The 72089-nt window shown below is 33.0% G+C and overlaps 1 protein-coding gene and 1 long non-coding RNA gene across 2 annotated transcripts; one reads left to right on the forward strand and one right to left on the reverse strand.

Moving 5' to 3' along the window:
• Positions 1-13354: 13354 nt before the first annotated feature.
• Positions 13355-38313, reverse strand: EMB1467 (NADH-ubiquinone dehydrogenase). The gene is made up of 5 exons (XM_086432250.1): positions 37784-38313; positions 37337-37583; positions 33939-34233; positions 24582-24956; positions 13355-14530 (listed from the first exon to the last, which is right to left on the reverse strand). The coding sequence occupies exons 1-5, from the start codon at positions 38256-38258 to the stop codon at positions 13625-13627; spliced, it is 2298 nt and encodes a 765-aa protein (XP_086288376.1). The 5' UTR covers positions 38259-38313; the 3' UTR covers positions 13355-13624.
• On the forward strand, positions 25350-26671 carry LOC147410064 (uncharacterized). The gene is made up of 2 exons (XR_015175591.1): positions 25350-26027; positions 26483-26671. It is a non-coding gene; the product is annotated as an uncharacterized LOC147410064 (long non-coding RNA).
• Positions 38314-72089: the final 33776 nt, after the last annotated feature.

A 72089-nucleotide genomic window follows, 5' to 3' on the forward strand; every position in this document is an offset into this window, starting at 1 on the left:
AATCCACCCTTATAATCGTAATTGAAATAATAGAACATTGACCAAGTCAATGCAAGGACACAAGGGTCATTTTAAATTATGTGTGGTCAATTCTCCAACTAATCATTGGATCCGTTATCTTGTTTTGATTTTAAGATTTGGGTGGAATCCTCTCATAAGAAAATTCCACGTGGCACACTCTTAGGAATCATAATAGGGGAATTTTAAGAATTTTTTTAAATTACTAACTAATCCATAATTTATCAATTAATTTTAAAATTAACATTTTTAATCTTGGATTTTACTGTCATAATTTTATTTTCTTCAAAATTCAAATTTCAAGAATATTAGGGAGGTTGGAAAATCCAAAAACAACATTTTTAAACTTTATTTTTATTTTTGATTTTTAATTAATTAATTTAAATTATCAGAATTGAAGTCCCATCGAATAATTACTGAATTTAGACTTGTTACCATGGATACTCAAGACTGGCCCAATATTTTAAAGTTGGATCGATGACTTAGACCGAAATTTGTCAAATTGGTAGGACCACCTTTAGATGATGGTTCAATTTGGTTTGAAAGCTTTCGATTTATTATAATAATTATACAAAAAAACTATAAATATTTTTCTCTTAAATTAGTGTCCTCTATCATTTAAAAAGATCTCATAAAAATTCAAAAAAAAAAAAAAAAAAAAAACCAAATACTAATGGCCACCACTAATTACTAATTGAACTGACTAAGAAATCCAAATGGACCAGGTCCGTGACTCTGATTTTTTAAAGAGTCGTGATAAAATGGCATGTTGTCTATGCAGTTGTCGTGTCAAGTGCAGAGAACCATATTTTTTTTTTTAATCCAGGATACACAAGGAAAAAAGATCTATGGTTATGTGCACTTGCCACGTCAACTGCGTATAGACTATGTATGTGTCAGTACGTGATTTTATCATTAAAATCATTTTAGGCCGTGATAAAATGACACAGTGTCTATATGCCGTTGATATGGCAAGTGTACATTACCATATATATTTTTTTTTAACGATGTACAAGGAAAAAGATATATGATTCTGTACGCTTGCCATGTCAACTACGTACAGATTGTGTATGTGTAAACACGTGATTTTATCATTAATCTTTTTGAGAAATGATAAAATGACACACTGTCTATACGCAGTTGACATGACAAGTGCACATTACCACATATATTTTTTTAAAGATGCACAAGGAAAAAATATTTATGATTCTATGCACTTGCCACGTCAATCGCGTATAGACTATGTATGTGTCAGTTCATGATTTTATCATTAAAATCTTTTTGAACAGTGATAAAATGACACACTGTCTATACGCAATTGACATAGCAAGTACAAAGAGCCATAGATTTTTTTCTTCACGATCCACAAGGAAAAAAGATTTATGCGTCGTCAACGACATATAGACAACACTGCTCTGACCCTATGAATTTGAAATCAATGGTGTGAACATATGTTGTGATTGTCAAAATTCAATATTTTCTACCCCATGAAGTCAAGTGGAGAAAATGAAATATGAACCAAAGTGCTTTTAGGAATTGAGTGTCTATCATGTCATGTGTGGGTCTCGGTCATTATTTGTAAAAAATTCTATGGAGGCGAACCATCGTAAAGTATTAGATGTAGTTATCTATGAAACTAGATTCCTTCCTCTTTTCTTTTATTTTTTTATCTTTTATTTTTATCTTTCTTAGTGATCGAGAAATACCATTTAGATATTGTAAATTTACTCATCGTTATCAAGTCAACTTGGTGTAGTCGAAAATGCATGTTATTCAACTATATATAATGTTTTTGTGAAGAACAAAAATTAAGAATTTTATATATTTTAAAATAATTAAGATTATTTTTTTAAATATTTATAAATTTAATATATATTTAGTTGCCTCATTGGACTTGATTTCGAGTTGTTAATTTGACTCAACTCGATGGACATCCAAGTCGAGTTGATTTTAATTTGGGGGATGGGGTCAATCGTGAGAAAATAACATTTGGATTGAGAATCATTTTCCACGCGGGTAGTTGGGAATCCATTTTCTATCCTAGTGTGGAAAATCACTTTGAATTGTAAAATTAAATTCTAGGATAAATAAGTACTCAAATGCCAAAAAAATGCATTTTCCGAGAAAATTTAAGACTCTTCCCTTTATCTATAAGCAAACAAATAGTTAGGGTTTATATGATTGTAGGGAATTATTTTCCAACAGAATATGAATTCTTTGGTTGAAAAATAAAAAAATTACCTTTGACAAAAATGTTGAAAAAGACGTGAATGCCAAAGACAAAGAGTAGAAAGTCATTTGTTTTTCTTCCATGGGGAATTTCTTTGGGGCAATAATCTTTTTTCTAGGGAAAGTGTTTTTTTCATGGAAAATCAATTTTGCACCATTGATATCATGGTTTTAAAATTCAGTTTTGCGTCTCGTCTCATTCAGGCCCAATACCGAGTCGTCTCAATGAGTTTTCTGATATGTTTGAAGCGTCTCGTAAGACAAATCAAAAAATTAAACGTGAGTCTTAAATCTCGGTCAAAAAATAACTTTGTGAGTTAGTCTCGTTCAGCTCCGATATCGAGTTAACTCAGGCGATACATCTCGGTCTCAGACGAGTTTAAAAATTATGATTGATATGTGCATTCATACAAACTTTTACAGAAATACTTCAATTTCAACAAATTGATGGTAAAAAAATCAAGATTTGATCAGCTTAATAACAGGTCAAAATAAATGGTCCCATTTGATTTGCTTTCCACCTAGCTAACACAAGAATTAAATTGACCATTCAATGCTTATAACTGTGACTGTGATCTTCCATCAGGACATGTTAATGAAAAGGAAACTTGTAGGTGGCATACATGTGCAAACACTCATGTATATAAAAGTTAAGATTTCTATAAGATTGAATTTTTTATTATAAATAACTTAAACTGATTATTTTCAAATTTATAATATAGTTTTACTTCCTTTGGACCACCCTCTGGTCCAAGGTCTAATTGACCGTCGACGCAACTAGTTGCATGTAGGACTTTTTGAGGGGACGATGCATGTGACTATAGAATTAGACTTGCCTCAAGGGTGGGGATACTTCAAATTTAATTTTTTAATATTGTAAATCTCATCATAAATTTATAATAGTGGAGATTGAAATGATATTTTTGTAATTTTAAAAGATTGAAATATTAAAAGATTTACTAATGTGATTATGGATATAGAGTCTACGTTACATTTGTAATTTTATTTGTTTTGACCGAAAAAAAAAAAAAAAAAAGTTATGATGAATAATTTTAGAATTTTACGTCTAATTAATGGTAAAGATTTTGGTGGATAATGTAGATCTGCTAGTAATGTAACTAAAATACAACAGGGTATCTAAGAGCTAAAATCAAAACCAAATCAAGGGCTTTCTACAACAGGTAAGGGAAAAGGTTTAATATATAGTTTCAAAATATTTTATCTTAGAGGTTCAATATATATATATATATATGGGTCAGGTTCAAATGACAACCATTTCAACACACATATAGACAACGTATTTTGTCTTATATGGGCAAAAATGTTTGGAATGGGCTGATTTTTTGTGAGGATGATCTCTGTGGTGAGGAGATCATCCTTGTCAAAAATCAGCTCATTATGAAACTTCTAGACCGTCCAATTTTTGTTGAAAAATTATAGACCGTCCAATTTTTGTAAATCAATTTTGATAGGGTTAGAAGTTTTGGAATGGGATGAGTTTTTGCCAGGATGATCCCCTTATCACAGAGATCATCCTCACAAAAAATCAGCCCATTCCAAACATTTTTGCCTATATAAGACAAACACATTGTCTATATGTGTGTCGCAATGTGTGTCACAGGAACCCGACCCTATATATATATATATATGATTAGGATCTATGAACACATATATCTACTCATGTATCTACAACGTGTTTTATCCTATGTGAGTTAAAAGTTTAGGATTGAATTGAGCTGATTTTTGGTGAGATGATCTCTATGACAAGGAGATCATCCTCACTAAAAATCAGCTCAATCCTAAACTTTTAACCTCATCAAAAGTGATTTATAAAAATTGAACAATCTACGATTCTTCAACTCATAAATATGGGGTTAGAAGTTTCAGAATTAACTGATTTTTGGTGAGGATGATCTCCTCATCATAGCGATCATCTTTACCAAAAATCGGCTCAATCCAAAACTTTTAGCTCACATAGGACAAACACGCTGTAGATATATGGGTATATATATATGGGAGCGGTTCAACACCCCTTATGGTGCCACACATTTTTTGTAAATTACTTTTGATGGGGTTACAAGTTTTGGAATAGGCTGATTTTTTGTGAGGATGATCTCTATGGTGAAGAGATCATCCTCACCAAAAATCAGCTCATTTTGAAACGTCTAATCCAAGTTTACAAGTTGAAGAATCGTGGACCGTCCAATTTTTGTAAATCACTTTTGATCGGGTTAGAAGTTTTGGCATAGGCTGATTTTTGGTGAGGATGATCTCCTCATCATAGAGATCGTCCTCACAAAAAATCAGCTCATTCCAAATCTTGTAACCCATGTTTTGAAAAATGTGTGGCACCATAATAGGGCTGCTATATATTGGGGCGGATTGTGGGACATATGTAAAAACAATCATTTTTCAAAACATGGGTTAGAAATTTCAGATTGAACTGATTTTTTGTGAGGATGATTTCTATGATGAGAAAATCATCCTAAGACAAATAAGCTTAATTTGAAACTTCTAACCCCATCAAAAGTGATTTAGAATGTGGACCGTCGATTTTTTACCAATAATTTGTAAACTACTTTTGATAGATTTAGAAAATTTAAATTGGGTTGATTTTTTGTGAGGATGATGATCTTCTCATCATAGAGATCATCCTCACAGAAAATCAGCTCAATCCGAAACTTCTAACTCATATTTTGAAAAATGATTGTTTTTACATATGTTTTTACCCATGTCCCTTGAACACTCTCCTATATATAAATTGAGAAAAATCAAGGTTTTTGGCTAGAGGTTAAACATAAGGGAATTTTAAGTCATTTTCCATTAGTCATCAAGAATAGACCTAGGCCAAGGTACATGTATCATTAGTTTGAAAATATAGGAGATATCTCAAATATTCATGAAAACATCTTGACATCACTAAGTTTTTAAAAATGAAAATTGATGTTTCAAGTGTTCAATTGAAGGTGATCGAACTTAGGACCATCAATGAATAGGTTTGATCCATGTCTTGATGATTCTTGAGAGATTTTTTTGAGCACAAAAAAATCAATCTTGCATCTCGTGTAATTTTGTAAATTGGGGATGCCCTCAATACATGTGGGTTAATGTGATTGGTTGATTCACAATTTTGTGAAATCTCGTATTAACTTTTCTATGAGCAAAACTTTTTTTATGATTCTTAATCAAAATCTAAAGAGGCAAGTTGGACTTTAATCAACATTAACCTTCATTAGGCCTAAGTCAACTAAATGTGTGTTTGGTAACACTTTTAAAGCCTAAATGGAGGTGGTTCACCTTTAAAATTCAGATTTCAAAAAGTTTTATTTCACTATGTGAAAACTGAAAATTTTGACAAGAGAATTTGACGGGTTAAAACCCATAAATTTTGACATCCCATAACCGTTGAAAATTTTTATGTTCCCCAATTCGACGGTTTAAAGCCATCAAATTTCTCTCATCCTTCATTAATTTGATGGTTTCGATCCGTTGAAAAAAAAAAATGATGCCTTGGTTTGTTGAATTTAATGAAATTCGATGGCATTAGCCCGATAAATATAGACTCTTTTCACTTTGTGTTTCCATTTGTTTTATTTTAGATTTCAGACTTCAAAATCGAAATTCAAAAATTTTGAACTAACGATGAGAGGACGTTAGATGAAACTTCAAAAGTCTGATTCCTAATTTTCCACTTCAAATGTTTCTAAACTTTAGACTTCAGAAATGTTATCAAACATAGCCCAAAACCCCTAAGACCAAATCTAATGGATTACAGTTGGATTTGAATCGACTTTTCAAATTCATGCACTTTTCAAAGCCCGATTAGTGGAAAAATGAATAGAAATGCAAATAATAAACTATATTTTTAACTAATTCTGTCTTATGGAAACTCGTACGGTGTGGATGCATGAAAATGGAGAAATAAATTCTCTTTTAGTTATCTTTTAGTGCCTGGTCTTTGAATGATTCAAAGTATACAACCAAATGTGTGACAGGTTTTGGTAAGGTCAAATGTTAGTTTGTAATGAAGTGGAAACAAATAAATATTAGTCGGTATTGAAGTGCCCACAAAAATTCAAGTGTGAACAAAATGCAGCCAAGAAAGACCCAATCAATGTCATTTATTCCAGAGTGGTTTTTGAAATAAGTCTGAAAAGATTCATACTTTCATTGAAGGAGCTCCCAACTCCTAGTAATGTGTTCTAAATGGATGATATAAGAAACACACTTACATGCTATTGGAAGTATTGTAATAGTTAAGGTTGTTGATTGTTGGTAAGGACATTAAATTCTTTAGAGTTGTGTTTGACATACTCTCCCATCACAAAACCGTACATCATTTGCCTCGGGACACATAAGAAAAAGATTTATGATTTTACATATCCCGAGGTAAATGCTCTACGGTTTTGTGATGGAGGCGTATGTCAGAGTGGTGGTGCTTGAAAATCATTATTCTGAATTTATTTTTAACCTAGGATTTTAACAAGAGTCATGAATTTCTAGCTCCCTCTCAGACAACACCCCCCTTCCCCCCCCCCGAAAAAAAAAAATTCTCCCCACATGACTGTGCATAGAATCATAGATATTTTTCCTATAGATACACAACTACACATATTTATCACAAGGAAAAAAATCTGTAGTTCTATGCACAAACTGGGGTGGTGGTGGGGGTGGGGAGAGGTTCAAATTATCATTATTCTTTCAACAAAATGACTCGAATAATTATTAGTAGAAAATGATATAGAGTGACAGATCAAAGGAAGATGGCTTGAAGAGTTACTTGTGCACCTTAACTTCAAATAGACATAAATGCACAACTGTAAATTATAATATTATTATAATACCAACTCAAGAAACGAGTCCAACTTTGAAGTGGTCAAGCCATACACACATTCACGTCGAGTGAATTTCAAGTGGCTTTTTATGAGTTAGTTTATCATTAGTCTTAAGTATATTAGTGTCTCCGGGAAGTTTTAGTAAGTTGGAATTATACTATTTTTAAAATCATTATTATTTTGGGAAAGTTTGAAGTTTTGTTATTTTTAGATAAAAACAATGATAATACATATTAAGAGTAGTAATAATCTGACTTAGGCACGTGGCATACTCAATCACTTAAAAGTATACACAGTAGTTGCATGGTTTTAAATTTCCGTTTAACAACTCGTCTCATTGGTGGACGAAACCAAGTTTTCTTAGACGAGATAAACTATTTAACTCAATTTACCATTTTTTATTCATATATGAAATATGAAAATACTTATAAATTATTTTTGCAATATAAAGTATATTAGAAGATGCTTAGTCATAAAATCATATTTTATATAAATAATAAATATTTAAGTTATAATTATTTTAATCAAAAAGTACAAAATACCAGTTGACTCGTTCGGATGAGTAATATTGATTCAGCTGAGATTAAAAGTATCATCTAAGTCATCTAGATTGTCAAACAAGACAACGTGCGAGACCATACACATTTAATATCCTTATCGTCCTTGAAATACCAAGACAACTCATGCAAGTCATCTTGGTCTAGGACGAGATTCGAAACCATGATTAGTTGGCAACCATTTTATTTTCAGCTTCAGACCATATATACATTTTTACCAAAGTGGTCTAACATTAATTTGGTATTCGAGATTATTAAGTTTAACAAATCTATTACAAGAATTCAGATTCGATACAATAAATCAATTTAAATACAATAATATTTCTCGTACCGCTTATTAATTTAATTTAATTTTTTTAATTGCATAAAGATGTAAGCATCTTCGTTTAATCAACATGATTCAACTTTGACCATCTTTAACTAGAAATTTATCACATGAACTCTTTCCGGTCTTTAGGATCTTTGAGTCCAATTTCTCCCTATTTGGTTTTGTAAGGTGCGCCATGGATTACTGCTCTAATTTCTTCATCAATTTCCACACATCATGAAAAATACTTAAGGACCACCCCCTTAACAATAGAGAGAGAAAGATCTATTCTTTCAGGAGCACACAAATTCATAGGCATTCTTCCTTCCCACTCTTAATTATGAAGTAGTCAGAATGGAAAGAGTATTCACGTGTTCAAGTTGGCATCTTTATGTTGAATACCCATCCACACATATATGGTGCTCAAACTCATAGGCATTCTTCCTTCCCACTCTTAATTATGAAAAAGTCAGAATGGAAAGAGTACTCACATGTTCAAGTTGGCATCTTTATCTTGAATACCCATCCACACATATATGCATGAGTCCTGATAAAATGACTCACTAGGTGGCATACTCAATTGACTCCCTGACGTGGACAAGTTTGAGAACCACAGATCTGTATGCCTCGGGATTCTAAACTCCCTCAAGATACACTTTTTCATGGGGAAGTGAAATCTTGTATCTTGAGGCATCAGATCTGTTGTTCCCTTGTCATGTCAGGGAGTCGATTGAGTACGCCACATGGCGAGTCATATTATCACGGCTCTATATGCATATATACACAAGTGCTTTTTTTTTTTTAGTCGTGAAAATATGACTCGCCAGATGACGTACTCAATTGACTCCCTGATGTGATAAGTTCGAGAACCGTAGCTTTATACATCTCGGGATACACTTTTTTTGGGGAAGTGCAATCGTGTATCCCAAGGCGTACAGATCTACAGTTCCCAAACTTGTCCACGTCAGGGAGTAGATTGAGTATGCCACCTGGCGAGTCATATTATCAGGACTCTTTTTTCTCACAATCCAACAACCATTTGACATGTGGTGCAAATGACATCAACAATAAGAGAGTAAAATTCTCTCTCTTGCCCACAGTGGAAAATGAAAATTTCTTGATGGGATCACTTTGTGGTATTAAAAACATGATCCGATGCCATGGGGGTGTAGAGGATGAAATTTTACAAACTTTAAAAAAATGTACAAAAAAATTTATTTTTTACCATTGAATTTTAATTTTAAGTTTGGGTACTCTGTAGCTGTCCATCTTCAATTTCATGGTCCAAGCTTGAAAAATAATTTTTATTTTTCAAATTTTAATATAAATTTTCTCATAAAATCTAGAAGGCTGGGGTGTTAGATTGACAATGTGATAATCCATCTGCATCTATGTTCCAAGTGGGCATTGGCACTTAACAGAACACAAGAGGATTTTTCAATTGTAATTTTCCACACTCCTTTATGTGAGTGGGAATATTTTATTTATATGATGTTAGCTACATGAGACATATACAAGTAGTTATGATGGTTTCTCTTGAAAACCATGATCTATGGAAAGTGGAGAAAGTGTGTACAGTTCAGAAAACTGTTTACAAACAGGGGTGAGTGCTATTGAGGATAAAACTAACTAACTAACTGAGCAATGATCAAGTAGATCAGATGTAGTAGTAAGTTCTTTAACACGCCCCCGCAAACACAACGGGGTCTCGTGCACGTTGAGTTTGAGTCTTAACATATTAAATCATGTCAGTGGAAGAGCCTTTGTAAGGGCATCTGCGACTTGATCCTTGGAGGAAAGAAAACGAACAATAAGATCATTTTTTACCACCATATCTTTGACAAAATGGAAAACAATTTCCACATGCTTTGTACTAGCATAAAATACTGGGTTTGCTATTATGTAGGTTGCACCAATGCTGTCACATCATAGAGTAGGTGGCTTTGTAAGATGGACACCAAATTCGTGCCAGAATGATTGAAGCCAAGTTACTTCAGCAGTGGCATTCGCGATTACTCGATATTCGGCCTTGGTACTTGAACGAGCAATAGTGGACTCTTTTCTTGAACTCCTTGAGATAAGGTTTGGACCCAAAAATATGGCGTAGCCGCTTGTGGATTTTCGATCAATTGGGGAACCAGCCCAATCGACATTGGAGAAAGCAGATATAGTAGATATTGGCCATCGATTCAATTACAAACCAAAGTTGATTGTATGTTTTAAATAACGCAAAATCCGTTTCACCGCAATCCAACGTTCTTCAGACGGTTGATGCATAAACTGACAAACTTTGTTTACCGCAAAGGCAACTTCGGGTCTTGAAAGAGTAATATATTGAAGTGCATCCACAGTGTTTCGATACAAGATAGGATCGATTGATGAAGAGGTTGAACTGGGTATTAACTTGGAAGTCGCTGAAAGTGGTGTTGAGACAGGTTTAGTGCCATCCATTTTTGTGCGTTGTAAATGTTCTAGGATATATTTACATTGAGATAAAAGAATGCCATTTGTGCAAGACAGAACTACTATTCCAAGGAATTAACTTAAGTTCCCCAAGTCTGTGACAGCAAATTCATTCCCAAGGCAATGAAGAAGAGATTGAATAGCTTGGGCATTGTTGCCAATGACTATCATATCATTAACATAGATGAGAATATAGAAAATAATGATGTCATGCGTTCGCTTGATGAACAAAGAGGGGTCAGTTTTGGATCCGACAAAACCAAGTTGAAGTAAAAAGGTACTAAGATGTTGGAACCAAGCACGAGGCGCTTGTTTTAGACCATAGAGAGATTTGTTTAGTTTACGAACATAACTAAAAAGAGTAGGGTCAATGAATCCAGGGGGGCTGCAACATATAAACCTCTTCATTTAAGATACCATGTAAGAAAGCATTTTTGATGTCAAGTTGATGAATTGGCCAACATTGAGAAATGGTAAGAGAGAGCACCAAATGAATGGTAGTTGGTTTTACAACCGGTCCTAATGTATCATAGTAATCAACATCATGTTGTTGATTGTACCCTTTCGCAACAATACGAGCTTTATGTCTCTCGATAGACCCATCGAATCGAGTTTTCAATTGAAAAATCCATTTGCAGCCAATAATGTTCATGTGTGGTGAACGAGGAACAAGTGTCCACGTGCTATTGTGGAGAAGAGCATTGAATTTTTCAGTCATTGCACAACGCCAAGTGGGGTGTTTGTTTGCCTTGTAAAACACGTTGGTTCCGATGATTAAAGGTATGGGGAGATGGTCAATGCAATTGGGTATTTGGTGGTGTGAAGAATTTTTGGTTTATGGGTACCATCAATGTTTCTGGTTATCATGGAATGTGTACATGTTTTAGGAGGAGGTTGAGTAATTAGTATGGTTGGAGAGAGTGAGATATGTGTTTCAGAGATTGGTGAAGAGGACAGTGGATTTGGGGAATTACTAGGTGTTGGGTGATGAATATTGGAGGTGGACAAAAGATGGGGGAAATAAATAAGAAGGATTAGTGGACTGTGATGGAGGTTCAAGGATGGATGGTGATGAAGAATTTGGTGGGGGACCAAGAATGGAAGAACATGGAGCGTTAATGTTGGCATTGCAGGAAAGGTTATAGGAGAACATGATTGCTTTTTGTCTTGGGTGAAGAGGCGGCAAAAGGGAAAATATTTTCATCGAAAATGACATGGCGTGCAATATATAATCTTCCACTAACTGGATTAAGGCATTTGTACCCAACATGTTGTGAACTATACCCCAGAAAAATACAACTAGTCTATTGATAATCCATCTTGTGGCTGTTAAAAGGTTGTAAATATGGATAGCAAGCACTACCAAAGACACGAAACATCTTGTAATCAAGTTTAGTTCGAAAAAGACGTTCCAATGGCGTTTTATCATGGATAATCGGAGAAAGTAATCAATTGATCAAGAAAACTGCTATTTCAAAAGAATGATTCCAATAGTCCCGTTTCCACAATATGTCGATGCTTGCGCTCTGCAAAGCCATTCTGTTCATGTGTATGAAGGCATGAAATTCCGTGTTGAATTCCAAATTGTGCAAGAGTTGAAGAGAGACTACAGAATTCGCCTCCCCAATCAGTTTGGAGGGTTTGATTTTACATCCAAGTAGATTTTCAACGAGTGATTTAAAATGCAAGAATGTGGGAAAATATCAGATTTATGTACAAGAGGAAATATCCAAGTAAATTTATTAAAATCATCTAGAAAATGAACATAAAACCGATGACCATCCACATATGCAACTGGTGAAGGACCCCATACATTAGAGAATAAGCAGTCCAAAGGTGCATAACTTGTTGTAGTAGAACTATGAAGTGGAAGTCTATGACTCTTCCCTCGTTGACAAGCATCATAGATTAAAGAGTCTTTACTGCAAATAAACGAGAGAGCATTGGAAGCAATAATACGTTGTATTGTGCGCATAGCGGGATGTCCAAAACGTTGATGCCAAATGATCTTCATCTGCACGTTCACCAACCATGGCTACACGATTCCCAATAGGTGTGGTTTTAGGGAGAGCTAACTGATAGAGGCCATGCTTACTCTCTCCTAGGAGAAGGCACTTCTTGGATAAGCGGTCCTTTATGTAGAAACAATCAGGATGGAACTCAAATGTTACATTGCTATCTTTTGTAAATTGACTGATAGATAATAAGCTTTTCTGAATCTGTGGAACATGTAAAATATCATGCATACAAAGGGATCAGTTAGAAGAAGAAAATTTAGAAGAGCCAACATGAGCAATATCCAAATTTGTGCCATTTTCCATTTGTATTTTGTCATCACCCATGTAATCTGACTGGAGAGAAAGGTTGGATAAATGAGAGGAAAGTGTGTACAATTCAAGAAACTGTTTACAAACAAGGGTGAGTGCTATTGAGGATAAAACTAACTAACTGAACAATGATCCAGTGGATCAAATGTAGTAGTAAGTTCTTTAACAGCACTAGGGGTGGCAATCTCAACACAATCCAGGTTCACAACTTGAAAACGACACAAAGTTAGTGGATTTGGATCAAGTCTAATTGGATTTAGGTCATAATAGTATCAAGCTATCTAACACAATTATTAAATGATTTGGATCTAAACTCAACCTCTTTTGACACGTTTAATTAGTCATTAACGATAATTTTAAATATATCAACAATTATTTAAGAAGTTTTTAAATTACTCATTTTTTTTAAACAGAATTTCCTAGAACTTTTTCTTAATACAATTTTTTTTCAGAACATAAAGACATTTTTAAAGTAACAAATGATTAAGCTTTGGTTTGGGAAAGAAAAAATACTTCTTACTAAATTACTTATTTATATTTATAATTTTTTACATTCAAATCTAGAGGTACACATGTAGTGTTTGATTCCTAATATGAGCAAAATGACCACCCTGATAGTTATATGAACATTCAACTTATTAAAAAGAGTATTGACTGTAGAAACTCTTCAAGTTAACAGTCAAATTTGAAGTCACAACAGAAACTACATAAAAGCAACAAAGCAAATACAGCTCAAAACAGGTTCAGCCACTCATAAATTTACATGGTAACAACCAAGAATGATAAGATTAAAATTGCCATTTATGAGCACAACTACCACCTTATGGCATTGCAAAATGTAATTTTTTTGTTCTCCAAAAAGAACCTTACAACTTGATTTCTTGGAACTCACTTCTTCGAATGTAAAGATGCACTACACTGCGCCATTATTTTTGATGCTCGAGTAATCGAATCAGTCATGTAGAAATTCTCGACTGCAGTCCCAAACGCTTCCATACTCATCTTCTGGCGGAATCCCGGCTTTAGTGCAGCAGAACCCGGAGTTGCTGACTCCCTCTCATCAATGTGCAACAAATTCGGTGCCACAGCCCTAATACGAGACCGAACAGCCTCAAGAGTGTCATAAGGAAGTCGGTTTCCATAAACTTCCGACAAAGCCCGGATTATCTTCCAATCATCTCTGGCATCACCAACTGTTGGGACCGCTGGTAATGTTTGCTGCGCACACCCTTCGGTGTTCTCGAAAGTCCCTTCCTTCTCACTGAATGTCGAAGATGGGAAGATGACATTTGCACGATAGACGCTTCGGTCACCATGGTGACCCTGATAAACCACAAATGCATCGCTTGGGAGTTTCTCTAAGTTCACGTCATCCGCACCCATTAAATACAATAACTTTGCCGACTTGATACTGTTTTCAGATTCCGGAACAAGGCCAAGGTCGAGGGAAGCGGCTTGGGATGCATTCATAAGTAGAACATTGAGGCCATTCCAATCAGGTCTTACGACCTTTGCAAATTTTGCTATGGCTTCTACAGCAGAGAGAATTGAGTCCTTGTCTTCGCGTTCGAAGAGCCCCGCACCAACAATGATGGATGGGTTTTTTGCAGTCAAAAGAGCTGAGCAAAATGGATGGCGACCCTCTGCAATTTCTATAAGTGTTTGAGGACCATGGCCAAGATGCTGGTGATTGTAGTTGAGATCGGTTGGAGGGCCAATGTAGCCCACCTTTGCTTGGGTTGCTCGGACTGTCTTACGGATTCTAGCATTCACCATAGGAGCTTCTACTCTTGGCTGGCATTTTGACAAAGATATAACGTTAGATAACATAAAATCCAATTTTCCATGATGAAAAGAACAAACGTAAGACAAATATGACGCCCGCACACAAATTCAATTTACAAATCACATGGCATTTACAAGAATGTATTCTATATATGCACCGTAACAGATATCACTATGAACTTACAGAGCATGTATTCCACAATCATTTGATTCTCCATTTTAACATTATTTACTTGATCAACCAAAGTTAAAGTATTAAGATTATGGAAATTATCAGAACATTGATTTTAGAAAGTTATAAACCCTAACACTCGATCGATGTTTATAACTTCATTTAAGGAGTTAATTACCAGAATATTTAATTTAGAAAGTTATAAACCCATTTAAGAAAAGGTAATGGCATTTAATTTAATCTTTTTTAAATTTGGTGATTGAACAAGTTTCCAGCACTTAAAACAGGTAGAATGTGGATAAGGCCCATATGGATAGCATGTTGGATAATCGCAACCATATAATGAGCTGCTTATAATCATATGCTGACGTTACTAACTTCATGAGAAGTTAGCTTGAAATTGGAAAATCTGGAATTTTCAACTAAACCATTACTACTTCAGGGCAATTTTCACAATGTTAGCATTATCTGCAAGGAAGGGTTTTTGGTGATCATCATGGTAAGGACAACTCATTGTATGGTTGGATTATCCAACAAGATATCCATGTGGATGTTAAACAACCAACTACTCCAAAAGACCAATCTGTTGGAGAGGAGGAGAACTATGAATATAAGAGGGTCACAGGGCTTAACTGGGGTACGGCACACCAGAGAGTGGATGAAAATATACACCCAACAATGGACCCACCGGCAGGAGTGAAAAAGGACAGTAAGAACATGGAGTACTACCCTCAAGAAATTAAGCCTCTTACATGGATCAATAGACCATTCGCTAACGAAAATTTGGAGTAGCAGTCCTTGGGATACAACATCTACTTGGTCAACAACTATGGATAGGGATTCTAGTAAGAGAAGCTTATGAAGCAAAACTCAATTGTAACTGTTGGGTGTCCTCTCTTTAATGGAAAAGCTCTTCTAGTTTGTTGATTAGTTCCATTAATATCTAGGACCTATCTCAAACATTACTAAGTTTCAGGAGCTATACTCTAGAACCTTAGCTACGAGTGGGTCCTCCTATCTTTTTTAGTCAAAATTTGTTTTATATTTTAATTCCAATTTTAACCTTGATTTAATCCCTTGGATCCTCTTAACCGTATCCTCAACACATCTCTCAAAGAGATAACGTTAAGAGTATCTTTAAAAGTGTTGCACGTTGAAAAACGTTATGTACATTGAGGGATCTACATGTTAAGAGACGTTTTGAACAGAGTTTTCTCTCTACACATTCGACATCTCTTTGGGTTTAAAAAACAAAAAATAGATCAAATCAGAACAATTGTTACTTCTATCTCTTGTTATTTTCTCTTAAGTCCTATTCTTTTTTTTCAAAGTTTGGAATACATGTGAGAGTTATACCTGATGTTTTTTTACTTTGTTGGTGAAAGGGATCATTCCCATTGAATCTTGGTAAGGAAACGCATACACCCAACAACATCTAGACGAGCAAAGTGATATTTCCTTTAGGACTGCGTGTACATTACCTCAGGTAATTTAATTCAACTATATGATTGTTCTCTTCGCATTACAGTTACCATCACTGCTCGATTTGAACCAACAATAAGAAATTGGACCATGATTGAGAACATAACTCAAAATTGGATCTGTACAATAATTTTTCAATCCGGATCAGTAAGTTTCATTATTTTTCTTTAGTTAATTTTTCTAGCCCGGTATTGCTTAATTTGAATAAAACATTAACTGCTCTAAATACAAATTTATACTAAAATCTAAAGGAAATACTATTTTTGTCTTCTAATAATTGTTAATTTGACTTAATAAAAAATGGTTGTAGTTAACCAATTGAGATTATTCAATGGCTTGAACTTCAAGAGACGGCAATCAAAAATATTATTTTATTTGACCACTTTGCAACTTGCTAATATGTTATTCAGTGTTTTAAAGTACCTAAGGCGTACTTGAGGCGAGGCGTAAGCCTCAATTATTATTAAAAAAAAAATCCCAAAAAATATATAAAAATTATAATAAATTCAGAAAAAATATAAAAACAAGTAAACTACCTTTAAGCGTCAAATAAAAATTAAACATTAAAAATATAAGGAAGTAACAATGTAATATAGTAGCAAAATAGCAATGTACCATCACTCAGAGAGTATCTCAAACATCAAATAAACAACTATAACCCTAAGAATGGAGTTTTAGACCCTATTATAAATTAGAGAAGAATTAAAACAACTAAAAATAGGTAGGATAGAACAAAAAAACAAAAGAATCAAAGACAAAAACAAGAGAGAAATATGAGTTTTTGGAAAAAAAAAAAAAAAAGGGGCAAAAAGTTCAAGAATGTACATATAAAACTCGCATACCTCAAAACCTTAGAAAATCCTTGATTTCTTAGTTCTATTTTATCACAATCTTCGTAAGAAAGTTGTAGGAACTGACGGATTCGAATTCGGATGAGTATTGGAGCCTTTAGGAAGAAATCTTGGTGTAGAGAGATTTTAGGATTTCAAAGAGAGATTTTGAGAGATCTCCTGATAATCTAAGTTTAGAAGACAAAAAACTTTTCTATTTAGTAGGGTCATGTAAAAACTCTTCTATTTAATAGGGTTATGAATTTTCTGTGAACCTATTGAGGCATAAGCCTCAAGACATGAAGGCTACACTTCGCCTTGAGGCGTACATCTCATGCCTCGAGGCGTAGGTTTTTTAAAATACTGAAGTTATTCGAACCTAGACCTGCCAACGATTTTGAACATGAACCTGCTAGATCTGAAATAAGTAGTATGTGGAATCACAATAACTATCTGTGTAAAAATTACATTTTAAATGTCTAGATTCTAGCCCTTTATGATGTTTATGATGATTACAACACTATTAAGGAACTATGAAAATTGCTTGAGAAAAAATATATTACCGAAGACGTTGGGTCTAAAAAATTGTAATTAGAAGGTTCCTAAAATTCAATATGGAGGACGAAAAATTGATTATGGCCTAAATCAAGGAGTTGCAACTGATAATCCATGAAATCCTAATAGAAGGGTATAAAATTTGTGAAGCATTTCAAGCTGCCTCAATCATTGAAAAACTACCTCTTGCTACTTCAAGTCTAGTTAGAAACACTAGAAAAATGAAATGTCACCAGAAGATATCATTACTAGACTTCGTATAGAAGAAGACCATAGATTAAATGAGATGAAAGAGTTTTAATTTAGATCTAAAGTAAATCTTATTGAAGGAAAATCTGAAAAACCCGAGAAATTAAGTCTGATTTCAAGAAAAAATCATTTGAAAACAATAAAAAAAATCCAAGGCAACATTTAAAAAACCCCAACGAAAATTGCTTTGTTTGTGAGAAGCTTGGGCATCTGGCCTGGTTCTGTCATGATAGGAAAGGACATGACAAGTTAAAGGGCAAGCAATCCCAAGCTCAGGCTCATGTGGCTAAGGATGGTATTTTTTCTATCGTAGTGTATGAAATTAACTTTGTTATTGACATGAGAGATGACACCAGAGCTACCAAGCATATTTGCAAGGGCGGAGCTAGGATTTTATGGCAAGGGGGTAAACTATAGTTGATGGTAAAATTGAAAAGCTTGAAGATGATTGGTTTTGGGGAAAACAAGGGGTTTTTTTGTTAGCGGTTGAAGAAAAGGGCATTTAGGTCATTTCTCATTAATTTATGAAAGCAAACCCAAGTCAAAGGTAACGTCACCAGCTTAAAAATATAAGATATCTCAAATATTCACCAAAATTCCTACATGCCACCTTGGCTTTGGTTTTCTCCGATTGACTAATGCAAAATGGCCCCATTACCCTCGTCTTCAATTTGAAACAAGAAAAACTTTGATTTCTCTTTCCAAAATAAGTCATTTTCAACCTTTTGGATAAAAAAAATTCCTAGTTTTCAACCTTCAAGTTAATTTACTTTAAGTTCCAAATCTAAAGAAATAAGATTTTTGAATTAGAATATTATGATATTTTTTTAATAGAAAATTCTATGATTTCTGCAAGGGGTAAAAAGGTGATGTTCAAAACGATGGATTGAAAATGAAATTAAAATTAAAATTAATTTACAATAGGGGTTAAGAACTTGGAGATGAATGATTTTAAGGGGAAAAAATTAATAAAAATTAAAGACTTTTCTATGACAGGTCAAAAATGAGGGTATTTAGGTCATTTATGTTACCTTAGTAAAGAAAGAACAAGGTCATAGGGGTATGTCATAAATTTGAAAAAATAGGGGTAGCTTAAATATTTACCAATTAAACAAAGGGAATCTATCACTCAAATAATTGGGGTTGGGGGAAGGGCAATAAGGTCAATGGGGTATGCTGAGTGAAGCATCTCACTCCTGTTCTCCATTTGTGACTAATGAACCTCCATCTAACCCACCAGAAGAAGCGATTAAGCAGCATAGGCCCCCATTAGTAGCTCTATCTGATCTCACAATTCCTTCCATCTGATCCAAGCAACTAATCTCCACAATTTATAAACATAAGTAGGGTATCTCAAATATTCATCAAAAGGTGGAGGAGTTTCCAAATCACCCAAAACTTGTGTTTGTGGGTGGGGTTGGGGGGGAGGGGGCAATACAACCAAAAGGGTTTGTGAGGAGCTTGAAAACACATGGATATCTTTATGGATATTTATAAATTACAACAAATTGAGAGTGGTCCCTTCTTGGCTCCGCCCCTTCATATTTGTGTAAACAAAAATACTTTTACCTCCTCTGAGTCTGTGGGGGAAGGTGAACAGTGTACATGGGCAACTCATTAGCTTCTAACGTGGTGGGAAAAGGGACCGTGGCACTAAAGTTCACATCTGGGAATCACCTCATGCGCAAGGATTTTCTACATGTTCTAGACACAAGAAAGAACCTGGTTTTAGGATCTCTACTTAACAAAAAAGCTTTTAAGCTAGTATTTGAGGCAGATAATTTTGTACTATCCAAGGGAAGGTCTTTTGTAGGAAAATGGATTTTCTTCTTTATTAAGTCTTTTAATCTTTGGCATGATAGATGATGTAGGACATCTAGTTGATGTAAAACAGATCACTCTTGAGGAAATTTTTAAGGCCGAATCAAACCACTCAAATCTAACTGAGTTGACTCAGTTTGACCAAGTCAACTCGTTTTTTACCTGCCTAGTTCAAGTTGACCAGGTTGGGTCAATACTCAATCAAATTTTGATTTTAGTCATATTTCTTTAGTTTATTTCAGTTTTAAGCAATTTAGAAGTTGTTTAGTTAGTTTTATTTCAACTTTAGGAAATTTTGATTTTGTCTACTTTCTAATTTGTTTAGTCTCTAATTTGTTTTCAGGTTTCTTTTCTTTTCCAAATTCGTTTTATTCTTTAGGCTATAATTAGAAGTACTTTTAGGTGTCTAAATTGAGTTCTAATAGGATTAGAAAGTTGGTATTATATTATAAATAATTAGAAAGTTACTTTTTAGTATTTTAAAAGATTTCTAAGTTGTAATGATAAAATTATCTATATAAGGAGCCTCAAAAATGAAATTCAATCAATTCCAAAACATATCAATTCAATTATCTTTTCTTTCTTAATTACTTTTTAGCTTTATATGCCTTATTTTCTTAGTTATTGCTTGTTACCTATAGAATCTATTGATTCACACTCTTCCACTACGTCAGTAGATAAGAGGATAAGGTAATGTTTGCAAATCTTCAATGAATAAATTAGTCAACTTAGGATTGATTTCTAAGTCAACTAATCTAACAGACTAAAAGTGTGAAATTTGTGTGGAATCCAAATTCGCTAGGAAATCTTTTAAGGTAGAATCCAAATTCTAAAAATTTTAGGATCAATTCACAACAATTTAGGTGATCTAAAAAGGTAGGAGGCCAGAGGTGGAAATAAATATTTTATAACTTCTATTGATAATTTTTCTAGGTTTTGCATAGTTTATTTATTAAAAAGCAAAGATGAGGCCTTAGAAAGATTTAAACAAGAATTAATTAGAGAAGAAAATCAAGGTTTTGAGGTCAGATTAAGCAACCCATCCTTCTCTTTTTTATTTTGTTTGGTAACTCAAGGTGTCCCCACTCCTTACCAAGCGGGACTCTTCATTAAGGATGTGCATTGACCACCCACAGACCCCCCCCCCCATCTAGAACATGCGGAACATCCTTATTCCTTAAACATAAGGTGATTATCAGATGTTAACTTTATTTTCAAGATCCATTTTTCAGCCATTTTAGAGATTGAGAAGTTGCCCATGTACAGTTATTCACCTTCCCCCAATGACTCATAAGAGGTAAAAGAATTTGTTTGCCAAATATGCTTAGTAGCTCCGGTGTCAACCCACCAATCCCTCATGTCAATAACAAAGTTAACTTATACACCACGACAAAAAAATTACCATCATCAGCCATATGACCCTGAACTTCGAGTTGCTTGCCCTTTAACTAGACCTGTCATTTCCTATAACGACATAACCGAACCAGATGACCAAGTTTCCTACAAACAAAGCAATTTCCTTTGGGCTTTTAAAAATCCCCTAAGATTTCTTTTTTTTGTCAAATGATTTTTTGTTGAAATCAGACTTGGGTTTATGGGATCTATCGAATTTCCCTTCAATAAGAATGGCTTTAGATCTAAATTGAGAACTCTTCTCTTTCATCTTATATTAAACCTATTATCTTTCTGTATATGAAGTCTAACACAGATCTTCTAGGGGGCTTTTTTTTGTTCTATTTCAAACTAGTCTTGGAAGTCCTTCTAGAAAGGAAATGGCTTCTTAGTGATTGAGAAAACCTGAAATCCTTCACAAATTTTGTACCATTCTACTAGGATTTCATGGATTAGCAATTGCAACTCAACTTGGGCCATAACCAATTTTCCATCCTCCATTTTGAATTCTACGAGCCTTCCAACTATAAATTTTTTAGACCAAAAACCTATGGTAATATACTTTTTCACTAGCATGTCTCACAGTTCCTTAGCAATGTTATAATGAACATAAACATCATAAAGGGATAAAATCAAGTCATTTAAAATGTAATTCATATACAGATAATTATTATGATTCCACATACTAATTATTTCAGATCTAGCACGTTCATGTTCAGAATCATTGGCAAGTCCAAATTCAAGTAACATATCAACAAATTGCAAGTGGTCAAATAAAATAATATTTTTTACCGCCATCAAATGGTTTGGATTTTTCAAGATGGTTAACCACAACCATTTATGATTAAGTTGAATTAACAACTACTAAAGATAATATTTCCTTTAGATTTTTGTGGAAATTTGTAATTAAAGCAAGTAATGTTTAATTCGAATTAAGCAATACTTAGGTAGAAAAATTAACCAAAGCAATATGATGAAATGAATTGACCCGGATTAAGGAATTATTATGCAAATCAAATTTTGAGTTATGTTCTCAATCGTGATCCAATTTTTGAATGATGGTTTCAATTGAGCAGTGATGGTAACTGTAACACAGAGAGAGCAACCAAATAATTGAATTAAATTGCCCGAGATATGTGTTGTACACGCAGTTTTAAAGGAAATATCACCCTGCTCCTCTATGTGTTGTTAAGTGTATGTGATTTCCCTCCAAGGATTCAATGGGAATGATGTCCTTCAACACAGTAAAAGAGATTGGGTAAAACTCTCCGATGTACTCCAGACTTTGACAAAAACGAATAAAAGAAAAGAAAAATTAACAAGAAAAAAACAGGATTTAGAAGGAACAATGGTTCTGATCTTTTTTTCTTTTTTCTTTTTTTTTAAAGCTCAAAAAAGAAGTCAAGTATATATAGAGGAAACCCAGTGCAAAACATCCCTCAACGTGTAGATCTCTCACTGCGCACGTCGTCTTTCAACATGCAAAACTTTTTAGAGACTCTCAATTTGATCTCTTTGAAAGACACGCTAAGGATATCATTAACATGAACCAACAGTTTAAATCAAGGTCAAACTTGGAATTAAAAGATGCAACAAATTTTGACTACAAAGATAAGAGGACCCACTCATAGCTAAAGGGATGGTAGGATTTTCTTTACATGTGGCAGCTAGGTGGTAGGCCCAAATGTGCCTATTCACGTGGCATGTTGCCCATTAACACTCCACTAATATCTACGGGAGGCAAGCTTATCTTGGCTTTTGCTTATAAAACTTGATGACTGCAATTCGTAAGGGTTAAATAAAACAGCTGGTTGAGTATAGGGCTTTTGCGGACAATCGGCTCTATCCACACATGGCCAATTTAGATGACTTTCTAATGGATGGACACTGGACTTCAGATGTAAAGAAATCCCCTCAATACAGTAAAAAGCTCTAGACTGTACACCTAGAAAACGTTTAGCATACATATTTAGTATAGAAGTAGTCATCTGTCCAAACCTGATACGCCAAATTTTCTATACTAGGTAAAAGATGAGAGTACTAACAATGGGCCAGTCCCTTTGAATAAGATCCATCTGTATTTGATATTATAAAATATAAAAAAGTAGACTCCATTGTGGTCAAAGCAACCTACCAAAGATTACTATGCAAAACAAAAATTCTTCTTCCTTCGTATACATTTCTTTTTTCACTTATCGTGGGTATCCCCACCCTTCGGGTGAGACTAATCCCATGGTCACATGCACCGCCCCCTTGGAAAGTCCTACGTGCAACTGGTTGAGTCGAGGACCCTAGAGGGTGGCCCCAAGGAATTCATTGCTTCGTGGGGTTTCAAACACTTGACCTACCCTTCCTGAGGAGCTTATCAAGGATCCACTTGCCACTAGGCCAATCCAATATACAATTTATATGCATTAAAAGAAACAAAGTTAACAAAGAAAAACAGCTTAATGCTCATGAAAACTGAGGACCATTTGCATAAAAGAACTTTAATTCTTAAAATTATAGTCAGAACACCTCTTCTTTCACATTAAAAGACCCCTATGTTTTCCTCTTTCCATAATTCCTAACAAACCACAAAGAGGAGAAACCGTCAAACAAATTGGTATTGCAAGAAATCAAGTGATTTGTCGTCCTTGTCCTGTTTGTTCTTCTTTAGTTTTCTGCTTTCCCAAGTTATTAATGTTTTCAGCTTACATCTTGTACAAATGAGAAAACAGGATCATTTAGACATAACAAGGTATTCAATTTGTGACAATGGGTGGGCCAGACACTTTGTTTCTGTATCTGAGTCTGCCGCTTGTCCCATGTAGCAGAAAAGATGCATTTCTCTGCTTTTCAACATGTACATATTTTAAAAGGAAAGATTAAAGAATTAAACTACTTTTAGCTAACACCATATACAAATGAAAAACTAAAATATGTTGGTATCACTAATTTTACTAATAAAAAATGAGTACTCATCTCTGAGAAAGATAACTTGCATTCATTGACTTAACAGTATAGAACACTGGAACATTAAATTTGCAAATAATGATGGAGGCAAGGGGGGAAAAACTTATGAACTAATTAATATATATATATATATATATATATATATATATATATATATATAACAGAATGAGAACTACTATTGGCACCACAAATTTTACTTATTACACTCCAACTAAAAATAAAGAAAATAAATGAATGGTTGAAAATAAGTAAAAGCTGGGATGCTAATATAAGCTCTCTCATTTGTTTTTGCTAGATTTCTATTTTTTGGGTTTAGGGTTTTATATGAGCCTAATCATAATTGTAAACAATTACTGAAATCGTTTGAACGGGTGTCATAGTGTTTTGTAATGTTGAGATTATAATTTGAGCTAAACCTTTGTAATGTTTGAACAGTGTGTTTTAATCTTCAATTGGGGTGTGATAAATAATTCAAGAAACTGGGGGTGTAATAAGTAAAAGTTGGGGTGCCAATAGCAGCTCTCTTCTTTAAGAAGTCTTAGGTCAACCAAGCCTAGATAAATGCAACTAAAAGAGCAAATTAAAGATGTCCGACGTACAATACCTGGGTACCAACAAAAAGGAAAACATCTGCCTTCTCAAGACCACTAATGTTACTGTTCAAAAGGAACCCTGAACGCAGATCAGCCTGAGGTTGTACACCGTTTCCTTCGCACCACACATTATTCGACCCCAATTTGTTCAAGAAATCTTTTAGAGCCATCATGGACTCGGCATCAGAGAGCTTACCAGCAACTCCAACGACTTCCTCTGGTTTAACTTGATGGGCAACCTCAGCAACAACAGCAAGGGCATCACGCCAGCTCACAGATTTGAAGCGTCCATCAGGGCCACGAATCATAGGGTCATTTAATCTCTGCCTTTTCAGACCATCGTAACAAAAACGTGTTTTGTCTGATATCCATTCCTCATTAATGTCCTGCAATAAAACAGCACAGCATGCTAGAAAGTTCATTCAAGGGAAAAAAATATCTGGATAGAACAAATCCATCTCCTTCTCACAAATTGCATGATATATATATATATATATATATATAGACAGATATACCTATGTAGTGTACTGATTTATTTTAATTAGATAACAATCAGTGGAGTCAACAATTAAATCTAAATAGCAAGTGAAAATTCAATCAGTGAAGTCACCAAACACTAAGGGGGCGATTGATTGCGCTTCAAAACGCAATTTTACCGGCGTTTGCGTCAAAACGCGGCGTTTTATTTTTTTTTTCGTGTTTGATACAGCGTCAAAATGCGGCGTTTTAAAATTTTTAACGCAAATTTCCGATATGTACCGCTGTTTTGAAAAGCGGATGGGAGGAGCTTCGCACAACAGCGTTTAAACGCAGTTATATGAAATGACGTTTATGCCCTTCAACATTTTAAAAAATTCCAACAACAGTCCGCGATTAAAACGAGCTTACCTTCTTCTCTTCTCTGTTCGGTCTCTCTCTCTCTCTCTCTCTCTCACAGATCTCTCTCGGACATCTCTCTCTATCTCGCACATCTCTCAACCTTGTTTTCTCTTCTCTGTCCTTTTCTCTCTTTCAAGTTTCAACTTCTCTTCTTTGCAATATTGTCCTACACTACTCATCCTTCTCCATCAATGGAGGTGAGTGTAATAAGGAAAAAAATAAAATAAGTCTTCTGCAGAGTGAATACTGAAATCTATTGAATCGATAGAAGCTTGCCGACACCCACATCGATCATGGGTTCTTCTTCTCTTTCGTATTGGGATCATCTGAATCTGCTTTTTCTTCGTCCAATCCTCACAGTCGCGTTTGTTTTTTCTTTGATCATGGGTTCTTCTTCTCTTTAGTGAATTAATTGATTTAGGTTGGGTTCTGGCATGGAAGTTGTTGTTGGTTCACGTCCCTTTGGTGTAAGATATTTGCAAAAGTTTGCAGAGGAAGAAACTAAAGCCGAAGCCACCAACTCGTCGGGTTTCCCAATTTTACAGAAGTGTCGATGCTCATCATTTGACTTCTGCCTTGTAATTCCATCCCTTTGATTTTTAATTTTTTTTTTTTAATTCATTCTTTCACTCTGTTATTCTATTTAAAATGATTGAAGGAAAGTTGTGATATTTCCATGGTTCGTTTATACTTTTATCTTATTTTTGTTTCAACAATTATTTGGAATTCCTCTACTTATTAGTTGTTTGATAAAATGTCACAATGAGTTTGTTTAGTTTGAATACTTCTGAACTTTTTACACCAATGGATTCAACAAGTGTTTGGAATTCTTCCACTTATTAGTTTGTTTGATAAAATGTTAAAATGGGTTTGTTTAGTTTGAGCACTTCTGAAATTTTGACATTAAACCAGAATCTTATCTTATAATAACGTTGTTTTGGGTTGAAAGAAGAATTCTCTATTATTTGGTGATTTTACACCCTCTCCTCATTATTAACTGTTTGGGTTTATCTGCTCTTGATTATATATCTAGGTGTCCTGTGGAGGCACTCACTCAGTAGCATTAACACGTGATGGGCGAATGTTTTCTGTAAGTACCTTAATGCTTGTGTTTAAAAGATCATTCTGTGCTTGTTGAATATAAGATCAACCTGGAAGTAAGAATTTAGCTATAAAGAAGAAAACAAAATATAAGTGTAAACAAAGAAAAAAAAAACAAAAAGACAAATAAAGTAGAATACCGACTTGTATCTCCCTCAATGTATTAAATTTTGGTTTTAGTGTCTATTTTGGTCAGGCTGAAAATGGAAACATTTAATTAACATTTTGATTGATGAGATATAGCAATCAATGGGAGTTGCAAGTTTGAAAACACGGGTACCATTAATATTCACCAAAACTTGAAGGGTATGTCAAATTAAATTTCCCTAATTCCGGTCATCATATGTTTTATTCTTGATCGTTGTCTTCATGCATGGTAGTTGTTATTAGTGAAACCGGTAAACCATTCTTCTTAAGTCTTGCAAGCACTCAAGAGCTATGAAATGTGCGTACGTGCGTGTCCATGCACATGGGTGTATTTTGTTTGGTAGGCAACGGAAGTACTATGGTTAATGCACCGTCTTGGAATGTTTCGGCCAGGACTTGAAAAATTCGATTTTTCTCTTGACCAAAACATTGCCTCAAATGGAAGCTGAGGCCGGGGTCGAAACTTCCCATTAAAAGCTGCCTATCCTGAAATATCAACTCATTTTTTCAAATCTACAAGACCCAATTCTCGTTTCTCCATCCAAACCAATCAAAATCCCAGGTTTAGATCAGCCCAATCAGCTTCACCCAAGAAAAGCTTGCAAACCATCGATGCTTCTACTAACTATCATGCTCGGTATGAAAGAAAAAATGTCATTTTTTCTTATTAAATATGCCCTATTGATTTTATTTTATTTTTTATTTTTCGTTTATGATTAGAACTATTAATGGCTATTTGGGATTTTGACCATTTTACTCCCAAAGTAGTGAAAGAATTCTATTTGATTTTGTTTCTAGTTCTTTTGGACATTTTGAATGAATGGGTATGCTTGTACTGTTGTTTTTTCTTTGATTGATACTTGAAATTTTGATTCTCTAATGTGTCTGGGACTCATAATTTATTGAAATTCCCATATTTATTCTTATCAATGGTGAAAAAAAAATTCTTCTTTGTGATGGTTCTGTATATTGTGAAAATTTCTTGAAATTGGAGTTTTTTTAATTATTAGAATGGAAGGATCAAAGGAAAAAATGTGGGTTTGTTTTTTGTATGGGAGATTATAATATCAACATATGTTACCGATCAAAACAAAATAATATCAACAAATGTTTCTTGGATTTTTCTAATCGGGTGAATTATGCTTGTTGATCAAATGTTAGATTCTAACACTCCATTGAACTAGCGTGCCATTTCGGGACGTATTTTTATTTTATTTTCCTCAATTGCAACATATTAATTTAAATGTACCATAGATTATGAGTTCGACCTTTTCAAGATGAAGTTGCCATTGTGGATGATGTATCATTACATATAATTGTTATGTTGTCTATGGGTATATGACATGAATCATATCACATTACATTACCCATTATTATTCTTATTATCATATAAAAAGTTTATCCGTAAAAGATTATGGAGAAAGGACTACTTAGGGGTTTTTACTCTTGTACCCTTCTATATTAGTCCCCCCAAGTAACCCTTCCCCTATATGGTGGCATTCACTTTAGTACCTTTTTTTTTTCTTTTGGAGCCCCTAGGTAGTCCTTTCTCCATGTCTTTCATTTTGGGATTCAAGCCCAAGATGTGGCGTTGGCTCTAATGCCAATTGAGACAAACCTAACCGATACACAAAAAGCACTGAGGTGGTAATGGTGTAGATATAACTCTTGTTTCTTGGAGTTATAACAAAGTAGCACTAAGGTGATACTCGGGTTCCCCATTTTGTTTGAATTTGACCTCGTCGATATTATGCAGGTATTTTGTTTATCAGGAAAATTTCATATGTCTATTTTTAAGAGGAGATGCTACCGAAATTTCTATAGAATTATAAATTTTTCTATAATTTTTTATAGAATTATAAACATTTTAAAATTAAAATAATTATTTTTTTAATTTTTTATATAATTTTATTATATTTATATATATTTAGTGTAATTATATATGTATAGGGTATTCTGGTAATTTTTATGCATTCTGGTTGCATTATCAACCTTAAGGGCATTCTGGTCATTTTACCCTACTACAGCAGATTTTAGAAGCTGTATCAAACAGTCCACAGTCAGATTCTAGTCAACAGCACAGCAGTTTTAAAAAGCTCTATCAAACAAGTTTTTCAGCTTTTCAGATTCTGACAGCAAATTCAGACAGCAGATTCTGACAGCAGAAGCTGACAGCAGTTTTAAGAAGCTGAATCAATCGCCCCCTAACTCTTCAGCAATATCTCTGTGGAGACCATTTTAGTCACACTATAAGATAGGGACATGTGCCATACAGAAATAAAACAAAGAGTCCACTTAGAAAGATTTTTTTTTTTTTTTTTCAAACCCATAAGCCAAACAGTAAGTTACAGGAACACTAAATCCTGAGCTACGAGTATCATAAGCAAAAAAGAGTAGGTGTTCCCCCATGCCATGAAAATTGCAGAACACGGTACCAACCAAGATCACCCAAAAGAGCAGAGCAAGAAAGAATTTTGAGTAGGTGAGAATAGAACAACAAAATACAGTCAGACTGAAAGGAACCAACTAAGTCGGTTCAAAACTCAGAACGGACCTAGGGTCCGGTGAATATCTAAGACAGACCTAAGAGAAAAAAGTTCTTAAAAGCAAACCATTTTATTCGTAGACACACCGAGATTAAATCACAATCCCCAACTCACACTCAACTAGATTCACAGTACGTGAAACAATCCCAAGTTAACACATAAAACCGAGTACGTCCAAGATAAGTACGAGAAAAATCTGAATCAGACTGATGGGACACTATGTGTCAGAGATATTTTCACATTTAAGTTACCTGCAACACTTACAGATCAGGCAAAAAATCTCTGACAAGTGATGGGTTCGTCTCCCAAAACACTCAAGTGTGCCCCTAACAAAGCAAATCATTTGAATCAGCCATGTGGTGACACCTGTCCCTAAGTATTCATCTATAGAAACAAAAACATCAGACTAAGAATGGGGGATGGAGAAGTAAAAAAGAAAAAGGGAGACAAAAATCATATAAGAGAGGCCATCCTGCAAGTCCACTGGTTACTTTCTTCTCCATTTATCCCTATATTATCTGTATACTAACAAAATCGTTGGACGAACGTTAGCAAATATAACACTGGGACCCCCATCCTTCTACCTTCTCGCCATCCACCATGCTAGAAGTCACAAAGGACTAGGAGGCTCCAGACCGTCGTCTGAAGGAGGAGAAAACCGAAAACAAAAAGTGAAGCCTGGTTTTAAGCAAGTTCAACAAAGTCTGTAACAACAATGAAGGAAGATCGAACCGACCAGGAAAAGGGGACAGTCACGTCAACAAGGAACGGAAGGGGATCCACGAGCCGAAGAAGGAGGCAGAAGCCCATAGTTCAAAACCAAGTCTTCCAATCAAAGGAGATGACCGAGCCAACGCCAACAAAGAAGGGAAATCAAGCCTACATGCCAGGGAAAGATATAAGATAACATCGCCTACAAGCTGGAAGAGAATCAAGACATCTCCTAAGAGAAAGACCAACAACCAAAACGAAAGTCGAGGCCATCAACCATGGAGGTCGGTCATAGAGCCAAACATAGGAGAAAAGATACATCCTAAGGAGTAGAAGGCCAAAAAGTCTTCAAGTAGACTTGGTGACACAGACGAAAAGTCACAGATCGAAGAAGTCAGAAGGCCTCCACTAAAACGAAATGAACAAAGGACTGAGGTGATCAAGAAGCCATTAGAGGAGCAAAAGAATATCAAAGTCCATTCACGTGAAGAGACTAACAGAGCAAGACAGAGCTCAACATCTAGGATCGACACACATCTCAAGGAGTGAAAAGCCTAAAAACCCCTCCATAGTCTCCATTTTTTCAAATAATTAAACCTAGCAAATGGAATTGGTCTCTTTGGTGTAAGTTGAAGCCTCAATATGGAACATTTCGTGATCCAAACGTCCAAGCATGAGCGACGAAGTCAGAATCATCCGAGGAGACCCATTCTGGAATGAAAATGTTGAAATTATCAAGATCCATTACTTCGCAATGGAGTTTTCATTTTTAGGCTTGATTCCTTCATTTACCCTATTTTTTAGACGATTTTGCTATTTTAAGAATAGTTTGTTAATAACTTAATTGTAAAAATCAAAATCACGCACCATCGATTCTGCCTTACTTCTAGGGTTAAATAGTTTTTATTTCTATGCTTAGTCGTTCTTACTATTTTTGGTAATTTTGAATATTTTCGTGTTTTTCTATAAATAGTATTGTAACTCCAATATGGGGACATCTTTTGATTAATAAAATTTTTGTTTCTAGAGAATTTTCTTTATTTGTAGATTGCTTGGTATTCTTTGTGAATCAATAGTTCAATAATCTTTTAAGAATCAACGAACGAACAGGAAGATTGTTCGCCCCCCTACATCAATTAGTAAGAAGTTGAGAAGACACGTCTTAAGAGAAAGATATGGTCGGCTATCTAGACCTATATAGAATTAAATGAAAGAACAATGCTCTCGTTGGTGACCCTAAAGAATTGGATGGTCAATGCATTGTCAATGATGATGATGGCTATGAAGATAACTCATAACTGTTGAAGAGCATTGATGTTATGACCTTTTTTATGGTTTTTGAAATTTAAAGGCCGCGCCACCGTTTCGAGCCCATTAACCCCATGAATGTTTAGGCTACCCTTGGTTGATCTAAACACCAAAACCTAGCCTGATTGGGACCACTAGATATTGGATTTGAGTATCTTTTTTTATCAAGGCCTTGAATACCACAACTTGATTGCTTCACACTTGAACCTTAATGAAAAAGAAATTAGAAGGATGGAGAAGGCCAATGAGATCTACTTAACAGAATAGAAGGTAAGTATCAAAGGAAGAAAAAAAAAAAAGAAATGAGCATAACATTAAAATTTAGTTCTACTAAATATACCAAAATATTAACAGACAATTTCCTTTTGTATATATTTCAAAGGAAATAATTATTCATTTCATGAAATATTTGTTGAAGAGTGAATTTTAACAAAAAGATAATTATTTGTACAAATAATAGTGACTAATACAAAAAGATACATAATATTCAAGTATTAGTATAAATGAATTGTATAGTTAGATATCTGTATCAACTTATTTTAATGTATTCTAAGCACATTAATACGTTCATATAAGCATGCACACACAATCATCCATGTTCTAATTAATTGAACATCTTAATAACTTATTCATAAATCTTTTTTAAAATAAATGCAAATTATATATAATAATGCGTGAATATGGTACTTAATGAGTTGTTCATTAAGCAAATGTCTTGTATTAAGGTGTATGTAGTTAATTTGACATTATTAGTCTCATTTCCATTTAGATTATTGTTGGTTTTTATTGCACTCTCAAATAATAGTGCCTATGTGTGGTGGAAGTTAGTTAATCTTCACTTGCACATTTTTATATGGTTGTTTATTATATTTTTATGAATTGAATTATGACCATCTTAATGTCTTTTGTATCGTATCCTACAGTTTTAAAAATTCTCCACAAATATTTTTACGATGTATGTTTTATTGTCTATCACGTCCAAAAGTTCAAAAAAAAAAAAACCCATAACATCCCCACAACGATACCATAAAAACAGTATTAATTTCCATGAAATTTTCCATTTCCAGGTTGACGAAAATAAACACATTAATTAAAATTTAATACTAGCCAAAAATCTAGGATCATCAAACGAATCATGTTTCCCCATTCCATTTTGTCCAGAGCCAACTCTTTTGTTATTGAAAGTAAGTTCACATTTGCTTTCACTATCTCCATCCGTGATCTTTTGGGTCTTCCTCACGCTCTTTTAGGACCCTCAACAAGAATAGTTCTTCTAATTTCAGCTTAATCGGCTTTTGTTGAACATGCCTAAAGCATCTCAGTCGATTCTCTCTCTTAGTATATCACTTATTGTAGCTGCTACTACATTTTCCTGAATGCATTCATCTATAATTTATCTTTCCTAGTTTTACATTCATGAGGAATAGGTTTCTATTTTTGTTGTTTGTTCAATGGATTTATTGAACTTATTAAAGTTTCTAATCTACAGAGAATTTGATTGGTTAATAAATTCCTAGAAAATCTAATAGTTTCAGATTTTTATTTTTATTTTGATACATGGGAATAGTTTTAGATTATTAGAAGTTTCAGCTAACAAAAAAATTAGAGATGTCGATGTGATTTTTGTTTTGCTAAAATAGCAAAGAAAATGGAGACTCAAATCAGAGCCCTACTAAATTTTGCATTTCTGTCAAATGTCTATGTTATTAGAAAGCTGAGTTGTTCAAAGAGAAACATAGGGAACATCCCATGACCGTTGCAATGTAACTTCTTTAATTATGGAATGGACTAGAAAGACTGGGCTTGGGACGCTACTCCTCCTACTTGGAAAACCAGTATTTTAGTGGTGTAACTAACGGAATGAAACTGCCCATCTCCCAAAGGAGAGAACCTTATTTGATATGAAAGAATGCGAGTTGAAGGCAAGTTGATTTTGGCTGCCGTTCACCAAAGTTGAAACTTCCTTGATTGATTGGTGTGATCCAATCAACTAGAAGTCCAGATTAAGGTGAGACTTCATTCCTCTGACTACTGAGGACAGCATGACTCAGTCCAATTATCATTTTGCTCTAATACCATCTATTAAGTTTCATGTAATATGCCCCAACATTTCAAAACTTTATAATTTGCTCCAGTGCAGATGATAAACACTTGTTTTGTTCCCTAATTTCAGATCTCCTAACCCACCTTAATCCCTAGTTCAATTCACAATTTCCAAGCACTTAAACTCAAAAATCCAGCACCTTCAACCTTGATCCACATGACCTGTCTTTGCACACACAAGCGCACACACAAGCGCGCACACACAAGAAAAACATAAATAGATGTGTTTATTGAGAATGAAATAGCAATCCATTTCCATGGCATTATGCTGTAACTACTGAACTCCATTGAAATTTGATCATAACAATGAGGTTTTCTCCAAGTACTTATCCAATAGTTGCTAGATAAATGAGAACATAGTAGATTTCAATATCATGACACAAAGTTTTATTACCAATAAAGTTCCAAGCAGCCTTCCTAGGGTAAAAGGTGAGAAGCAATTCAAATAAATTCTATGTTAGGATGTTATCAAGATTTCAAGAATAAGCCTCTTACAATCAGAATTAATACCACAAAGGATTTTTTTTATACATAAAAAAAAAAGGCAACATCAGATTGTTGGTAAAAGAATACCTCGTTTAACCGTGGGAGGATGCGCATGACCTCCGGACCTCTACTATCAATTCTAATGTTGGAACCAACTGCATCAGTAACATCAATACTCTCTGTTCCCTTCAACTCCCAGTTCCGAGCTTTAAAAGCAAAAGGTTTTGAGGTGAGAGCTCCAACAGGACAGATATCTATCACATTTCCAGAAAGTTCGCTAGTCATAAGTTTCTCAACATAAGTCCCAATTTCCTCTCCACTCCCGCGACCTAGCATGCCAAGATCCTGAACCCCAGCAACTTCAGTAGCAAATCTGACACACCTGGCAGACCAAATAACTAGTTCCCATTAACACCTGTTTAATAACTCTTATCAAAAAACTAAATAGAAAATACGTAGGTGTAAACTATACATGCCCAGATTGTCGTCAGCATATATTAGACAAACTACTTCCCACAAATAAATGAAACTCATAGAAGGGGACATTTTAAAATTGAATAATTTTTAATGGTATCTCTCAACTCAAAAAAGGTAAATTTATGGGAACAATTTCCTTCCTCTATAGTCTTCACAGCACTTTCTCTAAAGTTTACTAGTTCAGTATATATAATAACAATTAAAATGAGCTCAGAGGAAGGGAAACAAGGCACAAATGAACTTTTGCTGATAACCCAAACAGCTTCGCATTCAACCATTTTTAAAAAGTGATTGTGGCTTGTGCAAAGGGAAAAGCCTTGAGGCGATTTGTGATCGTGATGCAAACTTAGTACGTAATTTGATAATCAAACTTCAAAATAACGAATTGTTGGATATATCGGTATTTTATATATGTGTAGGGCATATGTGTAATTTCATTTATTTTCTGGTTTTATATATATATATATACTACGGTTCATAGTGAGAGTCAAGTTCCACTCCTCATACTTTCTCCATTCTTTTCTTCCCTAAACCCTAATCTGATCTTCTACATGGTATTAGAACTTCTTTAGTGATCAGATTTTGGTTCTCTCCCCTCTTCTTCCCCTTTTTTCATCTTCTTCTTTTCTCTCTTGGTATAAAGCAGATTTTTCTGATCTGATTTGTATCTATTATCTTCGTGGTAGTTAAAATCCTTTGTTTGGAGGATTTTGTCTTTGTGATTGAAAAATATCCCCAATGTGATAATAGATGAAGGGATTTTCATCAGTTATTAGTGGTTGGTTGTGGTGCGGTATGGTGGTTAGGTTTCAGATTGTATTTCTGGCCTTCAAGGTACCCTGCGACTTCATCTTGAGAGGTATTGAAAATCTGCGATTTTATCTGTAAAAGTCTTTAGATCCCTGTGATTTTATCTGGAGGAGTTTAGAACCCTGCAACTTCACTATAATAGATTTCTCTCTGTTTTTTGGAGGTATTTCGCAAATCATAGCTATAAGGAATTCGTGTCGAGGAGATTTTCCAACAGTAGAAAATCGTTCACAAAAATATCTGAAAACCTCTGAATCACGTTCACATTGCTCAAAGAAAATTAATTTTGTGGGCGATTTTATTGATTCTTAGGCAATCAATAGTTTCGTCATGAAGCAGAAGACTATCTTGGGTATATCTATTGATTTAGTTGGAACTCAAATGACTTATGTTCGCTTAAATGGAAGTAATTACATACAGTAGTCAAAGGCCGTGGAGATATTTTTGAAAGCCGTAAGAAATCTCATCTAACCAAAGTGAAGTCGGATTCTCTTGATGAAAAAGACATTGAAGTATGGGAACAGGAAGATGCTCAGATTGTTACTTGATTATGGAACAGTATGAAGCCGCAGATTAGTGCTAACTTTATGTTTTTGAATACTGCAAGGGAGATTTTGGAGCGAGTGAGGCACATGTATTTCGGATCCAACAGTATAACCTAAATTTATGAGATCACTCAACAATATTTCTCTTTAGAGCAAAATGATAAAACTCTGGATCAGACCTTCATTGATGCGTATGAGTGAAGAACTAAATCAATATCAACCTATTTCCAGTGATATCCTTTAATTGCATAAATAAAGAGAGGATATGGATGTTATTCGTCTTCTTTCATCCCACCGTATTTTTTAACTAAGACCATGCCCTTCACCACCGAGTAATTAAAAAAAAAAAAAAAAAACCTCCATGTTTTGATATATATTTGAAGAATACTTGAGTTTTCAAACTATAATATTCCCCTTGGCCTAGGTCTCCTCAAAAAGATTTAATTTTTAATGTGTCACAATGTATCGATAATGTATTGGTATCGAAATCGAATTTTGAGTTAACCGATACATTGAAACGAGACGAGATTTTAAACCATGGATGGCAATGGCTTTGTAGATTGAAGTGAGTGTAGCCAGGTGTAATTGTAAGGGTGTTTTTGTATTGCTTTTATTGGTTACCTCGACCACATTTAACATAGTCTACATTTATCTATAATCTATAAAAAAATAAAAATAAAACTACACATCTCTACCCATGAAAAAAAGTAATAATAAAAGCATCCTTTTATAATCTATCTCCATCCTTATCACCTTCACTCCTCCAAACTTGCCTATAATATAGAAATGATCGATAAAAAATAATTAGAGAAAAAAGAAAATAAATGGAGACATAAACGGGTGGATGTCCCTAACCTAGACATGAGTCATTTAATAAATGGGCTAGACTTGTTGACACAATTATGATCCAAACATAATTAGGTTTAACCCAAACCCACTACCTATGTGTTTTTTTCGAGTTGTATTCACAGGTTGCGTTAGGATTGCCAACCCTAAACCAAGCACCTTGACAAAAAAAAAAAAAAAAAAAAAACGAAATTCATGTAGGTGTGATAAACACATAGCACCCACTAACTTTTGTTTTACACCACTTTACAGTGATTTGTGGTCCTACCAAGTAACAACTAAGTTTAGGTTAAGTTTGAGCATTCAAGATAACAAAGAAATATCGAGAAACTGAGAGAAAATATATAGGTGATGCAGCCCTTGTGCCATTAATTTGTCAAAGCCTGACAAAAGGACACGAAGCACCAAACTAAAAATCATGGTGATTCATGGAGGTTCGACACCCGCAAATTTATTTATTTTTTATAGGTAAAGGTTTTATGGTTAGCAAGGTGAAGGTGGGTTCAAGGACCACAATTTTTTGTTTTACACCAATTTACAAGGATTTGTAGTTGTACCAAGCAAAACCTAAGAGCTTAGGCCTAGATTCAAGCATTCCAAATTAGCACCTACCATAAAAAAATTGTGGCAATTCACGGAAGTGTAATCAAATATTCGGCACCCAAAATTTTGTCTTTTAAACATCAATTTATGGTGACTTGATATCATACCAAAACAAGACCTAATAAACTTATAGATCAATTCAAGCATTCCAAGTTAGCAAAGCAACATGAACAAAATGAAAGAAAATATAGGCTCGATGCAGACCTAGTGCATTGGATACACCGAGTCATCACCGTTTTCACGAGTGGACCCAGATTCTTATCAACAACAGATCTTTTCATTTCAGTGAACCGACCACGATCAGATCCAAAAGCCATAGACTGGTCCTGCAAATCACACTCTCCACCTTGATCACAAATCGGACAATCCAGAGGATGATTCATTAGCAAAAACTCCATAACTCCTTCACGAGCCTTCTTCGCAATAGGAGTATCCGTCTTTATTTTCATCCCTATAACACCAAAATTTCCCAATAAATCAAATCAACCAAAACACAGAGAGATCCAAAATTCACAAATTGTATTTGATTATAACCTTGATTTTCATCCCGAAAACACCAAAAATTCCCATTAAACCAAACCAACAAAAACACATAGAGATAGAAAAGCATCAAAATTTACAAAAGTTACAAAATTTATTTCTGAATCTAACCTGGAAGCGCGGGCATTGCGCAAGAAGCGACGGGTTTGGGCGATTTCTCTACTTCGACCAAACACATACGACAATTACCGGCGATTGAAAGTCGACTGTGGTAACAAAAACGGGGAATGTCGACTCCTGCAACCTCGCAAGCCTGTAAAACGGTCATCCCTTTAGGGATTTTTACGGGGAATCCATCTACGAAAACCTCGATTGCGTCATCAGGGTTTGAGAAGTGAACCCTAGCTCCACCAATTGGGTGTCGAGGAGGATGGATTTCAGGTTCAGGTTGATTTGCTGATGCTGATGATGCTTCGGGATTTTGAAGATCTGGTGTGGAAACAATTCCTCTGAAGAATTGGTTGTTAGGGTTTTGAGATGAGAAAACCCTAGAAATCGATAATGGAGATGACGATGAAGAAGAAGATAAGCGGCTGAGTGCAGTAGATGTTCTTGATGCTCGGAAAGCAAATGAACCGAATCCCATCTCTCACTCTCTCTCTCTTCTCCGAATGAAATTTTTGTGTTTTTTCTTCTACTCTTCAGGCTTCTTGGTGATTTAGTGACCTTCCAACACGTGACACTCCTTCGGGCCCATTGACATAAAAATGGAGTCTTGATTGCTAGTTTCTGACCGTTCGATTAAGGCCCTGCTTTGTATGCCATAAAAATCCGTAAAATATAAAGGGTCTGTTTGCTTCAGCATTTTTCGACAACTTTTTGGTCATTGAGCTGAAATGAAGCACATTTATGGGCAACAACTCCTGCTTCAAGCCTTCAACAGATTTTGCAAGAAATCCAAAAGTACATTTTGGAGAAGCCTTGCCGAGGCTGTTTTCACACAAGAGTCACTAATAGAAGTCCACATCAAAAAACTTATGAGGGTGAAATCAAAGTCCACATTGAAAAACTTATGAGGGTGAAATCGTCATTTCACCCCCTCATTCTTCTTAACTCATCGATTAAGTAACATAATCACTTCGATCTCTTTCTACTATTATTTTGTTAGTTTCTGTAACAAACAAGATCCTCCTGGAAGTAGCTTCCCAAACTCTGAGATTATGTTCATCCTAAACACAAAATCTTGAAGTAGAAACTAGAATTCATAACAAACAAATCAAAACTTTGCATTAATGACTTTTTGCATTTATTGAGTTTTACTACCTTTTACAGCTTTTGTGATTGGTATCACTGGCAAAATATCAACATAAAATTATAAGATTGTTTGGTCAATATTTGCTAAGGAAAATGAAAAATTGTATTAACTTTTTTTTAATTATTTAAAAAATTCAATTTGCAATCTAAGCACCTCCTTAAATAACAATTTTTTGCCAAATTAACTATTTTTTTTATTAAATTTGCAATTTCATGAAATTAACTTTGTAATAAATAAAAAAAGAGTTTTTATTGCCATGTCACCCCAAGATATGTGCCAATTTTTTAGTGAATGCATATGAATTGGGGTGGTGTCGCAATAGAATTTCTCTAAAAAATGGCAAAAAAGTTATGAGAAATCAATAAATTGCAATGATAAGAGATCTAGTGTTTAAATGAATACTAAAAACTACCTACATGCGGATAATAATAAAAAATGTGAGGAGTTGTTAATATGATTGGATTTTGTAGAAATTTTTTAAATGTTTACTCGATGATGGGTTGTAGGCTCCAACCTTCAATTCTTGAAAAGGAGAGGAAAGCTTTGAAGGAGGTTAAATAAGATTAGATTTTGGGGGTTAAAATATGGGTTCGTAATAAACGATGGGTTGTAAAGAAACCCCAACCTTCAATTCTTGACGAGGAGAGAGAGAGAGAGAGAGAGAGAGAGAGAGATCTAAGACAATGAAGGGGAGTCATATACATGGTTTTTAAACTCGGTATTTGGTCTCGTCTCGTTTAGTTCTGATACCGAGTTGACTCAGATGATACGTCTCGTCTCTTTCGACATTGAGACAATGGTTTTTAACCATTTAAAAAATCTGAAAAACTCAAGAAAATTTTAGAAATGATTCCTATTAAAAAATGAACCAAAAAATATATATAAAATTAAAAAAAAATCATAATATACCTATCAAAATAAATAAATTAAATATTTACATTGTTACGTTGTTTCATTTTCATTACACAAGTGCACCAAACTTGTTTTCCAAACACAACATTTAAAGAGCATCAAACTTACCATTAAAAATATCAATTAAAGCACTAATTGCAATTCGATAAAATGTAAATACATGATAACAAATAGGTTCATATATGCAAAAATAATTTAAATACATTAATAACACTTAGTTTGAGTTTAGGGTAATTCGAATCTAAGGCAAATATTAATTAAGAAAGACTTGTAAAAATAGAAATCATGGAAACGAAGCGCCACAATGACATGAATTGAAATTTGCACCGATATCCGATAGAACAATTAACCCATTCACCTACAAAAAAAATATTTTGAACAAAAAAATAAATCAAAAAATGATTAATTAGATATATTTGACAACAAATTAAAATCACATATACAAAATACAATCAAATAAAAGTAATTTTAAGTCAACATACTATTCTTGTTCCTCGTAGTGCGAATAAGATAGATAGTCTCCAAGGAATAAAAAAAAAAGTAAAGACGTCAGTTGTAGTGTCGCTCGTGTTGGTATGACTATGTTCCCCTCTTTTTTTGTCCATGGTATGAATAAGAACGTCCGTACCCATACACACTAGTAGGTTGGTTATAACCATGATAAGAACCACTATGTTCAAACTCAACACCATAGTTGTTGGATGCATCATTCTCGTTTATACCTGTCTCTTAAGGGTATCCATAATGATCATAACTTCTATCACCGCCACCATAATATTGAGTCTGACTTTCATCATCATCATTATGAAACTTTGTCAATCTAGTCAATCTCTCACGTCTATCTTCAAATGGCCTAGCACCATGGTCGGTATCTTGTGTTGTGATCACGTTTTCAGGTTCACTGTCATCTCATGTTCTATGTTGTGTCTCGTGATCACTTCCATCATTATTATTACCACCATTCGGAAATGGAGATCTACTCATACCTCTATCAGGTTGGGTACCAATCTTCCTATCCAACCAAGACAAGTCGTTATTATCCATCAAAGGATCTTTTGTCTCTCTCAACCATTAGTTTAATACGTCATCATGCTCAAATATGGAATCTAGATCAATAGGATTGTAATAACTATCTTCTGATTTACGGTCCATGATATTACGAACTCGTAATCTCATGTTATAATATGCAAATACCAAGTTTCATAATTTTTTCATTTTTAGTCTATTACGAGGACGAGTGTGGATTAAAGCAAAGGTACTCCAATTTCTTTCACAACCTAAAGACGAGCAAGTTTGACTCAAGACTTTAATCGCTATTTTTTTGAGGTCAGGTGCATCATGACCATAATTATACCACCAATTAGCCAATAAAAAGAAAAGAAAAATATTAAATATTTATTACTTGCTATTATATAAATTATTATTATTATTTATTTATTACTTGATAAAGAAGTTTTACTCATGTTTCTAGTTAGAGCATCACCGAACTCTCCCATCGCGTCAATAAATAATTTAATCTATTTAAAATGTAAAGAATGATTCAAAAACGATAAGAAAAAGTTTATATACTATAATTAAATTATAAATATAAAAATTTTAAAATAACTTTGAATTATTTGATAATAGTATATATTAATACTTGGTCTATCGCATTCCCTTGATTAATCATATCTGGTTCCAACTTTTTGATAACCATTTTCGTTGCTTGAAAAAGTTTATTACTTTCTACTAAGAAGTTATCATATTGAAACTGAGGATTTAAATAGTACATTGTAATATCAATTTTCTCAATATCAAAATATTAATAAAATATTAATATTTAAATTATATTAAAAACACTTAATTATTACATGTCATATGAAGATTTGATTTAAGATGATCTAACCACATCTTTTCAATCAATTGGATATACGATCGATGATGTCTTACCGAATCTATTATTGATTGTTTGACTCTTCTTATGCCTTCATAAATTACAGTCAAAGTGAGATTTTTATCTTAGTCAACAATTTTCAAGAGTTTAACCAAAGGTTCCATGACCTTACAGACTTCTTTTGTCTTTTCCTAGAATTCACGTTGCATGATCAAATCTGAAATCTTTTTTGCCAACTCTATTTTTTTCCTATCCCTTATAAGTTTTATTCGCAAACATTCATCAAATGCAAACATGGTTTTCAAAGCTGATTGATGTCGAATAAATTTTGAAGAGCAATGTATTGCGTAGCAAACCGTGTGATCCTATGACGTAATAATTCATGCTCCTTAGTAAATGTTCTCATCAAACTCATGAATTTGTTACTATTGTATATGAATCATGTTATTTGTCGACCATTTGAAATAGCACAAGTAAATAACGACAATTTTTCCATGTCCTCCAAAATTAGATTGATGGTATGTACAGCATAAGGTGTCCAATACAAATGAGGTTTTCTTAATATTAAATCCAAACCTACAGCCCGATATGATGCTTCGTTGTCTGTCACAATCTGAATAACATTATTTTCACAGATTTTATCTACTACCTTCTCCATCAATCCAAGTAAGTACTTTGATGTCTTAGTACTTCTAGTTGCATTGATTGATTTGTGAAATATCATATTTCTATCAGAATATACTATGAAGTTGATGATGGACATACTAATTTTTTATGTCCACCTATCATGGTACAATCATATATTGATCATTTCTTTTTAAGAGATCCAATATAATCTCTTAACTCTTCTATTTTCATGTCTAAATATTTTTCTCAAATCTCGTATTGTGTAAAACCCCTGATGCCACTCCCTGTCTCTGCAATAGAATCCACCATAGTCTGAAAATATGGACTTTTGGCTACATGAAATGGGATTGAGTTGAAGAGAAAAAACTTTGTAGTTGCTCAACCAACCTTATTTAATAATTTTTTCTCACTTTATATCATTTCAATTTTTTCTGTGTGGCTTCTTTTGACCTATACAAGTAAGAATCCAATCCTCTGGTCGAAATATCATGTACATCTTTTTTTACCCACTTCAAATCTTGTTTGGTATTTTTAAATTATTTATCTACTCTTTGCAATTCATGATTATCTCTAATATTGAAAGTTCGAAATAATCCTCCACTTTTCTTCGTTGTCCCAGATGAAGTGCCAAGTCTTCTACCCCCACCTTTAGAACTACTAGGGATCTCTGAAACTGAATGTCCTCTTTGATAATCGTCTTCTTGTAAAGATCGTCGACTCATATCACATGTCATTCTCATCTAGGCATTTTCTTATCTTTCAGCAGAATTGAGCGACTCGTCATAGGTATACTATCATCAAACTCAATCCCACCTCCAGATATTTAATGTAATCTTTTCATTGCTGTTTCTTTTTTCTTTTTTTCGTTACTTTTAATTTTGATTTCGCTATCATTTACTTCCTCATCAACAATCAAGTTTCTTGGGGATATTTTGGACAAGTCGTCACTTCTCTTATATTTAGAAGACAAATGTTCTTTAAGACATGTAATGCCTCCACTCATTATTTTATCACAATAATTGTATTTTACTTTCTTTTTATTTTCCTCAAATACAGTACTATGCTACCAACCAATGTCCTTTTCCCTAGGCATCCTATAATTTATAAATAAATTTATAAATCAAATATGTTGTAAAATTAATTAATAGAAATAAAATGCAACAACAATAATGCCATGTGCAATGAAACAATGATGCTACGTGCAATGAAAAATTAGAATTTTCAACACATTATTCATTATAATGATACTATATTTGAAAAAATAAAATAAAATACAAAGTAAATATTGTAAAATTAATCAATATAAGTAGAATGCAACAATGTGATGACATGTGCAATGAAAAGTTAGAATTTTAAACACATTATTCACTATAATGTTACTTTATTTGAAAAAAATTATTTTTTAATTATCAAATTAATACATAGATGAATTTTTTTTTATAGCAAAATAAGTTTCTCAACTAAAAATACTATTTTTAATTATCAAATTAAAATATGGATAAAATTATGATTTACATTTGAAAATTTTTATCTTCTAACAAAATAAATTTCTCAACTAAAAATGTTATTTTCAATTATCAAATTAAAACATGGATAAAATTATTATTTATACTTCAAATCATAATTTAGATAAAAAATTTTAATAAAATTACTATCCATGTAATGTATTCACTACCAAATAAGAAATAAAATAACAAAGAATGTCTAGTGAAATTAGCTGTTTTTAAAAATAACTACCCACAACTATATGATGATGACATCTTAAAGTAACTTTTTATATTGTCACTAAGAAAATATTTTTTTTCACAAATGTAGTGCAAGTTGAAACCCAATATTACATTTGAAGAAAAAATATTAAATAAGAAACTACAATACCTAAAAATAAACAAAAACATAGTATAAAAAGTCACAGATGAAAAGAAACTTGATGAGTGAAAAATTGCACATTACACATTATACGGACAAAAAAAAATTACATGGATAAAAAAAAATTTAGAATAAATTTTAAAAAAATTGCTAAATCCCAATCTATAAAAAAATACCTTAAATCCTTACCTATCTCACAAATCCATATATTTCACCCATCATTTTCAATGTTAAAATCTATCAAAATACAAAATAATTTCCATTTCTTAACCAATACAAATTAAAAGTTAATATATACATTAGAAGTTAATACATATTACATAAAATATTAAAAAAAATAGAGAAAAAAAATCTCATGCTCTATTAAAGAAGAAGATAAATCTTACTTGATTTGGAGGAAGATGAAGTAAATCCACCTTTCACTTCGATTTCTTCTTGAATCGGATGAAGAAGATAAAATTTTTTTTAAAATCCTTACTTTTTTTTTTCACTTGGTGGAGAAGATGAAGAAATAATAGAAGAAAATTGATTTGAGGGGTGAAATAATGAAGGATTGAGGCTTAACTTGGTGGAGAAAATGAAGTTTTCTCCTAAAATCTTACCTTCTTTTGTTCACTTGGTGGAGAAGATGAAGAAATAATAGAGAAAAATTGATTTGGGGGGTGAAATAATTGAAGATTGAAGTAAAACTTGTTTGTCTCGGTTAACTCGGACGAGATTTGTAAAATCTCGTCCGATATAACTCATTTATCTCGTGAGTTAAAACAATACTTGTGTTGTCTTATTTATCTCGTTTGTATCGCCCGAATTTTTTGAAAATATTATCCAAGATGACTCGCTTTGTAACACCTCGTATTTTTAACTCGTATCTCGAGGAAATCAAATAGTATTTATTTGAAGAATATTTTAGAAAGGAAACTTAGAGTCAAGTACCCGAATTATGCTATGTTCATTTTTATTGAAGATCGACTTCGCCATTAGCTTCAAAACGATCGAAATATATACTTTAGCCTATAAGCAAGTTTGAAATCAAGTTCGGGTGAAAAAGTTAATAAATCCTCGAATTTCGCATCGAGTGGGACCCATACAGAAAAATTTTCGTTAGAGGGAAAATCAGGAAAATCCGACACTTCCATTAGATTCGTAGCGAAAAATTATTCAAAATGGAATACTCGTTTGTCATTTTTCGAGTCCGGATAGTCAAGTTACGATCGAAACTAGAAATAATAAGGAAATTACAAGTATGCCCTCACCCTTGTTATAAAAGAAAATTTATTTTCTTTTAAATCACTTTCTTTCTTCTCCAAAGCATCCAAAGCTCAGATTTTCCCAAAAACCTAGGGTTCTCCTCTCTTCTCCTCAAGATCCGTTAAGAACGAATGACCGTTGAACTTTGACGAAGAAGACAAAGTTGTCGGCTACGACGATAGCTACAACCTCACCCTCCTTGTTAATCCATTCTCATTTGTTTTCCCCATCCTCCATCAAAACCCAGCCGTGTGGTTCGAGTGAAACCTAACACATCTTCATCGAGGGTTCCATCGAGTGAGAGTTAGGCCCCCCATTCATTGTAGAAGCAAAGGAGTGTCGTCGTCAAAGGGGATTGCAAACCCTAGCTCACTTTGCATCAAACTCAACTCAACACCAACTCCTTCACCTCCAACCTTGATCATTGGACAAGTTTATCACCTTTGGCGTCTACAAACAAGTAGGGGACTTTCGATTCTTATTGGTAACTTTAGATTTCCGAAATGTGCATTTAGGATTTTGAAACAAAACTTATTGTTTGCATTTAAATCGTAGAAATTGGTGTTTGATTTCAAATTCATGGTAGAAGTAGGTGTTTTGTTTATGATTTATCGAAATTTGATAACAAAATCGTGGGTGGGTCGAATGGTTCGAAGAAGGGAAGAAGAAATCGAAAAAAGGATCGAAAAACCCAAAAATCGCGAGTGAGGTTCAGGCTGTAGGTGGGAAGGGTCGGTGCCACCGGCACCTACCGAAGGCATCCTGTCGGTCCCATCGACAGAATGAGGTTTCTGCCACCGACGAAACCAAATAACGCGAGAAAATTTTGTTCTGGCGGCAGGACCGTCGGTCCCACCGACATCTGCAGATGAGTAAACTGTCGGTTCCACCGACAACATATTGATTCTGCCACCGACAGCCACCGACAGACACAGTTTTGACCAGAACAGTGTTCTGACTTTTGGCTTGACCTCCTCACACCCTATACACTATTTCTCACCCTTTATTTTATTAAAAACATTTAAGTAAATTTTTACTTTCCATTTACTTTAAGTTCTTTAATGAAATTAAGGTTTTACCCCCCATTTCGGAACAATGGGAATGGTTTTAAGATCCAAATCTCAAAGGATCAAAATCCGAATTTTGGTTTCAAGAACAAAACGTAATTTTCGAAGTTTTCGGCAAGTTTTCAAAATGAAATAACTTTCGCGTTTCTTTGAATTAGATTACAAAAACTATATGGTGTCGAATCTCATGATCGAGACTTTCATTTCGAAAAACCCGTTTTTAATTTCGAGAACTTTGAAAATTTGAGTTTCCGACACTTAGCCAAATTTTCACCAGCTTTCATTATTTTTAACAGCTTTTGCCCCGTGCATCATCGGGACCTTGTTTGTGAATAAACTTTGAAGGTTTTCAATGGAAAGACCAAAATAATGACTTTGAAAGATTGAAAATGAATGGTTGATTTGAAAGGATGAAAAACGAGAATGTTGAGAGAATGGGAAAAGGGAATGAATGGTAAAATGTCAGAATCACACCCGAGGGGTGATGTCTGCATTTTACATTGTATGTTGTGTGTAGGTTGGTGAAAGGATATCCAGGTTATTAATGAAAGGGTTGCATGTTTATTTCCGATTATGTTAGCGCGTGCGCTGAGTACTGTTGTTTATTTTAGGCCGGGTGGCCACAGTTGCATGGTAGGAATTGGATATCCGTTCTCAACCCTGTTCTGTTAATTTCTTTTTTGTTTTAAATGAAAAATCATATATGTACGTAGCTATTTTGTGAGCTGTTAAAGGGTTTATGAATGCCTGAAGGGATAGTGTGTCACATCATCCGGAGGGGTACACTATCCTGGGATGTACGGTAGGGACCACCAAACTCATACGTGGTATGGGACGCGTATGAGAGTGGAGTCACAACTGGAATCCGGGTCCATTCCTTTCTTATCTTTACCAGTGAACGTGTATTGTAAAGGTGGTCGTATACGAGTGGAGTGTCATTTGGGAATTACATGCACGCCTGATAGGCATAGACGAAGATGATTGGTCAGTGATCACTAACAATCTAGTAGTAGTCGAACGTTCTGACACATCGAAAAGAGACCCATTGATTACGGTCATGTCAAACGGCCAGCCTGAGCCGGATAAATGGTCACCCGTGTGGTAAGTGCAGCGACCGGCCACAAAATCAGGAACTAAAAGCCAGATTTATGTTGTAACATCATGTCCCGACTGGGAGCGATCCAGTCGTGAATCCCAACGCTCAAATTCCATTACTCCACCACTTGTATTATGTATCTACTGTTATACTTCGAACTATAAACTGAAAAGCATGTTTATCATTTTAAATGTTGCCAACTGTATTTGCATAAAATGGAATTTGTATAATGAGTATGGATGATTGATGCTATGTGTTACTCTTAAATTGTTTAGTTGCTCATCCCTGGCTATATGTACCAGTTAAATCGTAGTTTCTATTGTAAAACCTGCATGTTTTGAAATAACGCAGTAGGATTATTCGATCACGTTAGGGGAGGTTATTAGTAGGAATTGTTTGTGGACCTACTGGGTAACCATTGTTACTCACCCTTTCCTTCCATTTTTTTTTAGTTGCAGAGCCTTCAGTTGGCGCAGCGGGTGCTGAGCTATTAGCCGAGGAACGCCTGGTCGGTCAGATCGACGACCAGAGTCCGTTGCCCGGTGAGCAACACGACTACTTCTACTAGGAGTCTGTTCATCCTAGGAAGTGTACATAGTATTTTGGGACCGAGTGCTAGGTCTATGTTAGAGTGAGGATAGACTTTGTAATCCTGTATAACTTTATACCTTTTTGCGCAACTCTGATCTTGCTTATTTTGTTGTTCATAAAATCTATTGTCTTTCGTTCATTAGTCATTGTGGATTCGTTGCTTTATACAGGATTGTTTGGTATTGTTTATCAGGTTTGAGTTCTGTGAAACGCTAACATAAACAGAGGAGACCATGCCGAAATTTCGAGGCGCCAACTAATGCCTCGAGGCAGTATTGGGATTTGTGTTAGCGTTTGGCGGGGCGCTACACGCTTATCTCACGATACGCGATCGTCTCATGATACATTGTGAGTTGGTTTTGTTATGCTCTGATATCGAATTAACTCGGACGATACGTCTCGGTCTCGGACGAGTTTAAAAATCATGGTCATATATTATTTCATTCGTCAAAAAGAGTGAGAAAAATAACATTGAATCAATCCCACATCTTTTACAAAGTTTTTCAGTTGTTTTTTTACTATAAAAATTTTCAATTAAAACCCTTCATTTTGCGATGTTTTTTACCATCAATTTCTATTGATCTCACATAAAAAAAAAATCAAGCATTCTCAAAATACAAAGTGTTAGAAAATATTATCTTTTTGTGATTTTATGAGGATTTATTGGGATACCAAGCATGGCTTAAGTTATTATTTCCATGTACAGGCCTACAAGGAAATAAACTGGTAAATACACAAAAGGTAAGTTATACATATTTCTTTTAGCTTTTATCCAATTATAACCTTAGTATGTAACATCCACATTGATAAAAGAGACCTCCCCTTTTAAAGTAGAGAGGATTGACAGAATGAATTCATTTTGGACAACACAAAATTTATGATTTTGGGATTAATTTCAATCGCTATCTTCAATCGCTTGTTTCAATTTAAGACCTTCTTGACTCTAGAAGATTTTAGTATTCAAATAATAATAATAATAATAATAATAATTATTATTATTATTATAGTAGTAGTATTTAAAATAATAATAATAATATGAGTTCATAATTTCTTATCGGATTCAGGTAAGCACTCATGAAGGTTTCATTTTGTTAATTCTAATTGGAAGGTCGTATGTACAAACGCACATGTATCAAAAGGATTTAATTTGTAATTAAAAATATTAATTAAAGAGTTTTAGAAGATTATATAGTTAAAAATGATACATTTGTAATTTTAAAAATTAAATAAGGTACATTCTACACTTTTTTTAATATATCAAATTGATCCTGATTATAATATATCATTTTTTAAATATAAAAGTAAGGGCATTTATGGCCACTCAAATTTTGGTATTAAACCACTTTTACTCCTCCTTCTCTTATTATGATAGTAAATATATTAAAAATTATTTGAGATTCATTAATACAATTATTATTTTTTTCACTTCTTTTTGTCATTAATAGTTTAAATTTAAAAAAAGATTTAAAAAAAAATTATAGTTAGTTATCTATCTAATATCTTCAATGAAATCTCTATAAATCAATCATATTTCATCACGATCAGATAGTTTTATTTACTAAAGATGACGAATAAAATTTTTTAAGTGAAGATTTGTAAATGGAGACAATACAACCTTTAGGCCATTTATGAAGGTATTGAACAATGACATAATTTAACTGTTATCTTTACTTATATTTTTCAATTTATATTGAAATCTTTTGGAGTCAATGAAGATATTAAATTGGAAATGTAAGTACAAATAGCAATCAAATTATGTCATGTTGTTCAATTCTTTTATGAATGACTTCAAGAATATATTTTCTTTATTCACAAGTTTTCACTCAGAAGATTTTACCTATCGTCACATTGAATTTTAGCGATAAGAATTATGTTGATTAGAGTAAAATGAGATTCATTGAATTCAATGATAAGAACTAAAAAATAAAATGGTGAGGAATATTATTGAAAAGTGAATATGGTAGATAATGTTAATGTTCCCATGAGGTCATGTACGAAATATATAAAAACTTAAAAGTGATAATAAATTAAAATGTATATTTAAACAAAATCATAGTTTTATTTAAAAAATTAAATTAATTATATCATACAAGCATAAAAGAAAGTTGAAGAATCAATTAGTCAACTTTGAAATCTTAATTGATTACCTCTACCACTTATAAATAATTAATATTCAATCAAAAATATTTTTTTCAATTCAATATATAATTTTCTATTGTTTTGTTATTCCTGAAAATGTTCAATCAAATAAAGTGAATAAATTATCATCAATTTATTCTTGAAAAAAAATAATTAACAAGGAGTTTCTTGTACAGTGGTAAAGATTAAAATAGTTCATAAAATATTAAATATTCTTAATGTATGACATTTTGATATAGTACTCACTAAAAGATATAATTTTAATTTATATTTTCTTTTCTAAAATAAGAAAATCCTGAATATTTTATTTTTAAATATAAACATTAGTATCGAAGATTAAGTAATATGTATTACACTAAATTAAGTTTCTATTATAAATTTATAGTTGAGTGACATATTTAATAGTATATATGATTTCTCTGTTTGCGCTTATAAGATTTTGTGTTGATTTATAAACTTGGAGAATCATCAAAAGATTCATGGAAAAGAAGAGAAGAAGTCAGCAAGTCAAAAGTGCAAGTCAAAAGTAGAAAGAATTATTATCGTCAATCTTTATATCTAGTCTTTAATCATAATCTATGGTTTATCTGTATATTGTCAGTGCGCATGCTTTTATTTTGTCGATCACATGCCATTTGTCTGTATATTGTCAGTGCGCATGCTTTCACTTATATTTTGTCGGTCATATGTCATTTGTCTGTATATTGTCAGTACGCATGCTTTCACTTTTATTTTGTTGGTCACATGCCAGTACACATGATTTCACTTTTACATTGTCAGTCACATGCATCTATTTTGATCTTTATCCTTATCTAAAATCAGACCTTTTTTCATCTATAAGTAGAGCTTGAGTCTTCCTTTAAAATCAAGCTTGGACTTCCGATCATCTCTAACCATCTCCGATCAACCTCCGATCATATATATGATTTCTTTGTTTGCGCTTATAAGATTTTGTGTTGATTTATAAACTTTTTAAATTTTTTTATTGTCAAAATTGTAATATAACTTGAAAAAATTAAAACTATTTAATATTCATCAAAACAAATATGACATGTAATTCATACTATATGTTGTAGTACAATCTTAATTTTTCACCAAAACTTTTATCTTAAACATCAAATCACTTTTAATATGTCTAATAGGTCTGTTAATAAAATGTTTATCCAATTTATGTAAAAAATAAAAAAATAAATATTTTATTACAATAATTATATTAATTTTTTAACTTTTTTTTAGTTAATTATATTAGTAATTTAGAAGATAATAATCAAATTGAGTAACCAAATTACTTATTATTTTTAACATATTTCTGTATATGTTACCAAATACAAAGTAATTGCTGATTAGATGATTTATTCATTATAATCGTTAAAAGAAATAATATAAATTTAATCAAATAGTTGCAAGTAAATTATCAAAGTAATTATATTATTTATAAAGAATTTATATTTAGACCTTATAGTATAATGTAATTTATCAAATATTTTAAAATAAAAATAATTTATATTTCAAACTTACATTATAAAATTTACTTTTATATAAATTCATCGATTGAAATATAAACTTATCAAACATTATAAAGCTAATGTTTAAATATAATTTTGTTATAAATAATATAATTATTTTGATAAATACTTATAATTATTTGATCAAAATTTAAATTATTTTATTAATATTATAATAGAGGGATCATCTAATTAGTCACTACTTTGTATTTGACTACATACAAAAAAAACATAATAAAGATAATAAATAATATTAATATCTTTGAATATTATATTATAAATTATTAAAATAATTAATAAAAAAAATTAAATAATTAATAAAATTATTATTTTAAAATTTTTATATTTTTATTTTAATATAAAGTGGATAAGTATTTTGTTAATTGATTTATTGAACGTGTTGAAAAAGACTTGATGTTTAAAGTAGGAGATTTTGATAAAAAATTTGAGATTGTGGTGTAATATATTATTTTAACAATATGTACTTATTGTTTTGTGGGATTTTGAATAGTTTTAATTTTTTAGGTTACCATAAGATTTTGACGATAATTTTTTTAGAAAATAGGCACATCAATCAACACAAAATTTTAAGTACAAATAAAAAAATCTTATAAACTACTGATATGTCACTCAACTACACATTTGTAATAAAATTTAAATATAATATAATGCACATTATTTAATCTTTAACATAAATGAATATTTGGAAAGAAATGTTTATCGAGATTTTCACTTGAAAAAGTTAAATATAAATTGAAATTATATCTTTTAATAAGTATTTTATGAATATTCCATAAATTAAGAAAATCTAAAGTTTCATGAAATTTTTAAATCTTTACGACGTATTATCTATTAATTATATTTTTTAGAAATAAAGTGATGATAATTTATCTGTTTCATTTGATTGAATAGATCTAAGGGGTGTACAATAATAAAAAAATTATAGACTGACTTGAAAAAAATATTTTTAATTAAATATTAATTATTAATAAGTGATGGGGATAATCAACTAATATGTTAAAGTTGATTAATTGATTCTTCAACTTTCTATTAAATTTTTACAATATTAATTATAAGATTTTCTAAATAAAATTTGGATTTCGCTTAAATATATTTTTTAAGAGTCGTAGAGTGACCTCAACTTTATACCTTATATTGCATTTTTTGACTGAAAGTGGATAAAAATCATAAATACTTTTTCACTCATATCTCGAGAAAAAAAATGTATTTATCTTTTAATTTAATTTTTCTCTTAACTTCTTATATATATTTGATGATGGAGATTCCGAATATATAAAAATACAATTGTAAGATCCACTTTTATCTGGGACAAACTTTCAACCTATTAGGATAAGCATCTTATCCAACAATAATTTTTATGGGGTCACTTTATTGTCTTTTATCTTCACATCTTCTATTTTTACTATATTTACTCTTTTAATACATTTTAATATTTCTAATCTTAAAAAATTTAATAATACCCTTGAATTTTATTTTTTCATTCTTACCTTCTTAATCCTTATTATATATATATAGTAAAAGTTTGAGTTTTTGATTCGTATCTCGAGAAAAAATAAATAGTAAAATTTTGAGAAAATTCTAAAAGTGGGATTGAGGGTAAAATTTTAGGATTTTTTGATCATTTTTAATGAAATCTGACTTTACTATTGGATTCGAAAATGGTCGGAAAACATACTTTAGCTTGTAAACACACTTAAATATGAGTCACAATGGAAAAATTACAAAATCCTCGATTTTTAAGTATGACCAAACTAAAATAATGATTTTTTACTAGAGTAAGAATTTTTAAAATTCGATCACATCATTGGATTCATAATAAATTTTTTTAGAAAATGCACTATTTACTCATCATTTTTAAAGCCTAGAAAGTCGAATTATCGTTAAAAACGGAAACAACGTCAATTTTAGGATCCCATCGAATAAAAAAAGTAAAGTTTTGTTAGAGATAAATTTTATAGAATTTGAATACGCTATTAAATTCGAAATGAAAAATTATATAAAATAGAATATTCACTCATTACTTTAAGAGTCCAGACGGTCGAATTATTGTTAAACGAAACAACATATAAAATACTAATTTCATCCACAACTTATATAAATTATATTTTAAACGAAAATCACTATTTTTTTTCCTTTTTCAAATTTCTACATTAGATTTGTCGCGAACGGGTCATCGTCGACTTTCGACAAAGAAGATAAAAATGTCCGTAACATCGACTTCTACAAAATCTACCCATTTTCTTTTCTTTTTCTCTTTTCTTTCTTCCCATTTCATCAAAAAATAGTCGTAGGATACATGGAAAATTCAAAACTTCGACCTCAAATTTCATCTACTTCGAGTCCAAATCGTAATCCGCCGTAGAATGGAGAAAAGTCGATGACATCGAGATCTTCGAAACCACCAAGTCCGATTTAAAAATTAGTCACATTGACGTTCGATCCGCTTTGATTTTCGTGCTGATCATCTCGATTTCTATACACGTGTTTCAATTCTATCGCACAAAGATTGGTAGGAACTCAATTTCTATTAGTAATTGTAGATTGTGAAAATTACATTTAGGATTTTAACGAAAATTTGTAATGTGTTTTAAAAACATAAAATTCTTTTCGTTATTTCAAATTCACGCTAGAACTTTCATATTTGATGTGTTTAAGTATATTTTATAATAAATTATACGTGGATAGAATATTTCACCTAGTTATTTCTATTAATTGGGTTCGATGTATTACTTGGACATCGTTTTGATATAAATTTTGTTAATTTTTAATTAAAATGATAAAAATAAATTTTAAAGTGTGAAAAATGATTTAATATCGAAAAATGAATATTTTAGTAAATCAATATTGAAAAATGAATTATATGTTTGAAAACGTAAAACGTGCAAGAATCGAAAAAAGGGAAAAAGATGATGAAACGATAAAATGTAAGAATCACACCTGAGGGATGATGTCTGTATTTTATATTGTAATATTGTGTATAAGTTGGTAAATGGATATTGAGGGATAATGATATTGGTTACATGTTTATTTATTTTCTGTAGCGCGAGGCGTAATTTTTATTTCTGTTCTGTTATTTATTTTAGGTTGTGTGGCCACGTTGCATGGTAGGAAACTAGATATCTATTCTCAACTCTATAATATTAATTTATTATTGTTTTCAAAGAAAAATGATATATATATATATATATACACACAAATAACTATTTTGTGAACTGTTAAAAAGCTTGTGAATACTTAAAGGGATAGTCTGTCATATCATCCAGAGTGATATATTATCTTGGGATATACGGTAGGGACAACCAAAATCATACATGGTATGAGATGCATATGAGAGTGAAGTCATAACTGGAATTCAAGTTTATTCCTCTCTATCTTTACCAGTGAACTTATAATATAAAGGTAGTCGTATACGAATGGGGTTGTATATTTGAAAAATGATATGCATGCCTGATAGGCATAGATGAAGATGACTAGTTGTGATCATTAATAATCTATAGTAGTCGAACGTTTTGACATATCAAAAAGAAACATATTGCTTACAGTTACGTCAAACGGATAGCCTAAGCCTGATAAATGGTCTCGTATGTGTGGTAAACAATGACAAACTATAAAATCAGGATCTAATACTTTATTATGAAATATCATATCCCGACTAAGAACGATCCAATCGTAAATCCCAACTCTCTAATTTCACTACTCCACTATTGTGTATATTATATATCTATTACCTTATTTTGATATATAGAATGAAATGCATGTTTAATGTTTTTATTTGATTAATTAAATTTGTATAAAAAGAAAATATTATAATGAGTACTGTTGATTGATGTAATGTGAATTTTTAAATACTTAATTGCTTATTCCTGACTATATGTACCAGTTAATCGTAGTTTATTCTGTGAAGCTTTGCATATGTTAATATGATTCAGTATGTTTATTCGTTCATATAAGGAGATGTTATTGGTAAAAATTATCTGTTTCCCTACTGGATAATCAGTGTTGCTTACATTTTCCTTCTCTATTTTTTTTAGTTTCATATTCAAAGTTTGGCAAGGTAGGTGTAGAGCACGAGTAAGGATTATCTAGTAAGTTAGATAGACGACTAGAATTATTTCATGGTAATGGGTTATACCTAGTGACGTCTGTTTGTCTAGATAATATAATAAATTTTGGGTTAAAGTGTTAGGACTTTTGTTAGAGAGAGAAATTCTGTATAATCCTTCCGCACTTTGATTTATCATACGTTATTAGATGTATATAAACTTCAGCTATTATTATATTTTGTATGTATATATGTAAGATATAATGTATATTATTTATCAAGTAAAACAGGTTTAGTGTTTTGAAATGCTAACATAAATAGAAAAAACCATGCCTAAATTTCGAAACGTTACCTCATACCTCAATATTTGATATGGGATTTGTATTAGTGATTCGGGAGCGCTACATATATATATTTATTTATAATAATTTCATAAATAAGTAATAATATTTTTATTTATGCTAATTGTAAGTTACTTGTAGTTTATATATTTCCATTTTATAACTTATTATCTATAATACTTGATATTTGCATATTTACCAATAAAATATATTTGAAAAGTAATTGTTTCATATGCACATTTAATGATACCATAATGGTTGATGTAATATTTTTTTCATTGAAAATCAATTGATTTTCTAGGAAAACTCATTAGATTTTAAATTAAAAAAAAAAATAAATAAATATAAATTGAGAATCTTAATCATTGATTGAATATATAATATATTTGATTCAAGGTTGACAATGTTATGTTAACACTAAATTCAAAAACATCTTATCAACAATTATTATAGTGGGAGGAAATGGTTCATACTCATCTTCATTTTTTTTATTCTTTATTTTTGTAACTATGAATAAATCATTTGCCAAATTACTCGATGACTAAATAAAAAGATACGATTTTTCAAAATAAACTCTTATTTATTCTATAAAATAATTAAAATCTAATAAAATTAGTTAAAAATCTAGATAAAAATTGATTATAATTTATATTTGACATATTATTAAATATAATTCATAGAATTAAAAAACATACGACATAAAATTGATTTTTTTAAATAATTGAATCAATGAAATCTTTTCATTAACATACGATTATATATATAATGTTTGATAAATCTTTGAAACAATATTGATATAATTATTTCTTAGACTTGACTTATATTTTGTTAATCAATAAAATTATTTTGTTGATGTACTTAATATTTAATATTGACAAATATATAATATTTAGTTGACATATACATAATTTAATGTTAACAATTTTTTTGACATTATTATAATATTAATGAGAAGGAAAAAATTATGATTATAATGAGGTCTTTTGTTAAAAAATTTAAAAAAACATATTCAAAGTTTAGAGTTAAAAAAATAAAATCATTCTAGTGTGTATTTTAGACATTTTCTTCATGTAAAATTATTTCATACCTAAGCAACAATTATAAAATATATTTTTAAAATATATTTGGATAAAATTTTCTTTATAATTAGAGATAAATATACTAAACTTTGATTAATTAATGTTGTTTTGATATTTAGTATCTCAATTCATGACATTCTCAATTTTTTTCACATAAGAAAATATGTTTATACACACATATATATATATATATATATATCAAAGTTCATAAGATTTTAACTATTTAAATCTATTGTATGTTTTGTGAGTAGTCCTTTTTGTCAATACTACTGGAAACATCGACATAAGGTATGTCAATTTAGTTAAAAAATTAAAATATTTCAATACATCTGATTGCTGTAACAACCTAAATTCTAACAAGAATCTCCATTATTTTATGCTAGAATCCAATATACTAAATAAAACTATCCAAAGATAATAACATAAGTAGATAATATAGTCATAACGTAATAATATTTAACAGAAATATTGTAACACCCCGGTTTTTTAACTCATATCTCGAGGAAAGTAAATGGTGAGATTTGGAAGAAAATATCGAAGGAGAGACTTAGAGTAAAATACTCGGATTTTGTTATGATTAATTTCGAGGAAAATCAACTTCTCCATTAGATTCAAAAGGATCAAAATATATACATTAGTCTGTAAGCAAGTCCGAATTCGAATTCGGATAGAGAAGTTATAGAATCCTCGAATTTCGTGTTAAGTGGGACCCAAAACAGTGGAATTTCGTTAGAGCGAGAATCGAAAAAATTTGATGATACCATTAGATCCGAATCGAAAAATTATTCGAAATGGTATATTCGTTTGTCATTTTTCGAGTCCGAATAGTTAAGTTACGATCGAAACTAGAAATAAGGGGAAAATTACAAGTATGCCCTTAGCTGTGTTATAAAAGAAAAATCTGATTTTCTTTTATTTCATTTTTCTCTCATTATCTAAGAAACCCAAATGACAGCCACTCTCAATCCAAGGATTTCGACCCATTGTCATCAAGTTTGTGCGCAAACGAAGTCGAGTTGAACATCGACGAAGAAGACAAAGTTGTCGGCCACGTCGAGAGCTACAACTTCACCATCTTTACTTACCCATTCTTGTTCGTTTTCTCCATTCTCAAAAAAAAAAAACAGTCGGGTAGCTCGAGTAAAACCCAACACATTCCATCCGAGGGCTTCATCGAGTTAGGAGCTAGGTATATACTTCATTGTAGAAGCAAAGGAGAACGTCATTGTCGGATACCTTGCAAACCCTCGCTCGTTTCGCATCCAAGTCAGCTCAACCTCGACTCTTGAGCCATCCAATCTTGAGTTGTAGTGTTAGCTTGTACCCTTGGCGTTCACAACCAAGTAAGGGACTTCCGATTCTTATTGGTAACTTTAGATTTCTCAAATGTGCATTTAGGGTTTTGAAACAAAACTTATTGTTTGCATTTAAATCGTAGAAATTGGTGTTTGATTTCAAATTCATGATAGAAGTAGGTGTTTTGTTTATGCTTTATCGAATTTTGATAACAAAATCGTGGGTGGGTCGAATGGTTCGAAGAATGGAAGAAGAAATCGAAAAAGGGATCGAAAAACCCAAAAATCGCGAGTGAGGTTCAGGCTGTAGGTGGGAAGGGTCGGTGCCACCGGCACCTACCGAAGGCATTCTGTCGGTCCCACCGACAGAATGTTGCTTCTGCCACCGACGAAATCAAGAGGCCGCTGAAAACTTTGTTCTGTCGGCAGGACCGTCGGTCCCACCGACACCTGCCGATGTGTATTCTGTCGGTTCCACCGACAGCATATTGATTCTGCCACCGACAGACACAGTTTTGATCAGAACAGTGTTCTGACTATTGGCATGACCTCCTCACACCTTATACACTATTTCTCACCCTTCATTTCATTAAAAATATTTAAGTAAATATTTCCATTTACTTTAAGTTCTTTAATGAAATTAAGGTTTTACCCCCCATTTCGGAACAATGGGAATGGTTTTAAGATCCAAATCTCAAAGGATCAAAATCCAAATTTTGGTTTCAAGAACAAAACGTAATTTTTGACATTTTCGACAAGTTTTCAAAATGAAATAACTTTCGCGTTCCTTTGAATTAGATTACAAAAACTATATGGTGTCGAATCTCATGATCAAGACTTTCATTTCGAAAAACCCGTTTTTAATTTCGAGAACTTTGAAAAATTGAGTTTTTGACACTTAACCAAATTGTCACCAGCTTTCTCTATTTTTAACAGCCTTGGTCCCGAGCATCGCTGGGACTTTGTTTTTAAATAAACTTTGAGGGTTTTTAATGGAAAGACCAAAAGAATGACTTTGAAATATTGGAAATGAATGGTTGATTTGGAAGGATGAAAAGTGAGAATGTTGAGAGAATGGGAAAAGGGAATGAACGGTAAAATGTCAGAATCACACCCGAGGGGTGATGTCTGCATTTTACATTGTATGTTGTGTGTAGGTTGGTGAAAGGATATCCAGGTTATTAATGAAAGGGTTGCATGTTTATTTCCGATTATGTTAGCGCTTGCGCTGAGTACTGTTATTTATTTTAGGCCGATTGGCCACGGTTGCATGGTAGGAACTGGATATCCGTTCTCAACCCTGTTCTGTTAATTTCTCTTTTGTTTTAAATGAAAAATCATATATGTACGTAGCTATTTTGTGAGCTGTTAAAGGGTTTGTGAATGCCTGAAGGGATAGTGTGTCACATCATCCGGAGGGGTACACTATCCTAGGATGTACGATAGGGACCACCAAACTCATACGTGGTATGGGACGCGTATGAGAGTGGAGTCACAACTGGAATCCGGGTCCATTCCTTTCTTATCTTTACCAGTGAACGTGTATTGTAAAGGTGGTCGTATACGAGTGGAGTGTTATTTGGGAATTACATGCACGCCTGATAGGCATAGACGAAGATGATTAGTCAGTGATCACTAACAATCTAGTAGTAGTCGAACGTTCTGACACATCGAAAAGAGACCCATTGCTTACGATCACGTCAAACGGCCAGCCTGAGCCGGATAAATGGTCACCCGTGTGGTAAGTGCAGCAACCGGCTACAAAATCAGGAACTAAAAACCAGATTTATGTTGTAACCTCATGTCCTGACTGGGAGCGATCCAGTCGTGAATCCCAACTCTTTAATTCCAATACTCCACCATTTGTATTATGTATCTGTTGTTATATTTCGGATTATAAATGAGAAGCATGTCTATTATTTCAATGTTGACAATCTTATTTGCATAAAATGATAAATGTATGATGAGTATGGATGATTGATGCTATGTGTAATTTTTAAAACTGTTTAGTTGCTCATCCCTGGCTATATGTACCAGTTGATCGTATTTTATCTTGTAAAACCTTACATGTATTAAAAATACTCAGTATGCTTTATTCGATCATGCTTAGGAAGGGTTATTGGTAGGAATTGGCTGTGGACTTGCTGGGTAACTTTCGTTACTCACCCTTTCCTTCCTATTTTTTTAGTTTCAGCACTTGCAGCTGTCGAGGCAGGCGTAGAGGCAGTAATTGAGGAGTATCTGGTCGATCAGATCGACGATCAGATTTTATTGCCTGGTGAGCACTAGGGCCACATCCCTTAGTGTTGTCAGTTTCATCCAGGATGTATGTAGTTTTTGGATTTGAGAGTTTAGGCCTCTGTTAGAGTGAGAGTATTTTGGTAAGCCTGTATATTGATAAATCTTCCGCACTCTGATCTACTTGCATGTTAGATGTAATTAGTCTTCCGCTGTTATTTTCCCTGTATCTACATTTTTATATACAGGTTTTGTTATAAATTGGTTTATCAGGTTTGAGTTCCGTGAAATGCTAACATAAACAGAGGAGACCATGCCGAAATTTCGAGATGCCACCTAGTACCTTGGGATTTGTGTTAGCGTTTGGCGGGGCGTTACAAATATATATTTGATAGTTAAAAATATTAGAATATGAAAGTTAAATATCAAACATAAGTAAGATCCACTTATAATTCTCATAAACAACACAATCTCTACAAAATAATATAAATAACAAAATCATAAAATCATCTGTAAGTAGACGGGGTTATAACTCATCAGTATAATGAACCTTAGATACATCATCGTAACTTAGCTCATCAAAAATTTATTCTACAATAGTTAACATATCTAAAATAGTGAATGATAGGATAAGTAATATTAAACTAACAATTATCTAAATATGAGTTTAAAATCATTCTAAAGTATTTAAAATATATGTAAAATTTTTAATGTAAATAGTAGCAAAAATGTACAATCATACTGGACGTTAAAATAGTACAAATTTTATCATAACTTTTGAAATAAAGAATAACTAAAAAACAATAAATATTTACTATCAATTTACCAGTTCTATTATTAAAATATAATCTCATGCTTCAAATATTTATAAAAATATTTCTTAACTTAATATAAAATAGATTACAAACATAAATAGATTAATTTATCAACTTGTAAATACTTCAATTTTAAATTCACATAACATTACCAATAATACTAAATACAAACCGTGATATTATAATTGATAAAAGTATTGAGAATCACGATTGCATATCTCTTACTCAAGATCCAAATTTAATTTAGACTTCACTAGTGTGGAATCCCGTCGTTAATTCCTAATTTTGTGATTGGTAACTGTACTTACCATAATTGGATAACCATTTATCACGTTCAAGTTAACCGTTGACTTTGACCATAATGTACAGGTCTTTTTATGAAGTGTTAATACATTCAATTATTTTAGATTGTTAATGATCATTCACTAATTATCTTCATCTAAACCTAGCAAATAAAGATATGATTATCTAAAAACATCTTTATACTTCTATAAACTACTGTTATATCACATAGTTCATTGATAAAGATAAAACAAAATCTCATAATCTCAATTGTGCTACTCCCCATGCACTTTATACTAGTTAGAAATTTGCTATCAGAATCATATATTATAGAATAGTATCACTCATAGAAATGACATGATAAACTATTTCTTCATATATTCATACTCTTTAACGAATTCCAAAATAGTTATGTATTTATACATTTTTTTGTTTAAAATAAACTAGAAGCAAAACATACAAGTGTGGAATGGACATCTGAGCTGCTACCATGCAACGACCCAATCTGATAAAATAAATCAATAATGCACATTAATAAAAATTAAATAAATATGCATATCGTCTCACGATAAAAAAAAGTAAACATTATCCTTTAGTTATCCACTCACCATCACACGCAAACAAAGAAAGTCCACACTCTTTTTTACAATATTAAGTACTATACATATCCTATTTTACGTCTGCCTAATCTAACAACTTGTCATCTAGTTGTTGTGGTTCCTAATGATAAATACAAAATATATGCAAAGAGCTTAATGCTTATGATAGGTCGTTCATAACCACTTCTTTCCCAATGTTCTTCATTCTATAATTTTTATTCTATCATTTTTGTTTTCGGTACACTCGTCTTAGAAATTGCGCACATTTAGGATCGCTACATGTTTCAACAACTTAGAAATCTCGCAACGCTAAGAAAATAATATCTTACCACTTAAAAACAATCACAATGGGAATACATTTTTTTTGTTCAAATTTATCAAATAATTAAAATACCCATGACGTCCAACTCTTACTTAAATACATCGATTCATTAGGAAAATATGATTTTAGAACATGACTAAGCCTTTTGACCATATTCTTGTGAATTGATAAAATTTAGAGACTCTTACGCATAGAAAGACAACAAATTTTCACATATGAAGTGATGATTTTCACTATATGACGAATTTCACATAAAATGATGACCTTTGACTATGTGAAATAATCAAATTCAAACAATTGAAATATTAATCAAAATATTGAAACTTTAATTTGAATTTGAAACTTAAAATTAAGCCTTTCAATGACATTTGTGAATTGACAAAATCTAAGAATCTCGACACTTCGAAAAATAATAAAATTTTCACATAAAATGATATTGTTCATCATATATCATAACAAAAATTAAATTTTTAAAAAATTGGAACTTGAAATTAAAATATTAGACTTTAAAATATTTTAATCAACCTAATCAATAAACTCACCCCTCAATCAAATTTAAATCAATAGATCTCATGTGATCATAACAAGAAGTTCAACCAATCAAATCCCTTTAAAAACTCATTGTGCATTAATCAAATCATGAGAAAATTAAACAAATCGTCGCCTATCAAATCCATAAATGTCAAATTAAAACCAGTTGATCATATCACCAATCAAGAATGAATTGGCCAACTGAACCAAATCTAAAAAAAATTAAAATATCGAAAACATCTAAACTTATCGAGGAATCAATGAATGAAAACATAATAAACCAATCGATTCAATGAATTTTAAATTTTAAAGTTAATTAAAATAATTTAAACCAATCATTATCCTTCAATGCGACCTACAATTAAAATAAATCGATTGAGTCAATTAATAAAATTTAAAATCATTCAAAAATTAATACAATCATAATAAAAAAATGGATTAATCAATCAAAATTAAGGGAGGGAGTATCATAAAATAGGCAAGATCTATAGGATCATTACTTAGAATGCATGCATGCATACAAACATAATTCGACCAAAACGCAAAATAAGAAAGAGAGTTTCATGAGGACTAGATCTCTCTCCCAAAAGATTCGGTCAAAACACAAAGTAAGAAAGAGAGTCCCATGATAACTTGATCTCTCCTCTAAAGGGTTCGGCTAAAATGCAAAATAAAAGAGAGAGTCCTCATTGGACTCATCTTCTTACTCTATAAAAGCAGCTCCTTTCCCATGTTTAGAGACTCTTCGATCATAAAAAAACTCCACGAAGATAAAGCCTAAAAAAGAAAGCAAAAGAAAAGATAGGAAAGAAGAAGAACTAACCTTCTTCAACAAAATCATTGATGGTCCCATTCATTCAACTCCATAAGCACTTTCTTCATTTTCATCGCATTCACACACCACTCAACCCTCAACTCTCAGCTTCACCATCTCTCTCCCACGACTTACTCATAAAACTCACATTTTAAAATTTTTAAAAATAGACTAGTCTAGTTTTTTTTGCAATACAGAAACTCAAAAGAGTCGAAAAATCAAAATACATTGCCCAAGATGGCACCTTTATTGCGTCCTGTGAAGTTCACATCACACCATGGAAACTTGTACCAAAAAGGTCTGATTTTTCTAAGCAGACTTAGAAAGACCTCTAATTTTTAATGGTGATAAAACTTTTATAGTTTTTGACAAAAAGTGAAAAAATAGGACTAATTGTAAATTTTAGGAAAAATATGAATCATTTTTGAAAAAGTGACGGTTCCATAGAAATCTACTAGGATACACATTTATTGAATGCATAAAAGACTCAGCTTCACTGTGTCGCGGTCAATTGGAGAGTTGATGCTCTATTTTTGATCGAGAGTTTCTGATTACTCTCTAATCATAATGAACTGGTCTATTTTTCTTTTTTTAAAAGATAAATTTAATCGACAGAAAATAAAAAATAGAAAAATAAAAAAATTAGATCAACATACAAGAAAACATCAAATCAAGTATTTTTGACATGAATTTCAAAAAGGTATTGTTTTTACCTAATTTTACAGTAAAATATTATATTTTTGAATTGAAATCTACGATGTATAGAAATCTACAACTATTAAGAAGATATAGAAGTTTCCTACTTTATATCTACGTCGAGTAATCCCCAAGGAATGTGAAAGACTAAGTTGAGTCAAAGATATCCTCTCGGATGTGATTTGAAGCACACACCTTCTTTGGTTAGATGATAATTTAGATGGAAGATGGAAGGAGGTTAGGTTTTTTTTTTTTCTAAGATTTTATTTTTGAAGAAAAGAACGTGAGAGTTGGGAAAAATCTATAAATTTTCTTTTCAATTTGGTATTTATAGTGTCCTAGGTATAAAAATGTTAACAATAATAGTTATATTATACAAATATTATTTATTTTTATAGATTCATTTGCATGTTGTTGTTGCATTAAAGAGTGTTATAATAAAAGACATTGAGTCCAAAGGTATATCATTGGGGAAAAACAATCCTAAATAAGCACATAAACAATCAATTCGGAAGCAAGCACAACCAAAATGATTTGTAGAGAAAATTTTGGTTGAAATGCCAAAGAAAATTGATATAGAAGAGATTTACCCATCGACAAGGTTTAAAATAAGGGGTTGTTGATAGGCATTCTTAAACATGCATTTCGAGGATGTCAGTTAGCTTTAGGGTGGATACACATCTCAAGGGATAAGGCCCATCAATAAGCATTAGAGTTAATACTGTAACATACACCATGATCCATGGCCCTTACGGGCTCTTGGTGCGACTACATGCCACATTTGAGACAAAGTATATAGGTACTAAAGGGAGGGGATCTTTGAAGGGTAGGTTTGGTGGCAAGGAGACGATGAATAAGCCAATGTTAGGGACAACAGGTGATAAGGCCTAGGGATTTTAGTTCTTTGAGAAATATCAGCCATGTTGACGCCTATTTTGCTGGGAGTATAAGTAGAGTTGACACCCTTCATTGTCCCTTATCAATCCCCAGGGAGCTTGTCGCTACGATAGGGGATGTCAACCCTGTTGACATCCCTTTTATGAACCTTTCTAACATCCCTTTTGTCAACCTTAAAGGAAGGTCTGCTGTCCAAGGTTGACTACTCTGATAGAAAAGGTTAGCCCCAGACAACAACCTATCCTACCTACTATTGACGTCTGAGCTGACATCCTTTGCTCAGAAAAGTAGAGAGAGGAAAAGGTTCCCTATTTATATTGGGTAGTCCTGTTGATGAGACAGGCATTTCAAGCTCTAAGGTCATCGTTCTGTACAAACACACTTAGGACTCTCTCTCTTTCTGTCTTCTTTGTTTCTCCTTCACCATCACCTAACCTCACACCCTTCTCCTTTACGGCTAAAATAGACAAACAACCTTATCTCAATTTTTGAACAGATGAATGCATTAGGATCTACGTGTTTGGTTCCATTATCTCCTAGTCCTAGTCAACTCCCAAATCTAGCTATATACTTTAAGACCTTATCCGCAAGCAGTTCCATCTGTGAACATTCGATGACTCCACTGGAAAAGGAATATCGAAATGGTGCGTCTAAGGAACCAAGGTGATCCATCACAAAACATGACTAATATAGAGAAAACTAAGAGTATGGCGATGTTGTGGTAGATAGAGCTAATGCTACGACTCATGAACAACTTGAGCCTATATTGGAAGCACCCCTGACAACATTGGGGACATGGGGGGAACTATTACAGGGAATAGCTCCAGCCAATGTGGAGATATTCTAACTTTTGAGGAGGCTGCCACAAACACTAAGCACTTCGCAACATCCTACTATTTTGGACGAAATGGGATATGCGAAGGGTGCGCTCAAGTCAACAATTGCACACAAAAAAGAAGTGTCCATGTCGCCTAAGGAGAAAAGAGTACATGAGCCCTTGATTCTGCAAGTAACCCCATTGATGTAGTCTTGTGGATTTGTAATGGTATTAGAGCTTACATAACCGTTAGAACAGGAAAAAGCATAGAAAGAAGAAAAGTACTCCTACGACTACAACCCCTATACCCAAGCTATCTTTAATAGAAACCTTACCCTACATGGTACGTGACACCAGTGTTCCCTATGCACGATGGAAAAGGAAATGCAAATGAACACGTGTCATGGTTCTTGGAGGGGCTTAAGGGTTACGTCATGGACGTCGACTTGCAATTATGGGAATTCTCAAAATTTTTGATTGGGAAAGCGTACACTTGGTACAATCACTTGCCGACTGGATCAATCTAGTCATGGAGATAGTTGGTAGATGCTTTTCATTGAAAGTTTTTCATCTTTTGCGAACAAGTGACCGTAACCGACCTCGATCAAATACGTTAGGAAGATAATGAATACTTGAACGTTTTTGTGAGGAGATTCTGTGAATGCATTATGGATTGTTACGAACAAATTGACAAAGTGCGATTGGTAGCTATGTGCATTATGGGAATGGTACTCCCCTATCAGGCCCTTCTGAAAAATTTAAGGCTGGCTAGTTTTTTGAACTTCAAAAAGCAACCAAAAGAACCTTGACCTTGGTTTCTACGCAACTAGAGAAGACGTTAAAGCCCAAAGTTTGGAAGTTGATAAAATGGGGAAGGATGGAGAAACAATTCAGACACCAAGTTTGCGTGTAGGATAGGTAACCCAAAAAAGTAAATACACGGGAACATAATTTCTCGAGGAAAGAAAACAATAAAAAGTACAATAGGGAAGAAGAGGTGATACCTGATTTTCCTTGTAGCATGGAGGAGGTAGAGTAGATACTGGAAGCATGGATTAAGGATGATGCAGTCAGAATGTCGTTCGCTAGTCGAAAGGTAACACCAACAGAATAGGCTAGCCCTCGATATTGCAAATTTCACAATTGGTTGGGATACCCCATGTAGAATTATCGCATTTTGAAGAAAATTTTGTCGAAAGATGCACGAGCGATGAACTGCAATTCAGTATCGATGAATTCACTCGTGAAATTCCTTACTAGACCATACTCATGAGGTGCTAATGGTCATTCATGATGACAAAGGGAAGGTACTTGAGGAGGCTAATCCTTTTTTGATCATTTAAAGCTTTCAAACAAAAAAGGTATGAAGCATCAGTGGCCTTGGTCGCCATTTCAGTAGGGAATAGGCTGACAAAGCAAGGAGTTGCGACGGACATGTTGTTTATTGTACGAAAATATCGACGGAGTTAGACAACTTACGGTCACTCTATATCATGATTTTCATCAATATGATGCACTTCAAGATAGCTTTTGTGGTCATTGGGGTGTCATTGAACTTGATCTCGCTGAAAATCATGGACATGGCCGGTATTTCAAGGCAAAAGATAATGGGGCTCATTACCGAGATATAAGACTTCAGTAGGCAAAACTTCTGTGTCATTGGTTATGTGCACCTAAAGACAAAAGTAGATCCCATTCAATCAATGGTTAACTTTCATGTGATCGATGCCGACACATCATATCATGTGTTGCTAGGGCGCCCATGGCTCCAAAAATTCAAAGTAGTAAGCTTGAAATTTCATCAATGTGTGAAGGTAGTGGTCAGAGAGGAGGTGATCATGCTACCAGCGTCGAAGACACCTTTGGTATTAGAAGAAACATATTTTACAGACGCAACATTCTTTGAAGAAAATAGAGAACCACAATTCTGTTTGACCCACTTCCTATTTAGGGGTCGACATTGAAAGCACATGGTAGAGGAAAAAGGAAAATAGGGTGTTACAACGCCCAAACTAGCAAAGTCAACAGGACAGTTTTGCTTAATGGCAGATGCATCACTTGTGACGGTTGACCAAAGGGCACGACGATGCCCTGGGTCAACAAGAACAAGCTTTAGTAGACGAAGAAGAGTTGGAAGAGGCACCTTCTACTTTGCAAGATGAAATAAAGAATATGGTTATGGGAGTATAAGAGCACTATGTTGGGCCCCTAGGATTTGAGCGAGTAGTGCGCATTGTGTAAACACCTCATTTTTACACTCGCCTGATTAATCAACTCGTCAACCCGATCGTAATGGTTCCCAATGATGGATGTTTATTCCAATGCTTTATTTTGTTATCAGATATGTTTCAGAAATCCGGATGAGGTATCTCGAACTGACAAAACTTTAGAAATCACGCTACGCTAGGAAAATACGACCCCAGAAACATAGAAATCATCATCTTGCAAATAAAAAAGAAGCTTCACGATAAAAATCACTAAAAATGACCAAATTACCAAAATACCCCTAACATCAAAACAACCCTAGAACCTACGTTACGTTTAGGAAAACCAATTCAAACACATAAAACTACAAATCGAAATCAAATAAACAACTTCGCCAATTTTCACAAAATTTGAAAAAATTACAAAAATACCCCTCATAAAATTCACGATCATTTCACACAAAAAATTTCATAAATGATAAAAATCAACATTCCCATTGAATTCCTTACGAAAAACTGATTCCAAAACATCCTGAAATATTGAAAAACGACTTAAAACATAAAAAATCCTCTTCGAGGGTAAAACGATAATTTTACAATTTTAATAATTAAAATTTTTGAAATTAATAAATAAATCATTAAATAATGTAAAGTGAAACATTAAAGTCAATCAAGTAAGACTAAAGTCAACTTTAAAGTCAATCAAGTAAGACTAAAGTCAAGATATTAAAAATCAATTAAGAAAGACTAAAGTCAAAGTATTAAAGTCAATCTCATAAGACTAAAGTCAAAATCCTAAATCGAAACCCTAATCTAAACTAATCAAGTCAATCTCATAAGACTAAGGTCAAAATCCTAAATCAAAACCCTAATCTAAACTAATCAAGTCAATCTCATAAGACTAAAGTCAAAATCCTAAAAACTAAGTCAAAACCCTAATTGAAACCCTAAAAGAAAACCTAATCAAACCCTAATTCTCCTAAAAAACTTTATAAATAGGAGCCTCCACACCCTATTTTCGTATCAAAGAAAAAACCCTAGGAAAAGTAGGTGAAGAAGCCTCCACAACCTCTTCAAAACCCTAATTTTGGAACCCCAACTCCTTACCTAACACCCCTACTTCGATTTTAGCCTGAAAACACCTAGAAACCTCTCAAAAATATCCAAAAAATCCACACAAATTCGAAGCACCCAGATCCAAGAAGGAGATACCTTACCTCGAAGATCAGAAATCAGATCCGGAGACAGAACGAAGTAATGAGTACGGTACAATGAGCAGTTTCACCAGATCTGAGGGAATAGCACCTTTGCAGATCGAAGGTAAGATTTTCGTTATTTTTTTTATCTAGGTTATGTCATTAGCAATGTAGTTTATTTGGGATAAGTAGAGACTGGCATTGGCCGGGCGTGGTTGGTGCCTAACACCTTCCAACCCCGCACTATGATCCCCGGATTCGGTTTTTCTGTAGTAGATTAGTTTTTTTTATCCGTTTTAGAGTCAGTTTGGTTCCTAGATCATAATAACTAGGTGGCGACTCCCAAACCTCAAGGGTCAAAAGTGGATCCGCGCACCCCACGGATCGAGGGTGCTTTCAGTGGCGATTCCGCTGGGGACTATTGAGGATCAAACTTGAAAAACCCCAAGTATGGGAGCATTGCTAAGATGACCTAGTTTTTTTTTATTATTTAGTTCGATTTATTTTATTTATTTTTTCTATTTATTTATTTTTGTGACTTGATTGTAGATGATTTTGGGTATTGCATTTTTTTTCCAATTAAGGATCACTTTTTGATGACCCCTAAATAATGAAAGATTCAAATTGACATATGAAAATGATGGAATGATGAAGGTTGGGACAGTAATGTTAAAACGTTTTTACAAAACATTCTAGTGAGAATTAAGTCTGGGAACCTTTAATAAAACGTAGATCTCATTGAGTAGATTAATTTGGAACCTGAGTTCACTCAATTTCGTTACCGGAAGCCTTAGATATCATCGATGCAAGTTCAATCTGTAAATCTGGAATTATTGCTGAATGAAGGTTGGGACAGCAATGTTAAAACGTTTTTATAGAATATTTTAGTAAGAATTAAGTCTGGGAACCTCTTAATAAAATGTAGATCTCATCGAGTAGATTAATTTAGAACCTGAGTTCACTCAATTTCGTTATCGGAAGCCTTAGATATCATCGATGCAAGTTCAATCTGTAAATCTAGAATTGTTTCAGAATGAAGGTTGGGATAGCAATGTTAAAACGTTTTTACAGAACATTCGAGTGAGAACTAAGTCTGGGAATCTATTAATAAAATGTAGATCTCATCGAGTAGATTAATTTAGAACCTGAGTTCACTCAATTTCGTTATCGGAAGCCTTAGATATCATCAATGCAAGTTCGGATTGTATTTTCCTAATTCACAAAAAATCCGAATTTATCTAATGTTAGCACAATTAATGTTCCTGAGAGTGAGCTCATCTCAACCATTGTCATTCTATCATCAATGTAACATCTATTGGAATCTCGATTTATTTTGGATCACCCAAAAGTGATCATTGATTGGACTTTAAAAATTATAAAAATTATGCCTATTGTAATGTTTGTTTGATTAATTATTATATGCCATGCTCATTAATTGATTTGCCATGATCTTGATAGATATTTTTTGATGTGCATGCTTTGATTTTAATCTTGATGTGATGAATTATGTGGGTAATATTCATTATATTCATGTTGTGATGGTTTGATTAGGCCTATGGACCCATTTATTTGAAAAGGCCTCGGGCACACCCCACCTTGTGTTGCACACACCACATGCACGTTTACTGTTTTGCACACTTACACGTCCTATATAGCCAACATGGCACTAGTGCGTGGCCCGATCTCTTCGGAGATGCGACGTCATTCATGAAAACCACAACTCCAGTCACGTACCTCAGGGTATATCAAACTGGGACATCAATATTGTCTGATCAGGTGATTCTGAGAGGTATATTGATGCACCCAGGCTGGAGCGACTTGAGCCTTTGACCTATTGTAAGCCACATAGTCACATGTCCTGATTGCCAACGTAGTACTAGTACGTGGTCGGTCCCCTCGTGGGATGCCAAACCATTTATGAAAGCTACAACTCTTGACTCGTACCCGTAGGTATAAAAGATAATCTAAGTATATCAATTGCACTTTTTAGTCAAAACTGGTGCTTAAGCAAGATCTTGCCCTGCTGTACCCTACTATACGAGGGGGATA

The sequence above is a fragment of the Akebia trifoliata genome, chromosome 2 (genome assembly GCF_017979445.1).
Source record: "Akebia trifoliata isolate Shusen 1 chromosome 2, ASM1797944v1, whole genome shotgun sequence".
Taxonomy (NCBI): domain Eukaryota; kingdom Viridiplantae; phylum Streptophyta; class Magnoliopsida; order Ranunculales; family Lardizabalaceae; genus Akebia; species Akebia trifoliata.

What these genes read in the sequence shown, in the direction of transcription:
- EMB1467 (XM_086432250.1), bottom strand. Translation starts at nt 38,258, where the DNA reads ATGGGATTCGGTTCATTTGCTTTCCGAGCATCAAGAACATCTACTGCA. An exon ending in CGGTGTATCCAATGCACTAG is followed by an intron (nt 34,234 to 37,336) that starts GTCTGCATCGAG and finishes TTGGTCTGCCAG; the next exon opens with GTGTGTCAGATTTGCTACTG. An exon ending in TCCTTTTTGTTGGTACCCAG is followed by an intron (nt 14,531 to 24,581) that starts GTATTGTACGTC and finishes TCAAAATGCCAG; the next exon opens with CCAAGAGTAGAAGCTCCTAT.